The sequence below is a fragment of the Apteryx rowi genome, unplaced genomic scaffold (genome assembly GCF_003343035.1).
Source record: "Apteryx rowi isolate R43461 unplaced genomic scaffold, aptRow1 scaffold_3, whole genome shotgun sequence".
NCBI lineage: Eukaryota > Metazoa > Chordata > Aves > Apterygiformes > Apterygidae > Apteryx > Apteryx rowi.
In genome coordinates, this window is record NW_020449418.1 from 7,026,332 (window position 1) to 7,087,299 (window position 60,968).

General features: G+C 50.7%; 3 protein-coding genes across 12 annotated transcripts in view; 2 read left to right on the top strand and 1 right to left on the bottom strand.

Moving 5' to 3' along the window:
* Positions 1-19,146, top strand: part of ACTR1A (ARP1 actin related protein 1 homolog A) — a 19,513-nt gene extending 367 nt beyond the window's left edge. Inside the window, exons 2-13 of one of the 5 annotated variants that reach the window (XM_026069733.1) lie at positions 1,905-2,002; positions 2,561-5,149; positions 5,478-5,542; positions 6,428-6,503; positions 7,279-7,404; positions 8,234-8,358; positions 8,665-8,881; positions 11,175-11,267; positions 12,000-12,174; positions 13,355-13,416; positions 13,758-13,798; positions 14,340-19,146. In XM_026069733.1, the coding sequence (XP_025925518.1) occupies positions 6,456-6,503; positions 7,279-7,404; positions 8,234-8,358; positions 8,665-8,881; positions 11,175-11,267; positions 12,000-12,174; positions 13,355-13,416; positions 13,758-13,798; positions 14,340-14,442 (990 nt within the window). In that variant the 5' untranslated portion in view covers positions 1,905-2,002; positions 2,561-5,149; positions 5,478-5,542; positions 6,428-6,455 and the 3' untranslated portion in view covers positions 14,443-19,146. The remainder of the gene's footprint in view (positions 1-1,904; positions 2,003-2,560; positions 5,150-5,477; positions 5,543-6,427; positions 6,504-7,278; positions 7,405-8,233; positions 8,359-8,664; positions 8,882-11,174; positions 11,268-11,999; positions 12,175-13,354; positions 13,417-13,757; positions 13,799-14,339) is intronic. The other 4 variants (XM_026069734.1, XM_026069735.1, XM_026069731.1 and 1 more) reach the window with 4 other exon arrangements.
* Positions 19,147-21,349: 2,203 nt separating this feature from the next.
* On the bottom strand, positions 21,350-37,785 carry MFSD13A (major facilitator superfamily domain containing 13A). 4 transcript variants are annotated; one of them, XM_026069757.1, is made up of 10 exons: positions 37,627-37,785; positions 30,220-30,281; positions 29,677-29,945; positions 29,123-29,202; positions 27,846-28,295; positions 26,826-26,943; positions 25,724-25,820; positions 24,785-24,956; positions 23,817-24,010; positions 21,350-23,302 (listed from the first exon to the last, which is right to left on the bottom strand). In XM_026069757.1, exons 3-10 carry the CDS (start codon positions 29,839-29,841, stop codon positions 23,049-23,051), a joined length of 1,530 nt encoding a protein of 509 aa, XP_025925542.1. In that variant the 5' UTR covers positions 29,842-29,945; positions 30,220-30,281; positions 37,627-37,785; the 3' UTR covers positions 21,350-23,048. The 4 variants fall into 4 exon arrangements, with proteins under 4 accessions (XP_025925542.1, XP_025925543.1, XP_025925541.1 ...); XM_026069758.1 differs by lacking the exon at positions 30,220-30,281 and adding an exon at positions 32,587-32,634; XM_026069756.1 differs by lacking the exon at positions 37,627-37,785 and adding an exon at positions 32,587-32,602.
* Positions 37,786-38,037: 252 nt separating this feature from the next.
* On the top strand, positions 38,038-51,900 carry LOC112967995. Of its 3 annotated transcripts, none has more exons than XM_026069740.1 (3): positions 38,038-38,309; positions 39,218-39,323; positions 50,308-51,900. In XM_026069740.1, the coding sequence occupies exon 3, from the start codon at positions 50,369-50,371 to the stop codon at positions 51,041-51,043; it is 675 nt and encodes a 224-aa protein (XP_025925525.1). In that variant the 5' UTR covers positions 38,038-38,309; positions 39,218-39,323; positions 50,308-50,368; the 3' UTR covers positions 51,044-51,900. The 3 variants fall into 3 exon arrangements, with proteins under 3 accessions (XP_025925525.1, XP_025925526.1, XP_025925527.1); XM_026069741.1 differs by lacking the exon at positions 38,038-38,309 and adding an exon at positions 38,346-38,566; XM_026069742.1 differs by lacking the exon at positions 38,038-38,309 and adding an exon at positions 38,815-38,833.
* Positions 51,901-60,968: the final 9,068 nt, after the last annotated feature.

The following is a 60,968-nucleotide window of genomic DNA, read 5'->3' on the forward strand; positions in this document are numbered from 1 at the left end:
TGCGCCGGTGGGCGGGGCCTCCGGCCTTTCCCGCCCCGCGATTGGTTGAGGGGCCTGCCCGTCACCCGCCAGAGGGCCGCTCACCCTCGCCGGCAGGGAGCGGTCCCTGCCGCCGCCGAGGTGCCCGCTCCCCGGCATGGCGGGGCGGCCCGATTGGCTGGCGCGGCTGTCAGTCACGGGGGGCAGCCCGCTATACCTGCTTCAGCGGGGCGCGTCCCGCCCCGCCCTTGCAGAGGGCACCTGTGCCCATTGGCTGGCCGGGCTGCCCATCAGCAGTGGCTGGGCTTTCCCCCCGCCCCGTCCCTCTTTGTGCCTGGGGGACAATGGGGCCGGCGGGCCCGGCGCGCCGCTGCACCCGTGCGCGCTGCCGCGCGTCCTGCCCGGCGGTGGCTCCGAGGGGTTGCCGGCACCCGGCGAGCGCAGCCCTCCGTCAGAGCGTGCAGGACGCAGGGCCCCTGGGCGGGCTGCTCCTTGCGTGGRTTGCATCAGCTCCAGTTTGACAGTGGGGCGTGGTGCCGCAGATGACTGATCCTAGCGGACGATGCTTCTCACTACCCAAAGAAGAGCTTCCCCCTGTCCGGGTGGCAGTTCGGGGAGATGCGTGAGGGTGACTGCATGCACTGGCGAGATAGGTCTGGGTCCAGTTCTGATTAGTCCCCGTCCAGGCTGCCCTCCCAGGAGAAGGGACTGTCGAGGAAGGGGCGGGCGGAGGGAAGGCGTGGAATAGTTCAGAGGGAGCCTCATTCAGTGCAGTGAGTCACACATTCACGCTCCTCCCTTCTGACCTCTGCTGCCAGCAAYTCAGATTTTGCTGTTTCAGAGGGTCAGTGCTTGTGCTCCCTTCTTTCTCCATCATCTTATTTACTCCTGAATCTTTTTGCCATGTGACATGGGGACTTGCTAGCCTAGCACTTCTCAAGCTATTCCTTTTTTTTTTCGTGAGCTGATTGAATGTAGGTCTAGGATCAAGCCGATTATTCTTTTGACTTTTCTTTATTGTTGAGCCCAATTTCCTCTACAACTTGAGCTCTCTGATATAGTTTTGTTGTTGTGTCTTCCTCTGGAATTGTGGCAGAGAGATTTAGGTTAGACACCAAAGAAAACTGTCTAATGGAAAAGATTAAGCTGTAGAACAGACTGCGACGAGAAAAATATGGCATCTTCTTTATTGGAGACTAAAGAGTAAGTTAGGTTGATGCTCTGGGAAATAGCTGGACTAATATCGACCCAGCTGTGGTGCTGAGCGGCTAGCTAACTGTTTTAAGTTCTCTGCAGGCATAATGGTATTGYGAGGATGAGTTTGTTGTGAGAAGTCATGTAATAACAGCCCACGTCTAATTTCAGTCTGTCCTTGCATTACTTAGGGCAATGATTGCTGCCCCTGCTTCAGCCCGAAGACAGGCTCATGTGGCTGAAATCTAGTCTTTCTTTTCTCATTTTATCAGCTGGTCTTATAAAAGCTAATAATCCTTCTTGCCCCTCTGATAAATGAATTCCCCCCTTCCCTTCCCTGTGCAAGAGGTATAACGAAGCAGTTGTTGTGAGGTCTGCCTTTAATGCTGGCAGGCTCTCAGCTGCGGAGCTTTGTGGTGACGTTGCATTTTTGGTACTCTCATGAGTTAAGGCGAGACGGGAAGTGGAAGCTGCACAGAGAAAGTACTGCTGTTCCTGCTGTCTCATGAGTGCTCTTCCTCAGAGAGCTGCAGACAGCTTTTTCAAGGCTGAATGTCATCCTGTCTCATGTGTGTATGTGTATGGGAGGCTGGGAAGGGAAAAATGAGGTCCGAGCTCATAAACAAGCCAAGCCCTCCCAGTCCCAGCCCTGCTATAGCATCTCAGTGTGCTCCAAAGGGACGTTAAGGAATGTGGCTAAAAACTGAATCAGATTTTCTCATACCAAACAGCATGCTCAGCTTCATGTTTCCAGCAGGAAGAGCTTTGAAATGTACRGTAAGAGCTTGGAGCTTCCCTGCAATACAACCTTCATGTTCTTTCCTTTTCAGTAAGTCATTTTTTTAAAGATTTGTGTTTCAATCTTGCACTCCAAGAAGCTCTCACTACAACAAATGGCCTGAGAGCCCTGATGGGTGTAAAGCACATGTTAAGAGACAGCGTGGTTCAGCTCTGGCCTAAGCAAGCACAAATTCCTTGGCCTCCATGGAATTGTCTCCATTTACATGAAAGTGGATAAAATTTGGCTTTGTCATCTAGGTGGTATMATTTTAAACAGCTGAGCCGTCACTGCGGGCTGTTGTGTCTCTCATTTGTTCTTGCTCCTATGAAATGAGCATCTAGTAAAATAGTGTTGTAAGAATATGAAATGTACTTGTCCCATCAAAAGTGCTACACAGCGGATTGACTCTCTTGGTGATTTCCATTTAAGTTTGTGCCCTAAACACATCAAGATGAGCAAATCAATAACTGAGTCAGCTACAGAGCTAGTGGAAGGGGCATGTTCAGGTACTTTAAGATGCTCCTGAGAATTTTCCGTGAGATTATCATCCTTCACCTTAAAGTTTGATATGTAATTTCTTTCTTCTTCTTTTATTCTTTTGCTCAGATACAAAAACAACAACAACAAATCCCACAGGATGAAAGGCCAACCAGGATGTGTTCTGGTGGAAGGATGTTAATTTTGGAATTCTTTTAAGTTTTAATAAATCAGAACTTCAGCAGAAGGGAGGATGCATGGTATTTGGTTACTTGAAACAAAGGGAAAAAAAACGGATCTTTATTTTAAACTTTTTCAATCAGCCAGGGTCATTTCAACACTTAAACCTTTTCCTCTCATTGTATAGGAATCTCAAACTGGGCAATAATAAATAGGCTTACTCAATACACATACATCTTCAAAGAAGTAAAATGTTTTCAAGGAAAACTGAATAGGTCAGAAAGCACTGTCAGATCTTTGTAGTGCGGAGATAGCAAACAGCTGTGCTTGGGTTATTCCCAGGCACTTGGAAGTGCAACTGTGTTTGAGTTCTGTCCTACCGGCATATTCAAAAAAGTCTTTCCTCTTCAACTCCAGCTAAGAGTTCTGAACTAYTGACACATTTGGTTAACTTTGAACTTCAGTATGTAAATCGAAGAATGCATAACTTGCTGGGAATCTCACCAGGACGCTGTGGGTAACTTTTGGCCTGGCATAAGGAAGTTTCGGTTGCCCTGTTAAAATAGGAGCATCATTGTTCTCCTGAAACCGCTTCCCAGCAGCAGCCTGTGCTGGCAGCAAGATCAGTCATTATCTGGAATGAGATATTCAATAAGCACAGTATTCTGATGTGGTTACGATGCTGCGTTTGATTCAACTTTTTGCTGCGAGGCTTAACAAAGGATGATTTTTTTTCCCCCCAGGTATAAGGATTGTTTACAGACTATGGCAAGGAAACTCAGAATAGTATTTTTGTATTCTTGAATCGTTACTTTGCTTTGAAGTGAATAGCCAGAAGACAGTTTATCTAAAAGGATGTCTTTTAACGCTTCACAGGCCGCTTTGCCACATCTGTGCCTGTTAGTTTAGAGCTTCGGAGAGGAAGCTGGAGCTGCCTCCTTCTTGCCCAGAGGGAGCAGTCCTGCCCCATGCCGGCTTGGGTGTGCCCCTGGAGCCAGCATGGCTGCAGGCACTTACGGGGACAAGGATTCAACCTATTTACTTTTTATACCTTTTATAACTAGCTGTGTCTGGCTTCCAGAGTGTTCCTGATGCTCGTGTCTCACAGATGAGTCCTGGCAAATCTCACGGGCAGTTTTAAGGCAGGACTGCCCAGCCATGGTGGCAGAGCATGCCCGGTCTGTGCGAAGCCTGGCACCTCGGCTGAAGCTCCTGACAGAAGCGACTGGGGAATAAGGTGCAGGGCTGTGACCTGCCGAGGCTGGTGCCGGCTGCATTCCTTTCTGCGGAGCCTGCGCCGCCTGGTGACCTCTGGCACTGGAGCAGGGCTGGCAGCTGGGATGGCACCATCAGAAACCGTTGCGGCGAGAGGTGCCAGAGCTCGTCTGGCAGAGCCCTGAGCAGGTCGTTTGACCTGTGAGTGAAAGCAGTGACGCTGACCCCCGCAGGGGTGGTGACGAGGGGAGAGCAGTGGAGGAGCTGTGACGCTGGTCCTTCTAAAATTCTGTGGGGCAGCCAAAATGTCTTTCTGGTTTTGTAAACAGAGMAGTCTTGCTGCTGAATCCTGGAGAGTGAGCAGGCGCTTCATTAGTCACTGGCTTCAGTGCAAACTCACACGCCTCACTCCTGGTACAGGATAAAAGTGAACTGCTCCCCTTTCTGCAGAAGACCTCGCTCCTGTGGTAGTTTGGGATTATCAGTGAAATGACTTATCTGAGGAGATCCCATGAAAGTCCACTCCTTAGGGAAACTTGGGTGTTCCTGCACGCTGCTCGTTGTTTCAAGATGTCGTTCGTCTGCACAAGGAGAGGAAGCAGAGGAGGGGAAGGATTCCGCACAGATACCCATCGATGATTGGGTTTCGTGGATGCCTCCGGATGACACCGACAGGCACAGAAGCTGTGGGGCCAGATGCTTGGCACTTAGGCCCTGCCAGGGTCTCTCTGTGGCTGGTTTTACTCGCTTCGTGTTTGGTGCTTGCGCTGCTTTGAAAGTTACAGAAGGCTTCTGCGAGTCGCTCCTGCCTGACTGCAGTACCACGCAACTTGCCTCCTAATCTCTTCTTCCTTGTCCCTTTTAAACAAACAAGCCATATCCTGTCAGCGGCTTTTCCTGCCTCCAGCCCTTCCTCTCGCTGTCTGACTGGGACCTTTGTTGCTTCCAGACCCCATTCAGGTCTGGTTTCTAGTGTCTTCTTTTGATCAGGTTTCCATGACCTGCCTCCTTAGCTGTATCTAGCTTGTCCACTGCCTGAACTTCTTTTCCTTAGTCTCAACTCCAATCCACTTCACATGGTTCTTTCCCACTCCCTTCTCTGACTTTATCCGCCCTCCCTCCATCCTCTCCAAGGCCACTTCTTCTGAGAAGCCTACAACCTTCATCCTCCCTTCTTAGAAGTAGGCCCTGGAGCCATCCAGATGGGCGAGGTTTGGCTGCTGTTGCTAGACTTTATGAAATAATCTCCTCTACCCAGAGAGCATTTAAGATAAATCAGAAAACTGCAGAGCTAGTGGGCCTCCTGGATCCCTAACACTCCATGTAAGCAACAGCTTTGGGTGCTAAAATGTTTGTTGTCCGTTGGGAGCAGCACTCGGGTGTGCACACAGAGCAGTACTGGGCACCTTGGGGTGATCATGCTGGTGGTGATGTGCTGCTGGCAGGGAAGGTGCTGGTTACTCCCCTCTAGTGGCCAAGCTGGCATACTGGCACCTTCCCATCCCCAAACCTGCTTGGAGATCCACGGGACGCTTTATTCCTGGTAAAAAGGAGGGGATCTGGCAATTCTGATGTACTTTGCTACTCTTTTAAAATTTGCAAAGGTGACTGAATGGGCGATAAGCTCAAACATTATCTGTTCTTTCCACAGGGCTCGGGCGTGATTAAAGCAGGTTTTGCAGGTGATCAAATACCAAAATACTGCTTTCCAAACTAGTAAGTACTCCACTGGCCTTGGTGAGTTCTCACTAATACTGTGTACCAATTCTTTGACGCTTAGTGGGAAAGAATGGTCCCATGGTTGTAACTGGAGACATGAGTTAAACTAGTTCTTCCTGCTGCACAGAGGTGTCAGGGAGAAGAGATCACTGTTGTTAAGCACAGTGGGATTTTCTGAAAAAGAAGTTATGAAAGATTATGTATCACTTTGTCAGGCTCAGTACACAACCAGAGCTTTAGGATCCTTTAGCCTTGAGACATTAGATGGTCAAGAAAAAAGAGCAAGACAAAGTTGGGATGGGGGTTTTGGGATGGGAGGTGTAAAGCCCTTTATAGTTCTTCAGTGTGTGGTCTGGTGTCTTGATCCCTGCCAAGCTCTCTTGAAAGTTTTCTGGGAGTTTTACTGGAAGAAGGATTGCTGGATCAGGAACTCTGAGTAGTCACTGGCTTTTATTTCAATAGGGTGGGGTTTTTGAGTGTATTTGTGGTCTGAGCAATGCAGACTCATCTGCATGGTGAGGTGGAGCATGGGGCTATAAATGTCTAATCTGAGAAGCCTATCTGAGGTCAAACAACACCATGTGGATCTACCAGCTCAGGCCTTTTCTCAGTTTAGCCATGTTCACCCCAGGCACTGCTGGAACAAATAAACCCTGAATCATCAGGGCTAGCGTGGCTGGCCTGAGCAGGCTTCTGTCCTGCTGATTCAGGGATTAATTCAGGCAGAGCAAACCTGGATCTGTCTGCATCTAGTAGTGACCCCAGAGCCTCCCATCACTGCTGAAAGTACTGGTCAGTGCACGGAACAACATCAGGTCGTTAATCCTTGGGTACATCTGGCCTCTCGCTCCAGAAGCATTAATACTCTTGTCTCTGTTCTAGTGTGGGCAGACCAAAGCATGTTCGTGTTATGGCTGGTGCTTTAGAAGGGGACATTTTCATTGGTCCAAAAGCAGAGGTAAGAAAACCTGTTTATTGCACTTACCCATGTTATCTCACTATGCTGCTCTAAGTAAGGAGTTGTAGCAGCTACACTTAAAAGGGATGTGGTTCTTTGGCATCACTGTAGATAAGAAGAGCAGAACAGATCTCACTTTTAAGTGTGTTCAAGCTGAAGCAAGAAGCTTCATGAAATTCCTGTCCCAAGCTGTTGATCAGAGACTTTTTCCCTCAGTCCCATTTCATTTTAAGTCCATCCATCTCTCTCCTTTTCAAGGCTACTTCACAGTCTCTGTGGTTACATCCCCATCTTTTCAACTGTGGACTTGAGAATTGGATCCTAGTTGCCTTTTATCTCCCCGGGCTGGGCAAGAAGCTTGCTTTCCACAGTCCTGTTCTTCTCCGCACATAGTCATAGTCTCGCATTTTCCATGAGCCCTCTGCACTGCATTCCCCAATGCCACTCTGTTACAACTGAGCTGGTAGAACAAAGATGCCATTTGATGGGTGTCTGTGTAATGACTTGAAAACTATTGGGATGGAATGTGCTCTGCAAACACCAGACCTTCCTACTCGGTATAAAAAGGCCTTGTTTAACCTCTGCGAATACTTCCCTGGGAAAGGTGTTTGTGATTAAAGTTCAGTCTTTGCCCTGTACACTACAGACACGTTGTCTTTTAGTGGAATTGAAAATAAGTGAGTCTGTCAGATTAAATCATAGTTGTAACACTCAGAAATGAGATTGTTTGAGTGTCTCTGACAAGTGTGCTGTGTTGATATTTCTGTTTGGTCAGGAGCACAGAGGTCTCCTCTCAATCCGATACCCGATGGAACATGGCATAGTGAAGGACTGGAATGACATGGAGCGCATTTGGCAGTATGTCTATTCGAAAGACCAGCTTCAGACATTCTCGGAGGAGGTGAGATATCTCATTGGGTAATGGCCACAGGCTTCATTCATCTGTTTGTATAACACCAGGAGCCTGTGAACTCCAGGAAGGACTTGTGACTTTCCCTGTGCTCTTCTGCAGAATCTCTAAATGTATCTGTTGATAAATTAGGCTTTTTCATCTTCTAGAAGATACTGTATAAAAAGTATCCAAGCAGAATTCCTCTCCAGATCTAATGTTCTGGTCTAACTAAAAATCTGACTTTCAAGATTTATTATTCACACTCTTTTTAATGATTCTGCTCTAAGCCAAGCACTCCTAACCTTTCCTGTTCTGCCTGTGTATCAGGTGTATCCGCTCAACAGTGATGTGATTTGAAGTGAGGAAAGAGAAAACCACAGTCATGTGGTCTGGAGAGAAATAACCAAAAATAAAATAATCAAGAGATTATTAAATAACTGAGAATGATGGGTCCTGTAGTGGAATAGGAATATTTCTGCCTCCTCTTGCTAAGAGCATATGCCATCACCCATTCTTAGAGTCTGTTTTTTGGGCAGTCTGGCTGGACTCTTGGTATTGAGAGTCATCTTGTTCATCCTCCTGGAACAGAATTGCTCACAGACTAGATTTCCTAGGACTTCTTTATAACTAGACCAGAGCCCTGCTGGTCCTCCAACTTACTAGAAATTATTCACGGTCTAATGCAGCTCACTAGCTGAAATTACTCCCTTCTATCTGTTGTCTTGCACCGGTGGTTCCTGAAGTGAACAAGCAGAAATTTTTCAGGAACACACACCTAGGTGCCTCCTGGTTGTTTTACAGCATGGCTCCTTCCTTTTTTTTTTTTTTTTTTAACCAGCATCCTGTGCTGCTGACAGAAGCACCCCTAAACCCACGCAAGAACAGAGAACGTGCTGCTGAAGTGTTTTTTGAGACCTTCAATGTGCCAGCACTCTTCATCTCCATGCAAGCTGTGCTCAGCCTGTAAGTGCCTTTCCTCTTCGATTTGCCCTTGTGAAATGTTGCTTTGAAATCCATTTTCTCATGAACCAAAGATCCCAGGGAAGTCCACGCTGATGTTTAACTCATCCCCCTTTCAAGCAGGAACTGAACTTCAATTTTAATTTCTGTAATAGTTTACAGGGATTTGCTGAATTGTGATGAGAAGTAGGGGTTTTTAGCCCCTTTTTGCGTGAATTCTCTGCTTCCTGAGCTGTGCCTGGGTGTGCCGCTTGCTTGGGGCTCACTTTGAATTGCTTGTTCTGACTTGATTGTTTTCTTCTTTGCTAGCTATGCTACTGGGAGGACTACAGGAGTGGTTCTGGACTCCGGGGATGGCGTTACCCATGCAGTCCCTATCTATGAAGGCTTTGCCATGCCCCACTCCATCATGCGGATTGACATTGCTGGCCGTGATGTCTCCCGCTTCCTGCGTCTCTATCTCCGGAAGGAAGGCTATGACTTCCACACATCCTCAGAGTTTGAGATTGTCAAGACCATCAAGGAGGTGACATACCTGCCTGTTTCTGTTCTTTACTGAGGAGGGATTTCTACTCCAGGGAAGCCACGACTCTGAGACGCTGTGGGAAGTGCCAGCCTCCCTAGCTCTACAGCTCACCCTTCTGTCTTCCCTGACCTGAGGGAGACTTGCAGTCAGGGTCACATCTAATCCATACTGAAGGGCTGTTCGCACTGGGGCGCAGACAAGGCTGGTGGTTCAGTGTCTGTTGTTTTGCATTTATCTATGCTGCGGTTTCTCTGGGTCTGATGATACCTAGCAAGGCTGTTACCTTGGCTTCTGTTATATGCCGTGAGAGGGGGACACAGGTGGGACAGTGAATGGTAGCCCTGAGATGGTGACCGCTCACAGTGGCTTTGCTGCATCGCAGTCCTCAGACAGGCAGGTTGCTGTCTGGTTTCGGCAAGGCCTTGCGTGACCGAGTGCTGCTTATGCATCTGTGCCCCCAGTACATGGGATCAGTCCTCAGGTCAGTCCCGACTGTGACTGCTGCGTGCTGTCAGCCCCATCACATGCTGTAACTGCTGCAGATAACTCTGGGCTGAGTCAGCAGCCTGGGCCAGGCTTGGGAGCGCTAGCAAGCTGTCCGTCAGCCTGTGACCTGCCCGCAAGGGACCATAATGGAAATACTTGGCTTGTTCTGCAAGGCTGCAGTTCGGTGTGGCTGTGCTGGGGGAGCAGTGCCTGTGCTTCACGTTGTGGTACAGCTGAACGGCTTCTGCCTGGTGCCTGGAGCAGGAGAGTTCATAGGGTTGTAGCGGGGAACCTGGCAGTTGCTCTCTGTTCTACAAATGCTGATTGCTGAATGAGAGAAAAAGCTGATGTGGCAGATATGGCAACATCTGTAGACCAGAAGATCTAGTGCTTAGAGGCTTGCTAGAGAACTCTCTGCTTCAGAAGAAGCCTGTTTCGGACAAGCAGCAATTGCCATGTAAAAGGCCTTACAGGACAAAGCAAGAGGCTTGTACTCTTTGGAAATACGTTTATAAATGGCCAGGGCTCCCTCTACATCTTGGGGGATGAAACCATTAAAAGAGCTTGTGCTGATGGTTGAGCACAACATATTGCACAAGTGTGATCTTTTCTGTGAACTTTACACTTAGGGAAACAAGGAGCAGGGGAAAGGGAGCCAAGTCCTGCTTTGCGTACTGCCTACGCACACCAGTGAGAGTGTTGAAGGAGAGAGCAAACAACTTGATGTTCACTCTCCAACTTGCACCTTTTGCTTTGTGTTAACATTAATTTTAGCTGGGGAAAGTGGCGTAAATGTCTAGGTTATCAGAGCCTGGAGCTTGCAGTGAGATTTCTGTTGATGCTGGTGCCTGCTTGTGACTTTATTGCGAATCTGAGGGGATGAACATCACTTTTTGTGTTGGCAATTTTCCTGCTTCTGAAAAGCTTATAAACGTGGTGTGAATGCACTCTAGCAAGCACGAATCCAGGACCCTGGACATTGGGATTTCTGAGTCCTAAAAGCCGTTTGTGATCTGTAGGGATCTGTCTGACTCCAGATTTTTTAAAAAGGGAAAAAAGTCATGAAAGAAATCAGGTGATGTTGAAAAGTCTAAAGTAGAAATTACTGTACAAAGGGGAACACTTAATACCTACTTCAGTGCAAGCATTTTTATTTTATTTTTAATCCACAAATGATAGCAATTTGGAATAGCAAAACTTACTGTTGAAGAAACAATACTGGATGCTAAAGGAATTTGAAAAGTCACAACATGTTTCTTGTTAACTTAGCATATAGCTGGACAATGGGAAGTGATCAGCTTAGATCACGTTAGGAGATTTTTGCTGTTGGCTATTAATTATCATTCCTCTGTTGAAATGCAACAATAGATTTGGTTCATGCTGTTAATCCATTGCAAAGTTACCTAAAACCATGTCTCTACATGGTTAATGCCATTAAAGGTGTTTAAAGTGATTGTTCTACTCTGTGCTAGAGCAGGTTAGAAGTGTTCACAGGATAGTTACCCCATCTGTGCTAGAGAAAAAGCTGGAGACGAGGAGAGCAGCTGCGAGAGGGAATGTGAACAGTCTGGTGTCTGTAGTCCTCGCGTGGGGCTGTAGTGTGATGGGCAGATAAAGGTGTTTTTCCTGACGTGGACCCTAAATAAGAGGTTTTTTTCCCCAGCACGAAAGGCTGTTGAAATTAGTCTCCCCAGAAGGACGCTTGGATTTAGCTTTTAAATAACTTTTTATAGTGAGAAAAGTATTTTATCAGAAGCATTTGGGTTTGCCTTTCTCATTTCCCTTTCCCTGACTCTTTCCTCTCTAGCGTGCCTGTTACCTGTCAATAAACCCCCAGAAGGATGAGACTCTGGAGACCGAGAAGGCTCAGTACTACCTGCCAGATGGCAGCACCATTGAGGTTTGTAAGGACACATGTCAGAAGATTCCTAATGTGAAGCACAGGTTTTCCAGGATAGCCCTCTGCCTAGTGGTGGGAAACTTAATGCAGTACTAGGTGGAGACGATTATCTTAAGGCCAGAACTCATCCCAAACTGCTGACTGGGGCACTAGAATTTTTAGGGGGATGCAAATATTATTAGAAATCTCACTGCTTCTACTGGGTCCTGAGTAAAGATAGAGAAGACCATGGGGACTCTGAGCTGTTTGAGTGCAGGCTCTGATCTAGCAAATCTTCATGCAGATCAGGTACGGAGTGTGAGTAGGTATCAGCTCACTGCAAATCCAGCGGCAGTTTTATATGTGGCTTTTATCTTGTGTAGAGGTCCAGAAAGAGTTGCCTTGAAGAGTGGCATAGGAATACTCCTTCTATAGAATGGTTGAAGGAGAAGATATACAGGTCTTACCTCCAGCACCAGGTGTGGATCTGCTCCCTCCTCTGACATTGACCTGCTATATGGAGCTGAGCAAGTTTCTCTCTTTCAACTGCAAAATGGAAATGGTGCCTTAGTTATTTGGGCAGTAGGCCAAACTGGTGGTCACTTGGGAGCTAGTGATATAGTATGAATGTCTGAGAAACTTTGTTACTTGGAAGTTTCACCTAAGAAAGAAAGGCCCAAACTTGAGGCTATAGACAGTGAACTGAACCATGCTTATTTCTCTTTCCCACTGTGGTAATTTCTCTCCTTGCAGATTGGCCCTGCCCGTTTCCGAGCCCCRGAGCTCCTGTTCCGGCCAGACCTGATAGGGGAGGAATGTGAAGGGCTCCATGAGGTGCTGGTTTTTGCCATTCAGAAGTCGGACATGGACCTGAGGCGAACGCTGTTCTCCAACATCGTGCTGTCTGGAGGCTCTACGCTTTTCAAAGGTTCCTGCCTCTCTTCTTTCAGTAGGGTGTGACGTACCATGCCGCTTTTTCATGCAAAACTGGGAAGATGTCCTGGATCACACAATTTGTCCTGTGTGGTGAGGGCTGTGGGGACTCTGCTTTCAGGGGTGTCACTGTGAGCAGCAGCAGACTTTGCTTCTCACTCCCTAATTTTCTTATTCCTAGTGATACTCTTCTGGGCATCCAAGACACTTCTGCCCTTGTACATCACATCACTCCTTGGGTTTGGGGGGCTTTTATCTTTTCCTTTCTGTCACTCTGCCCCTGTCAGGACTGAATAGGCATGTTCATTTCTGCTAGTCCTGTTCAGCACTAGTTACCTAAAAGGCTTTTGCAGCTCCTGAGGTTCCCTTACGTCCCTAGTGCCTGAGAGAGTCCAGCAGTCCTGCTGCTGTGATATGTCAGCAACACATATGCAGAAAGCCAGCTTCCCACTTGTCCCCCTCATGATGGGAGAGCTGAGGAGTGTGAGGAAAGAGGACAAATTCTTAGGGCCGGAGTTCTCCATGCTAAGAAATCAGACTCCAAATGTCTAATTGCCACCAGCGATGGGGATCCCAAGCTTTCGTAGAGCACAGCAATAGGGATGTCTTCCCCTGTTGTGCTTCCCAGGGTACCCCTTAGTGGCTGCTTTCTTGCATTGCTTGAGAAGAAGAGGTTGAGTGATGACAATCATGGACGCATCCTGCTTGCTATCAGGTTCTGCCAGGGCACTAACAGCCAGGTATACCTGTCCCTAGCTGGCCCCCACTGGCTTAAGGATATCCTCTGCCAGGACTTGTCAGCCTTTTATCCACAGGTGGATATCTCCAGATAGCTATGGGTCTCCCCACTCAATCTGTAGGCTGGTATGTGGGAGGAATGTGGAGGGAAGGAAGAGGGAACTGGCATACCTGTGATCCTAGCTAAAAATCTTGTTTGCTCATCTCAAAATGCTGCTGAGAGATAGAGCCTGTTTTGCTAGTGTTTAGAGGGCTGAGTGAGACAAAATCATGTTGTCCCTCTTGTCTCTCTGGCTGTGACTCCCCAGACTGTGCTGTGTGTGAGACCTGGAGAGGGATAGTCGAATAGGGCTGCATGGGACATTGTCACATTGTTGGTAGATGTAACTTGGGACTTTGCTGAGGGGCTCAGACTGCACGTTTCCTGTCTTACATAGGTTTTGGTGACAGGCTCTTGAGCGAAGTGAAGAAACTAGCCCCCAAGGACGTCAAAATAAGGGTAGGAGCAATCTCTTGGTTGTTTATCGCAGATAATGCATGTAGTTTTGTGGCCCTGGCCCTCCTGAAAGAACCATGCTGAGAGTGCAGCTGCCCTGTGCTTCAAACCAGTCATGGCTTTCCTGGGACAGCCCAACAGTATCTGCTGTCACGGTCATGCTGTCAGAGGAGCCGGGATCCTGGCCCACAGAGGTTGTTCTGGAGGTGACCTGCTGGGTATCTGTCTGGTGGAACAGCTCACACCCATTTTGTCAGCTGTCAGCCAGGGTGAAGTAGGGTGGCATCTCAGGAGGAGCTGGCTAGATTTTGGGAAAGTACTAACTGAACCTCTCTTTCCCCCAGATATCAGCTCCTCAGGAGAGATTATATTCCACGTGGATTGGGTACGTACCACACAGTGATGTGTCTTGCTGTGGGATGACAGCCAGGGAGTTGCAGCCTGTTGGCTCACGCTGTGTTGTCCCTTCTTGGTGCTGCATGTCTGGAGAGTTCATCACTCAGCCAGGCGCAGCGGTGCTCAGTCCGGCCTGGTTAATGAGCCTGTCTCCATCTGCACCATGAACCCCTTTGCCTTTTACCTCCTTAAGGCTCTTGCTGGACCTGTTAATTTTTCTTGTTGTGTTGCTAGTCTTAATATCCAGCTTGAGGTAGAACAAACTCATAGGTAGTAAATTTGTTAGGGCAGAGGCTCTAGGCATGTTTCCCCTTGTGTGTACATCTTTGCTGCTGACTGGGAGAACTAAGCTCAGTTCCAGAAGGCCAGGAGTTGTCCAGAGAGCATTTCTGCTGTAGGGAACCAAGGGCCTAGACACTTCACTGAAGCCTGGAAGCATTACGCTGTAGAAACAACTCGCTGCAGAGTTGTAGTGAGAGCAGGCCCAACATTTTCCTTTAACCTCTAACATATTGCCCATCTCTCCCCAGTGGCTCCATCCTGGCCTCACTGGACACCTTTAAGAAAATGTGGGTTTCGAAAAAGGAGTATGAAGAAGACKGAGCTCGTGCCATCCACCGAAAAACCTTCTAGCCCTGGGACCCGTCCTCAGTCTCCTCTGGAGACTCACTTCAGTTCTAAACTCGCTTTTCTGAGTCCGAGTGTCTGAGAGCTGCCTGTGTGTGTGTGTGTGCGCGCCAGCATGCCCCGATGTCACTGAGCAAAGACAACAGCAGCAGGAGGGTTATATTAGTACTACTACCTTTTTTTATTTTATTTTTTGTTGTTTTTTTTTAATGGAAAGGAGAAAATACCAGTCTGAATTTCTCCAAGAACAGTCCTTTCCTTTTTCATTTCACTCCTTGAATTTCTGTGTTATGATCATAATTGTCACAGTTAAAAAAAAAAAAAGAAGAAAAAAACAACAAAAGGGAACAGCTTAGAAACTGCCTAGCACACAGGAAGGGAGCCAACCACTGCAAACTGCTCACCCAGGCTTTAGTTAGCCTGAATCCAGTGGGTGGATTGTCTGGAAATATGTTGCTGAGGCCCTGTAGCTACTTACTTCTTCATCAGTGTCTTCACCGTCATTGGATTTTTTTAAGTTGTTTTTAATGTATTTTTTTTATTAAGAGAAAGCACATTCTGAGCAGTTAAGCCCCTTTGCCCACTGTTTTTGGTGTGTAAGTATGAGTGCGTGCGCGCGTGTGTGTAACTTCTTAGCCTGATGCGTGGGTCTGGACCACGGCTGGAGAAGTTGGTGATAGGACTTAGTTTGTATTGCATGGAGTAGAACAAAGCAATCTCTCATCAGCTCTCATTGTACTAGACGGTTATTTTCTCGTACCTTGTTTTAAATAACTTTTCTCCTCTGGAAGCAAGTGCCCCAGAGTGGGGACAGAGGCACTCGTGTGCTTCCCCTCAATCTGCCAAGGTTTACAGCACTGAGTTCTCGCCCTCTTTCTCTGTCAGAGTTGAGGCTGTGTTTCCCTCCTYCCTGCCATGTCAGGGCAAAAGGACCATCCATTTTCAGCTAGGCATGACTCTTGTATTTTATCCATTCTGGGGCAAAATAATAATTGGAAAGGTGCATTGTAATGTTAGAATTGTTTTATTTATTTAAATGTCTGGGGATATCTCAAATACTGACCACAGCACCTGGGAACCCTGCTTCAGGTCTTCTCTGCACACCTACTACCAAGCTGTCCATTGTTTGATGCTAACACTAATATTTATAGCACACATGCTTAGCATAATAACCAGTCAGCTCTGCAACACTTCTTGGTACCTGTTCTTTAGGGAGTCTCGCTGTTCTCTATGAATGCACTAAATGAGAGGACAATAAATTGTATTAGTATGTTGGTATTACCAGCAGCTTTGTGAGCAGCAAGTGGTGTTGTGGTGGCTGTGTTCTGCTGTACTGTTGTGCTGCTCACACCTTTCCACTCGCCTGTTAGCTGCTCCTCTGCTACTGCAGAGATTGTGAGGCCTACAGACCTGCTTGCATTGGGGTGTGTCACTGTTTTCATTCTGTTTTTCTTATGTTTATGCATTACTTGGTGCTCTTTATTTTTTTCAGTGTTGGTTTGTTTTCTTTTTTTTATGACTGCTGCTGAAAACCAAATATCCTACCTTTTAGGCCCTTGACTATTAGACATCGAGGCAGCAGCACATGGGGTCAGTCCAGTAGGTTTTATACCTACGTACAGCCAAACTGGTGTAACGGGAACTCCAACTGGGGAGAGTTATTTAAGCAGAAGAGGGGGACCCAGAGCATTTTCCACGCCTGTGACCATTGTAACCAGAGGGGCACAGGTGTGTTTGTGATTTGGAGCTGTTTAAGGTTTTGTTTTGTTTGGGGGGTTAGGGTTTTTTTTTTTCCAGCCACCTGCTTTTAGTTTAGATCCTTCATGGATATTCTGAGACTTCCCCCTCCAGAGTTAGAATATGTTAGTGGTTTTCATTCTTCAATATAAAAGCCATCTGCCTCCCTCAAAGACACAAATGTGGACCTTGTGCTTATTATTAAAAAGTGGGTGTGGGAGGAGGGAGAGAATATTAAAAAGTCTGCACTTGTGGAAAACAGAGCCTGATAGTAAAATGCAGTGATCTTACACATATGTGACATGCCTGTGGTATAGCCCCACTCAGTATGTTTAAGAGGGGCTGTAAACCTCTGTACTTCACCATTATGCTATTGCAACATTTACTGCATGTATTAGTGTGTCCCTGTTAACATCTGGGCGCTGTCATGCCTGCACCTGGAAAAAGCTGCAAGATGTCCTGAAAGGCTCTGGGGTGTGGTGATGCTGAGTGGGGCGGCTGCCCCAGGCCCGCAGCCRGTGTGGAGCCGTGTCTGATCGCTGCAGCTGCACTAGAAATGCAAGTGGGAGATTTGCACTGGCACCTCCCCGCCGGGGAAGTGTCTCCACGGGAGCAGGCTGCAGGAAGGAGCTGCCCTCAGCTCGCGCAAGCCCTCCATAGCCAGCCCTCGCAGCAGGGTATTTCCAGGGGCGCTGAGGCTGTTCAGCCAGATTTTAAGGCGGCTGCTGTCATCGGTATTCCCCTGTCTGATTGCGAGACTTGGGCACAGCTGAAGGCAGCTGCAGTAGGAGTGTTGTGTGCTGGTCTGTGCAGTTGGCACACAACTGCGACAGCGGCTCAGGAGAGTGCGGATCTAGTGTCTATGAAGCAGTCCTGCACAGGAGATGTAGCTGACTGTTCAGAGGGCTCGTCTACGTGTAGAGTTGTTCAGCGATGGCCCTGTGTGAAGGTGCTCACTGTGCAGTGGACGTGAACAAATGAGTGCATCCCAGAGGGAGGTAGAAAAGAGGCATTGAGTCGATCCTCAGTCAGTGCTGAAAGGTGACTTACTTCAGAACAGTTGTTTTAAATGCATGCTGGTTTTCATCTCACTAACCTTTGCATGCCGCTGTAGACCAGCTTTTAGCTTCCATCTCAAATAGAAGAGCAGCCGTGTTGCCATGGAGAAGAGTTAATGTTGCTGGTGGTTACCAGAAGATGAGCTTGCAGAGTCTTTTTCCTATTTCAGACAGGCCTCAGCTGTTCAAAGCCCACACAGACGCAGTGGCTTCTCTTCCAGAGTTAATCCTGCATGTTGGAAAAGGAGGAGGCTGAGAACTGGGGAGAGCCGCTCAGGCCACTGGTGCAGCTAGTCTTCCTCAGTGGGGCGGCTCTACAGTCGTGCCAGGATGTCTTGCTGGGGACAGGAGATGCTTCCCCTTGGAGCAGCACATGAATTTGTCTAGCTCCAAAACCTGCTGTTTGTGCTTCCTAAGGGAGTTCTCTGGCCATGTCTTGCTTCACAGGCAGGCAGTGTCTGCTGAAGCAAGGGGAAGGTGGTGGGATTGTGTATCAAGTGTCCTTGCCAGCTGTAGAGCTGTGTTTCTGCTAGGCAGAGAGGCCAGGTAGCTCCTAGCAGGCAGAACAGGAAGAGTGCACTAGAAAGGCAAGACACTGGTGTTGGTTATGATGGTTGTCTGTCTCCCCATGCAGAGCATAAACTGACTTAAAGGTAAACATGGAGCTTTCATATTATCTGCCTGGATTCACAGCTATGTAAATCCATTGCTTGTTAAGTATTCTCTAGCCATAACCCAGATATTCTTCTGGGGCAGAACATACATAAATGAATTCTTCCTCTATTTGACCATGAATGTCAATAGTCTCCCTTGTGAGTGTGGTTAGTTGGTGCAGCTGTTTATGCAGCATCTGCCTGATAAATTGGTCTTGCCATCCCAGCAAGGCAGAGCATTGGAAACCAGCCCCATCTGATGGCACGCTTTGTTTCCACTCTGCTTTGTAAGCTACCGTGATCCTCCAAATGACTCTGCTGTCTTCCAGAGCCACAAGAAGAGGTTGGGGGGCAGAAACCCCCAACCCAGCAGAAAGCTGTACCTACCACAGCCTTTAGTGTAAATGGTGTAGTTATATGTTGCAGTACCTGGCATCAGCAGTGGACTCAGTTGCTTGATGGAAGTTCTTCCTTGTTCCCTTCCTTTCTGTTCATTTCCACGTCACATTGGGGTCACTCTCAAGAGCCAAGATGGGGTAAGAGCTGCAGGGCTGCAGCAGCTTTGGCAAATGGGCTTCTCTGGCTTGCAGGGAGCATTGCAGACGCGCTTGTGGCAGAGCAGCCTGGGGTCACCCATTTAGTGCCATATTGGTGGYGTGTGCTCGCTTGGGCCAACAGACGCAGCAATGGGAAGCTTTACCTGATGCCGTTAGTGTGCTGCGTCAGTTGGCATGAATGTAGGTAAGCAGTGCGCTGCCCCTGCGGGAAGCGTGCTCTCAGGGCTCACTGCTGGCCTTGAGGAGGCTCCAGGTAGGCAGGTTTGGTGGTTTGCTCCCCGATGAGGCCAGGTTGCTTGTTCACCTACTCCCATCAGGTCAGATTGTGTTTTTAAGCAAGAACCCATCATGTAAAGAAGAGCTGCCGATGCTCAGCCTTGTTCTGTTGGAAGAAAATCAGTTGCGTTCTTGCTGGTTCGTTGCAATGTGCAAAGAGGAGGAAGCAAACCCACCTCCGTTCACTTACCGCATGCCCCAGGCAGCGCAGGCAGTGCCAGTGATCTTTGTCCCTTTCCCCAGCCCCTCCGTTGCCCTTGCAGAAGCAGCAGTGCTCCATTTTGTAAACTACCGCGACAGGACAGAAAGGTGCCGTCTCCAATCTTGCATTCGTTTGATCTGCCTGACTGTACCCTCGCACACTGTCCAAACCATGTTGCCTGGTGGTGCCCAGCATACTTAAATAAAGTTGTTCATATACAAACTTAAGTGTCCTGGCCTGATCTCCTCCTGCATTTGCATTGTGAAGGAGAAACGTGTTCTTGTCCTGCCTGTGCAGGGTTGTTGCTGGCTGGTCTGTGCTGGGAGACAGAGCATCTTTGGCCTGGGATTGCTTTCCTGATCTGGCTGTTGAGCGGGGGTAGGAAGTTCCTGGGACGTAGCTGTGGTCTCTGCTGCTGGTGCCCAAAGCTGCTGTCCTCCTTAGCAAGGCTGTGAAGGTGCCAACCTATTTGGACCCTCGGCAGAGGCTGCTGGGTGCTGCTGGGCCTGGCTGAGCCTGCCTCCTCCCCACTCTCATGGAGAGGTGGGGAGGCTGTGCAGCCAGATGTGACGGGGCTGGGGCGTGAGTCCGAGAGCTCTCTTCCCTCTGGCTCCTCTGGGATCTGTGCATCTCCCTGCAGTCTTCGAGGGGCTCCGTCCTGTTGGGCTGCCCAGTCCCACAAAATGCGGAGTATTATGTTACCCCAAGACCTCTATTTCTTCCTGCACAGAGGTTGAGGGCAGTTGAGGGGTGGAGAAGCTGTAAGGGCAAGTGAGCGTGGTTGGTACAGGCAGCGAGGGCAGCCCTGGCTGAGTGAGGAGCTGGGAGCCCTGCAGCCACTGTTGTGGGAAGAGCTGGTGCCAGCCCAGATGCTTGCTGAGAACTAACATGGTGAGCTTGGCTCCAAAGAGCAGGACGGGAAGAGGAAGGTGGTTCAGTGCCCAGGCAGGCCTGTTCCAGTGCAGTCCAGGAGAGGGCTGAGCGTGTACATGAGCAAGTCAGCCAGCCTTTCTGCTTCGGGTACCTCAACCGCCCCGACCACCGACAGCCAAAGCGTGTGCGAGCAGCAGCCAGGCTGGGTGCAACCGCAGCTCTGTGGGGCAGAGCAATGCAGCCGAGGCCTGGGAGGAGATGAGCGGGGCAAGAACGCTGCAGCACTGGGGGTATGGTGGGCAGCAACTAGCCCAAGCCCCAGGGACCAAGAAAGCAGCTTCAACCAAACAGGATGAAGGTATTTCCCCCTCCCTCCCCCCTGCACCCTTCCCATCCAATTCTGACTCCTTAAGCAGGGTCCTCTCAGGCATGTTCAGGCCTCTGCCCACCTTAGCTGCAGACCATTGAGCAGGATGAGACCAGAGAGCACCGTGGCCAGCTCAGCGTGCAGCTGCCCCCAGCCTTTGTGCCACCTCCTGCGCAAGTTGGTGAAGGGAGGGGACAGCCTAGTGCCTGGGGCCTTGCAGAGCAGCAGGGACAAGTGATTTACTTCCATCCAGGAGGCAGCAACCTGCCAGCCTGTTGTTGCCTCTGACCCTCTGTCCCTGCAGAAACTGGCCCAAATCCCAGCACACAGTTTTGGTGGAAAGGGAAGGTCCTACTTCAACCCACCATACTTGGAGCAGTCCCATTTTCTCCAGTACAACCCTGGTTGTGCCCCTGCTGCAGACCACAAACCCAGCCAGGTTAGATCCACCTGTTCTGCTAGAAAATCACTGAGCAGGCATGTCAGACCCAGCCCTAGTTCACTTATCTTGCAGTTGCTCCAGTTTGTCTCAAACCCTTATGTATTGGAAAGGTTATAGTAAGACTGTTGCATCTGTAGCCACCCAATACTACCGTGAGACTTTTTACAAGTCTTCATTAATGGACAGCATGTTTCTGGGACTCTACCAACGGGCAAGTGGGTCAAACAACAACCCAAAATAACTCCATGTGTTCAGCCTGACCCCTGCCCCCCTCTCCCTTCCCCTCACTACAGTAGGGTGTGAAAGTGGGAGCTTCGCAGGCAGAATGCAAGGGGTGGAGAGGGTGTGAGAGCTGAGTTTCCCCAGGAATCACCAGAGATCAGTCTCAGTAGGGCTGCATGAAGGTACACCAGAAGCAGGGATGAGAAGCACATCCAAGACAAACATGGCCCAGGGTTACAGAAGAGGCAGCCTTTTTGTGCCAGCCAGCAGCCTACATCTGGGACACAACCAGGACCGGGACAGCTCTGCTGGGATGCTAGAGGTCAAGCAAGCTCAAGCTCCTGCTCCCCTGTTGTTGAGGAGCTGCAGGATCCTGCTGGGCTCAGGAGAGCTTCAAGAAAGACCCAGATCAGGTCACTCGATAGAGACAACTTTCTGCCCTAAGTGTCCAGTGGAAAAGCAGCTACTAGGTGAGCCTATGCAGGGCCAGATGGGGGGGCTGTGAATTCAAATAGGACCACAGCAATACAGAAAAGATAGTCTTTAATTTATGAAATGAAGAATCAGTGTCAAACTTTGTTGTTAAAAGTCACACAAATAACTTATGACTGAACCATAATGAGCTACAGAAGCCTTGCAGCAGGAACCATGACAGCTTTGCTGCATCTTGGTCCAAGAGAGAAGGCAGCTGGGTCCTGAGGCAAGATGGCAGGTTTGTTGGCTGTGACCCCCAAGAGAACCTGGTAGAGAAGCTGGGGAGGTGACTGAGCAGAGAACTGCATGTCCACAACCACACACTGTCCTTCAAGCACTGCCTAGACATCCCTTCCACCTGCAGGAGGGCACAGGGCAGATATCTGCTGGCCTAGACCCAGCCTGCTTTAGCACATCTCTTCTGATCTGGTTTTGGCCACTGACATGTTGAGGATTGTGGTGATACTGGCCCTCACCTCAGGGATCCCTTTGGTGACTACCTGTCCATTCTGCTCCCGGCCAGAGCCAGGGAGACCAAATCTCCTGATGTCTTCCGTCAGCCCCTTGCTCAGCAGCCAGATAAGAAAAGCAGCCTCTGGGGCATCGCTTCAAACAGGGAGGAGCTGAGGTGTCTGTCCATCTGTCTCTCTCCACACAGAGGTAAAGTGTCAAGTGTTCAACTGCTCTGGGTTGTCTCAAACAAGCTCCTAAGAGGAATCAGAGGCACAAGAGCAAGACCAGCATCTCCTCCAGGCCGTGCTCCCTCCACAAGAAGGGAAGGCACTAGGCTGCCTTTGCTCAGGTACCTGGGATGGCTCTGCTACCCTCCCTCTGGGGCAGGGAGGCACTTCCATCCACTCAGTTAAAGGTTGGTTTGCTGATCTCGACCCTACAAGCCCCAGCCACTGTGGGAGGGTGCTCATGGCACAGATATGTGACAGTGCTGACTGGAAGGGGCTGTGGAGGGGACATCGGGGCTAAATGCAGGCAAGAGGACGCCAGGCAAGGTGTTCCAGCTCCAGGCTCTGAGCCCAGGTCAAGTGCACCGCATTTTCCCAGCCCAGTGACAACTCTCTCTGCGAGGCCACTTAAGAGGAAGCCTCAGCACAGAACAAGAACAGCCAGAGGACCCTGGCTGTACAGGATGTTGTCCCGGGAACAAGAAAAGTCTCAGAATAAATTTGGTCCAAGAACTGCAGCACTCTGTGTGGGAGGGGTTGTACCAGCTACTGGGAAAGGCCTTCAGGGTGCTCCCATCCCTGTCCTGAAATCACCCCTTGGTCACCTGGTTCCTCAGGAGCCTCCTACTCCACTCCCTGAAGCTGCAGGGCTCTAGCAAGGAAGGACTCCCTGCGCAGCCCCCCTCCTGCTCAGCCAGAGAGGCTGCAGCTCTCCAGGGCCATGCCCAGGGCAGGGCACTGGATGTGGCTCTCCATCACACACTGCAACCTGGTGCCTCCCGCTCCAGGATTAACAGCTCTCTCTCTGCTCCTTGGGACCGGAGACTGGCTAGGATAAAACGCTCTTGCTCCTGTGGGCACAGCCACCCCTCCCTGCCCCACTGCATGCTGAACGCTTCTCAGCCTTCCCCAGCAGCCACCTCCTGGAATGAGTAAACATTGGCATTACGGCATTTCACAGTTGAATCGTAAACACGGGGGTTTCTCAGCCAGTGATCCCTTTTCCTAGTCTGCAGTCCTGCGTCAGCCTGGAGCCAGAGAACGGGAACTCCCCCACGGGCTCACACATCCCTAGATCATTTTGACCTCTGGAGCTCGGCCTTGCGTCAGGCTTTGGCGCTGAGCCTTCACCATCTGCAGACGCTTCCCGTGCAAGCTGAACTGAGACCAGCTGAGGAGTTGCAGCAACGCGCACGTGATGGGTACGAAAACGAGGAGGTAAAAACAGCCCTGGCGAAGAGTTGGCTCCCAGGCTGCATCAGACTCCAGCTTTGGCTGGGCGCTCACCACGTTGCTCAAGGGGTCACGCTGGAAAATGTCGTAGCCTGGTGCCAAGGGAGAATTTGTGAGAGTGGGGACAGTAGGACCCTTGTCCCTTCCCTCTGAGTGACTGGGCTTGGAGAAGCAGAGACCCGTCACAACTTGGCAACTGAAGGAACTCTGTTTCCCTCCACCAGACAAAAAGTACTGCGGAGGACACTGAGCTCACAGGTCTTAGAAAGGGACAGGGCAACCAAAACCAATCTTAACAGCGTGGATTCAAATCTTTAACTTGCAAGCTGTGGGCAGTGTTGGCCTTGTCCTCAGCTGAGAGATGACCAAGCCCAGCACAGGGACAGGGAGCAGAGCCAGACCCCAGTGAAGCACTAAGTCACCTGCCAACTGGGCCAGGCTCCACACAAGCCTGAGCTCACTGGAACGTCTGTGCCAAGTGGGCAAGGCTGTATTACTGCGGCACTAAGGCATCCTGCAGGYGATCCTGCCGATGGGTCCTGTCCAAATGCCAATGCGCAGGGCTACCCTCGCCTGCCCTGCTGCCGTCCCCAGCAGCGCTCTTACCTGTGTACGCACAGAGCAGCCAGGTGCCGATCAGAGGGGCAAAGGTCTGGCCCGGTTTGGTGACCAGAGCAACCATCCCAAACAGCAGCGCTGAGGCCGCCTGCTTCCTACGGTTCAGGACTAGATCCTCATCCACCAAGTCAGTGACCACCAGGTTCAGCAACTTACAGGTCCCTTCTGTGAACACCCGGTTGCTGCAGGACAACAGGCAAAGCACTGAATAGGGGCACCGAGAAATGACAGGAGTAGGTGAGGGATCAGAGAAAACAGAGAGAGAGAGAAAGAGAGAAAGAGAAGAGAAAGGTTCCCCAGCATCTTAAATGAAGATTTCAGAAGCCCGTGGTACCAGAGGGGAGCACTGCTAACAATAAGCCATGTGTATCCTGCAGTGATGCCCTGAGTTAGTCCCAAACTGCAGCACAGATGTCCTTGGGGACAGGAGGAAGCCCACAGTATCTCCCCAACCAGCTTAGCTCCTGCCTGTAAGATGTGTGCAAGATGCATGCGCATGCCTGGCAGGACACAGCTCTGCAGGGAAGAATCCCCAGCCAAGTTCAGGCCAACAGGAGCTAGAGCGGCTGGGCAAGTGGCTAAAGGGCAGCTGCTGCACTTACTGAGAGCGATTTCGCCAGGCAGGCTGCAGAGGAGGAGGGGAGCTTGGCTCGGCAGCTGGGAGAGGCTGCTGCAGGCTGCCACCTGCCCTGCCAGATCTCTGCCCTCCCACATGACAGGGCCAGACCACTGCTGCCTCCCTCGCTCTGCTGTGGGTGCAGCCAGCAGATTCTGCAGTCACCCATCCCAAGCTCAGGTGGCTGTTAGAACTGGGAAACATCAAACCTGGGAGCCACTTGGGTTCTGTGCAACCCTAGCTTCTCCTCCCTGTCCCCAATTCCTCTCTGTAAAATGGGCACAAGCCACTTCCCTTCCCAGCTGGCAGAGAGCAGGAAAAGCGAGTGCTGCTTGCGTACCTGGCAATGAAGATGCAGAGCAGATACACCTGATCAGGTCCTGCAAGGAGCATGGCAACACTGAGAGCCAACTTCAGGAAGAAGAGTCCTCGCACCACAGCATAAACCCCACAACGGCGGCAGAGGGACAGGAAGTAGAGGTTGTTGAGGTGAGGGGCAATATAGGAAACACCTGAGCAGAGACAGAGACACAAATAACTTGAAGGAGTTTCAGTATCCACCTCCTCTGAGGACTGATACTGAGAGACCCTGTAGCCAGCAGGGGTGCAGGACAGGAAGTACAGAGTAACCCCCCCACACACATGGGAAGAGATGACAGTGGGTTACTTAGCGGGTTTGCAGCAGATCACACACTCTTCCTGCAGAGGGAGGTCTTCTTCCACCAGCCTCATGGGCAGGAAGGAAGAGCAGACTTGCCTAGTGTCACGCAGAGGCTGTGAGTTAGCCCTGGAGCAGAAATGAGAGGGATCGGACAGCATGACCAGACCCGGSCTGCACAAACCCTCCCAGGTAACTCTAGTCTTCTAGGAGCAGTGCCCACAGACCTGGAGCCTGGAAATGGTCCACATGCTACAGAAAGAGATTAAATTAAGGGCTGCTTCTCCTGTTGCACCCAATTCCTGTCCTGGAGCTGTATCTGCAGACACTACTATTACACTTGGAGCAAAACCTGTATGGAGCTGTGGAGCCTAGGCCAGAGCCCAACACTTYGTGCTTTTCACCATCAGAAAAGGCTCCAAGTTATTTCTCTTGTGCTCAGGAAGGAAGCAAGGTTGGAGACTCGGGAGGTCCCAGGGAAGCATGTGGGGTGTGTGTGTGGGAATCTTACAGCCCAGAGACCTGCAAGCACACCTCCCCAGCTGGACTATGTGAGGGGAAAATAAAGAGTCAGGCCAGATCCTAACCTGGCTGCTCCCTCCAGCCCCATCCAAGACTCACCTAGCAGGAAAGATCCAGTAGAGACAGAGATCTGGTCTGACAGCAGGTGCTCCAGAAATAGGGGGAAGAAGTTGCTGTTAAAGTGGCAGTGAAAAACCTGTGAAAGCAGCATGCAGACGACCTGATCAGCATGAACAGCAGTAAGAAGAAAACAGAAAAAGCCAATGGSCCCCTGTTCTCCGTTACCTTAGGTGCCCTGTGCCAAGGGATCATGCAGGATGGGCCTAGAGTACTTTAGCAGAGTGGGCGCTTGGCTGTGGAGGTTACGACACTGTAGGCTTTGAGACTGCAAAGCTGCAACACCACCAGTTGTGCCCGCTCTGTGCCCAGGGTCAGTACTGCTTCCCAGCTGTCAAAGTGTTCCTCACTAGTGCGCTTACTCTGCTAGAGCGATGAGGGGCACCTGCACAGCACACAGAGCTGCTGGGGCACAGCAGGGCAAGAAGGTGACAGCAGTGGCCACAAGGGTTTGTGGGAGGCAGTGGCATGGCAGGACAGAGAAGGCAGCGAGGCCCTCAAATGCAAAGATGCAGATCAGCATCCAGAGCTGGCCGGAGGGGAGCGTAGGGATCCCTGGGGAGACAGGAGCTGTGACTGCAGCACACAAAGCTTTGGAAGGTTGGGCAGGCTGCCGGCATTTGGTAGTAATCGCTGAAGAGGATGCAGAACAGAAACGGCAAAGGTCAGCTGGGAGGTGGATCCAGCTGGACAGCGAGAGTGGTGATGTGAGTCTCAGGAACACAAAAGGGGAAGGAGACGGTGCTGACAGCTAGGCCAGCAAACTTGCACTCCTGAACTCTTTCCCGCTGGTTTCTACACCCCACGTGGGCTGTGCAGAGCTCAGTCAGCCCTCTGTCATCTGGCCTGTGCTGCGGACAGAGGAGGGAGCTCCCCACAGCCCGCTGAGGAAGTATCCTCAGGTCACAGGCAGGGAGAGCAGCTACCAGCTGCTGAATCAGCCAAGTGTGTGCAGAAGGTTTCGAGAGCAAGTGGGTGCTGGAAACACCTCTGCCCTTCCTGGGGAACTGGCATCCTGTTGAATCACCATCTCAGACAGTTGCAGCTCATCCTCTGAATCACAGCGTGTCACTGCTGCACCTACCTGGACTAGGTTCATGCAGACAAACCAGAGGAAGTTGCGATGTCGGGAGAGCTGCTGGAGATACTCTGCCAGGGTGATCCTCTTCTCCTGGGGGACAGAGAGTTTCTCAATGTACAGCCTAAAGGGAGAAAAAAAGCTACCTGTGAGTCCTTCACGCAAACAGGGGAGAGCCCCCAGCCCCTCGTGTCCAGATGCAGACCTCTCTCTACTCAGCTCCCATCCTGACCTTCCCTTTTCCTGGACCAAACCAAAACAGCAGAGCTTGCAACAATGTTTGCTTATTGCTAGCAAGAACAACAGGCCACAGGTCTCCCAAAGAACGTTTATTCTCTGAATCTGAAATTCAGACCTTTGTTCACAAAAACATTCTTCTCTTACCAGCCATTCTACTACACATGCTCCTACTCCAGATCCCTACGGTTAGCTCACCTGGCAGATCTCAGCGGGATCTGCTGTGTTAGTATAGCATAATGCTGGCAGCTTATAACAGACAACAAATGAGGCAGCCCAAGGGAAGAGCCAGGGAGCTGAACAGAGAAACCAGCTGCATCATGGCCCACCAACAGCCCAGCCGCTATCAGGTAGCTAAAGCGAGCAGAGGGGTAAGAGACATTCACTTGTCCTGTTCAACAGGAAATGGGCAGCAAGGTGGTCTCATGCTCAAGCGGGAATATTTTCATAAGGTTCTTCTGACATTTTGCCACTCACAGGCCTGGGTGCTCTAGTTATTAACATTTCTTGTTCCAAACACTGGATGGGCCATACAGCAGGTCAGGGCTCTGCCTCCAGTTTGGGCCAGAAGTGTCACGAGATAGTTTTGTCCTATTTTCAGAGGGCCTTAGGAGCCAGTGTGGCAGAAGTGTTTCTGAAAACTGTATCAACAGACAAGAACCATAGATGATTAACAAAAATTTGCCTTGTCCTGGATCTTACCACACATTTAGTCTGCTGTAAAGCAAAATAGGACTCTACAGATCTATGCCAGGACTTTGTTCCAACTGCAGAACTGGTGACACTTACTCCTTCAGTGTTGATTCCTGGTCCCATTTTGCTTTTCCATCAGCCTCAAACCGCTGGCGGAGCAGCTGTGTTGACAGGGTAAAACCARTGATGGAGCAGAGGGCCAGCACCACGCAAAATATGCGAAAGGAAAAGAAGTCTTCTTTGTTCCACACTGCATAGGACATGAAGACGGAGAGCGAGCCTATGGCACTGAAGAGGGCGCAGTAGAAGTTGAGGCTAGTCCTGTCCTTTGCTGAAACAGCCAGGTCTGCGAGCAAGGCGTTGTGATGGAGGTCCACCATGGTGAGAAAGCTGTCGTAGAGGCAAAGGCAGAGAAGGAACTGCAAACCAGGATGAGTCCAGGCAACCCAGAATGCCAGGAAAGAGATGGCAAAGAGGGGCCCATTGTGGCTTAGTGCCCTGAGTCTCTTCAGAACTACTTCTGGGGAGGAAATCTCTGTTCCTGGCCTGCAAGAAAAGGAAAAAACAACAAAAAAACCCCACTCTTAGACACTTGGACAAAACCCATGTGACCAAACAGGAATCCCAGCCACATGCATCTCCCTCTTCATGCAAGTTGCATAAGCAGTCTAGACACAAACACAGCATTTGCTAATAAGCACCCATGTCAGATACCTTCTCAGCTAATATGCAGACAAATTGGGTTTAAGAAGGAAAAAAAAAAAAAAAAAAAAGGGAATGCGATCTTCTCTCCAGAACAAAGCTCTTCGTGACAGTTTTGCATTGTCTGCCTCAATCAGCACTTAAAAAGTGATCCCTACGCTTCAGTAAATAGCGTAAGGAGCCTTGCCATGAATTTCATTATAAGCTTGAAGGTAGTACACAAGAAACGCTAAGGGCCAACAGTGATCCACGATCCAGGGAGTTTGGGAACAAGTGATYTGAGGCATTCCAGATGGAATCATTGTCCTTTCTCCCCACTTTGTCTCCCAAATCACACACAGATACTTTCCAATGCCCCACTAAGAGGCTTGCTCATGTAGCAGAGGCTTCAGATTTTAGATGCCTATGTTTTAGGTTCAGTACCACTTGCGTAATTGTAAAGAATCAGAGTCACATCCACCCATGCAGATATGCTACTTCCTCTATAAGGACAGGTACTGAAATAAAATGCGAAGAGCTCTGAAGTCCAAAGGTACCAAGAAAAGGTGGTATTTATGAGTTCCATGCTCCAGCAAACATTCCTACACCACTTCAAAGCTGTCACTTGCACATTATCTCCCCCAGAGAGTGAACAGTTTCACAGCCTCTGCTGAAAATGGAACGTAACTTACTGCTGTGTGCTAAGGAAGACCCGGTCACTCAGCCAGCCAAACAGAGGGTCATTGAGGCTGTTCCAGATCAGAAACACAGTCTAGGAAAGAAGACAGAACAGTGAAACAAACCGCAGTGAGCTCCTGCAGAGACCCAATCTTGTTTTTGAAGCAACTGGTGCTCAGCTGGCACAGTGAATGACCAGCAGGAACCCTTTCAACACACCTTCCCAGSCCCATCACTGCTGTACAATTCTCCTGGCTATAACAGCTGACAGACTAAAATAGTGAGGCCAGTGGTTTTCCAGGTCTGTGAAATGCCCTGCCTCCCCACCCCCCAAGGAAAGGCTGTCTTAAGAACAAAGTCTCTGGGATTTCTATCTCAGCTTGTTCTCTGTTTATGTAAGTGTGGAAAAATAAAGAGCCCAAGTTAGCACTTGGAGGCCTCCCTCACTCCTTTCCCAAAGGGGAAATGCAGCTAATTACAACAAACAGYCTTTCCACTTTTAGCACAGAGCAGTCTTAGCTTCAGAATTTTTTATGTAAGAGGGCAGAAATCCATGGAAAAGACTAACCTCTCCTATCCAAAAGGACAGTTTATCAATCTTGTAAACTGAGACAAAGGTGTCCACGTAGTACAGGAGGAATACGTTGTGCAAAATGGAAACAAACAGCGACAGGGACCCATAGATCACTGCAGTGGGCAAATGAAAAAGACAAGCCAACAGCCGCAAGCCCATGGTGGTGTATTCAGTGTTCGGCTCCCTAGATCACCTCCATTTCAGATGGGACGTCTTCTCCCAACACCTGCTAGATCTTTGTTGGGGCCAATCCATTGTTGCTCCTGCAGGAAGGAAAAAAAGATACCAGATTCATTTTCTTAAATAAACTAAAAGTTGAACCAAATTAATTGATAAGTTTTTGCCAGCAGAGATCAGAATTCATACTGCTTTAGGAGTTGTTCAAACGCAAATTGGATGGGATTTAAGAGGCTAAAAGCTGTCTGCTGCACTAAAGCTGTTTCCTTAAGCAGAGGCCAAGCTGTGGGCTCTCAGGAGTACAACGGTCTCCTCACGAGCAGGCTGCCCAGTCCTTTATACTGTAATGTTCTCTGTTACCTGGCAAATAGCTGATTAGCTCCTTCCATCTCTTTAAAGGCAAGGTCACAAGAGGAAACAAGCTAGACAGGTGCAAACAAAAAAGCAGTCTTTAGAAAACAGAACTAGTCACTGACATTTTTAGGTATCAGTGTAAATTTTTAGCCAAATAGAAATGACAACTCTGATGTAATCTCACATGTGCACACTGCTTTCCCCAAGCAGTCACAGCAGACTGCACTGGGTTCGCTCAGACAGGAGTTATTTACGGCAAGCAACATCGCTGCTTTGTGGCATGGGCAGACACAACCAAAACTCGATGGCATGCAGCAGACACAGTGCCTTCATGTGACAAAGGTGGCCAAAAGTCATTTAGCAGCTGTCCAGCTTCTCTTTGAATGGCCTGAATTTTAGGATTGCTGTCTGAAATAAAGATGCTTTTGCTGGAGAGCAATATATATGGAAAAAAAACAACAAGTGGAAACAGCAGCCTTACACTGAAACAAGTCACTGCATGTTCAGGAGGTGCCAAGGTGCGAGTGGAAGGGAAGGGAGGACTCCTTACACCAGCACTGACATGGAGCACCAGGTCAGGAAGTCCAGTTGTCTTCCTCCCATGATATGCACTCAATGCTTTTCAGACTGAAGCCCGTCTCATGGTCAGGATGCTACAGACCAGAGGCAAAACACAAGGCACCTCCGTGCATGCAACTTCTGTATCTGGTGAGACTGGAAGGGTTCTTGCATCAGTGCAGGTCGGGCTGACAGGGGCTGAAGATGTTAAGAAGCCACAATGTGCACATGGCACGTAACAGCAGAATCACTACAGCAACAGTGTCAAAAGCAAGATAAAGGACTGAAAGAGACTCCAGTTTCAGCCCTCCAGAGTCCACGTTCACCCAATTCAGACACGGTCTGAATTGGACCAGCTTCACAGTGCAGGGTAAGAGCGAGCATATCAGGAACAGGAAACAGCCCAGCAAGTCAGCCTCCTAGGGCTTGCAACATCAGCTGCCTCAAGTCCAAGCAGAGGAAGCAGATCAAGGGGAAGAATAAATGGCCAGCTATGAAATTTGATGAAATTCCAGTCCCATTCAGCATTTCCCAGAAGTCATGAGTCTGACCACTTCTAGGCAAGATGAGAAAAGCAAAAATAACCGTCTCTTCTGCCCAGCCCAAGGAATTCCTCGTAACTAGCTCAGCAAGAGCAGGAACAGCATTTGTTCCAATCAATTACATCACTAGATTGAAACTGCACATCGACTCCACTCCCAGCCCAAGCTCTAGACCTCAATGAGATCCAACTGCAGAGCCCTCATGGAGCTGAGCCACCATTCTGTATCCCTGCCATGCCAAAACCCATGGGCAGATGAAAGGAAGACAGTGCTTGGAGGGGAATTCAGCCAGACAATGAACATTTATAGGTGTAATTAAAGACAGACGTGCTGACGAGCTTCAAGGGGAAATTGCATTTACTATGGTCATAAACTGAAAAGGAATCAAAGATTTGTAATGTGTAAAGATAAAGGTTTGGAAAAAATGGAGAGCCAAGCCATCTGACCTACTGACGAGTCCCGCGTCTCTCACCAAGAGCCTTCGGCGGAAGACTGGTTCGAGGGCAGATTAAACCATCAAAGTGTTGGGTGCCCTCATGAATGGGGTGCAGAAGAAAGCAAACGCTGTCATTTTGCACCATATGAAGCCTCAGTGTACCCCGATTTTCACCACTATGTGTGCGCCTAGCCCCAAAACAAACTTCTTGAGAYGCAGAGATGAGGGAGGATCAAAGAAGGGCAACTAAAATGATCAAGGAGCTGAGGCAGCTGCCTGCTGAGGAAAGACTAAACAGCTGGGACTCTTCAGGCAGAGAGGAAAGGCTGAAAGGGATGTGATCAAGGTTTACAGAATCCCATGCACAGTAGACAGTGAATTCACAGTAGGTGAATGTGGAACTGTTATTCACCAAGCACCAAGACACAAGAACTAGGGGCACTCAGCGTAACTTGCAGGAAATCAGTTTAACATAGACAAAAAGCAAATACTTCTTTACCCGGCAGGTAGTAAACATCTGAAATTTGCTGCTGAAGGAGATTGCAAAGGTGGGTGGCGGGTTCAAAGGATTAGACAAATTCATGGACAAGAGGTCCATAGAGAGCTACTAAAGGGGATCAGGCAGGGAATCCCCTCTAACATCCCAAATCCAAGGACTATGGATGCTGGGGATGGATGAGTGCAAAGGCCCACAGACAGTGGCCAGGTTCATGCGCTCTCCCCCTAAACAGCATCTCCTACTGCCGTTGTGGGACAGAATATGSGGTGAGATGGACCAACGGGATGACCTGTTAGAGCAATTCTTACACTTCAATCTACATCACTGCTGCCACTCACCAGTCTTTGGCGAGTTGTTGAGAGCAGTAAAACAGCAGATAACAAACCCTAGGAGAGGAAAAAAAAAAAACAAAAAACAGAACAGTGTAATTTTCTGTCATTTTATCCCCCGTGAACAGGCTTGTTGTTGTGGGATCAGACAGCCACAAGTGCCAGCATGAAGGAAGTGCTGGGAACTTAGCTTAAACTTCCACAGAACGCTGTTTCTGCAGCGTAAGGCCAAAGGAGCAGTAGGCCCCACCAGCCGCACCAACGGGACCTGTGCACAACAGGAGAAACACGGAAAGCAATAGTAGAGTGTCTGCTTTTCATTCATATAGGAATTAAAGGGAAAAATATGCCCCAAGTTGATTCTGAGCCAACAGGTGCTCCATCCTAGGCAGTTCTCTTAATGGGACAGTAATTTTTGTGATACACACAACCACAACCAGAGGATTAGAGCAGTTCGCTGCATGCCTGCCAGGAACCTGGAGAAGGGGTGTCCTGACTAGTATTTTCAGCTGTATAACCACCACATTGAACAACCCACACCAAGTGAGAGGAAGGATAGGATAGAAGCGGCAGTTTTAAGGAGAAGAGAGGGTGCTGGGGGTGAGCTTCTCTAGTGTTACCAGCACATGCACATAAATCCATCCTGCTGGTGAATAAGAGTGGTTTGGCAGGTGGAGGTTATTTTAGACAGATAACATGTGGCTGCACATGGGAAGATCCGGGGGAGTTTCAGGCCCACATCCCCAGCCCACGTGGCAGCCCTCCTACTCTGACTCACTCTGAGGCAGCAGTTAATTGCTGTGTTACTACTGGGAAGGGAYGAGGATAATGGGTAGGTGACAAACAGTTTAAAAACCTCAAGCGTTGCTAGTAACAGCTAGTTGTACATCAGTTCAGTACAACGTCCCTCAGAGGGGGCATTGCACAGCCATTACCCCCACGCTAGCACGGGCTCGAGGCAAGCGGATGTACCCCCAAACCTAGCGCTAGCGAAGCCCTGCGTTGTGCCAGGGGTTGCGTATCCCAGAGCCTGTYTGAAAGCAAAGCCCGCTCAAGGCTTGGTACGCAGCACTGCACTTCACATAAGTATCCATCCAAATGATGCTTCGCTAAGCACACRTTGCACAAACCACAGCTGCTGAAGTTTCCAGAGACACCTCATTTTGTCATTTATATGCTACGGCGCTGTTTAAGAAAGGTGAAGTTCCACTTCCTCTCCCTCTTTTCCCTTGTCACTGCCTCACAGATRCGCAGCCCCCCAAAGCCAGCGGGCATGTGTAAATGATTTCACTTTGCTGGGATAGTTGTTAGGTCGTTCCCCACCCCCCCATCTGCAAGTGTGCAGATKAAAAGAATCAAATTATAGCTGTCCGTAAAAAGTAGATTCTGCTTCTATATCCAAAGCACTGTGTTATTTAAGTTTGCCATACTGGTATTTTCATAACCTTTTCCTTTGGATAGAGCATTACTCATAGTGTATGTCAGAACTTTTCAACATAAGGCTTTAAGAAATAAGGGAGAAAGAGCTCCAAGAGGGAATAGCTATCATTCGTTACACTGAACTTCTAAAGCACAGTCATAAAGAAACAAGCTCGTAAATTAGAAAGCARCTAGCCTTAGCTTCAGAAAACTCCCACCTCTGCATTCGACATCTGGCTTTGCTCCTGCCGGTGACGTTTGCAGATCTTATCGTTTTGATAAGGCTGTTCGAACACTGGCTACAGGAAAGCATTGCCTTTGTTCGAGAGCGCTGGCACACAGCAGCTGGAAATACACCACGGTTAAGGGCTCTTACATCTGTTCCAACTTCCTAGCCAATTCACAGCTGGATTCACAAGTCACCGAGTCCCGTGAGGATTTGGCAACCCCTCGGCCTTAGAACGAGACCCAGCTGCCAGCGCCTGAGCTCCGGCCTTCCACGGCTGAAGCCTGTTGTACCAACTTGCCAACAGAGCCATATGTGCGAATCCTGGCCCAACTCAGTCTTTTAAGGAGGGCCAGATAATTCCTATATGGTGAAGTTGCCCCTCAGGGACCTGAAAAAGTCATCTGCAGACCTGAGCACTGTAACAGGATGACTCTCCAGTTCATTCTTCACTAAGCGGGTAATGCAGCCTGGAATATCCCAAATAATATTTCAGGATACGTCTAGCAGTCACTAGAGGGCCTCTGCTGCATATTCTGCATTCTGGGAGGCTTATTGGCTCAAGGAGAGGACCAGACAAATACACTAACTCCATGTTGCTGTGTTCACAACACAATAAATCCATCAGCAGGACAAGCTGCCCGAGAGGGGACGATATTTCTAGACATTCCTAGTGTCCAGACAGAATGGGGCTGCTGGCTGTCCAGCCCCATTCCCGGGAAACCTGGCTAGAGCTGCTCCCATGAACAAGCTGCTGCTCCGAGGACTGTTCCAGCGTAGTGCYTGGTGGGAATGCCAGTTTAAATAAAAGTGACTTCATTCCAGGATGAACCAGCCCACATGGAACAAGGTCACTTTTGTTCCTGAATAGCTGCCACAAAAAGAAGTTACCCTGGAACAGTTACAGCTCAGTTGTTCCTTCTCTGCAGCTACACCAGCCAATCAGTGTTTAACAACCTATAAAAATCTCTAAATTCACTCTTTGCAGGTGAACATCTCTCTAAAAACCAGATGCACCCGCAAATCCACTGTATCAGTGCTGGGGACGGAGATCCTTATTTCAATCTCAGATACAGCTGTTGTCCTTCCAGATCCTACAAGTGACATCCTCAGCCAGAGGACACACAACCATGAATGTGTTCACCTGGTCAGGCATATCAGTCAGTGACAAGTCCATTTGGTGAGCATGGAACAGGCTCTGCACACTCCTTCTCCCCCTGCACAAGGTACCCTAGGAGGCCACCACAGCGCAGGTCCTCACCCCMTGAAGCTACTCAGATTCTGACAGGTTCTGTTCAGTAAGAATGGAAATCCCTGCATAAAACTTTTCCCACTAACTCTGACTCAAACTTAAAAGACCTTCACTTCAACCAAAAAAGAGAGTCTCAAAATCCTAKTCCCATCCCACGAATACAACTCAACATTTCCTTAAAGAATCCACTTGCCAACAGAGAAGCTTGATGAAACATCAAACACAATCCCAAGTGAAACATTAATGAATTCACTGACGGCAGATTCCCAGCAGCCTGGTGTCTGAAAAGTAAAGCAATAAAGCCCTCAATAACCTGATACCAGCTGGGTCAGGCAAGCAAACGTGCTACTTTGAAGAGACTAGGAGGGTGTTTCTCAGTTATGCTTACAATTCAACAATCATAGATACCTTGGTATCATGAGAAAYTTGGCAACACCCTTCCCATTACCAGCAATCATGTGTTTCCATCAGATGCTTCTGTCACTCCCTCCCAGTACACCGGAACAAGCACGTGAATAGAAATGCTCCACAGACAATAATTAACATTTTGAATTAGCTGGCATTTTCTGTGGAGCTGTGTGCTGCGTTCAAGGAGAGCAATCTTGTGAAATCAGATCTCGTTCTTTGATGAGATTACAAGGCTCGTTAATAATGGTAACTAGGTAGATCTCATAGTCCTGGAATCTGGCAAGACACTGAACTTAGCAACACGTGGCATCCCTTTTCTAAGCAATTCATTGTTTTACAATGCACAGGAAATGTGTTAGATGGATTAAGAACCGGATCTCCRAGAAGTTGCCATCAGCGTAGGTGCTAATCCTGTAGTGGACTTCCACCATTACCAGGTAACACTGGCATCAAATTGCACATTTGGCAGTATATACGTAACCATTTTTGAAACCAACCCACAAGAGTGGAATCACAGAAGCTAAAAAAAGGGATTACTGCACCAATAGATGCTGTTCTTCTTTAGTCTTATTACGAAGCACACCACMAGGTGGGAAGCACTTAGTAAGGTTGTGCCCAAGTGGGAGCAACTGGGAGTTTCCACTATAGCATCTTGGTTTTTCTCTCTCCAGGGGACTCATTTCAGCGTAGACTGTCAGGGAGACTTTTCACCTGCACAAACCTTCAAAGCTGCAGTTGCTCCCCTAACACCCCTGCTTTAGCTACCAGACCGTAAGCTATTAACCGAAGGGCTAAGCACAGTCCAGCCACTGAGGCCACCGGAGATCTCTATGGYGTTGAGGCCTGAAAAATACAACACTAGATCACCAAGTAAATTAGCCCACATCCACACGAGCATTTTTGTCTGCAGGAAATGAAGGTGCGAAGCTGGGCGACACCTCCGAAGCGAGGCTCGGGGACAGGGACGCCATTTCTTCTGTCACCCAAAAGAGCAGTGGTGCCACCGCCACCCCCTCAGAGCCAGCCGGCACCCACAGCAGGGCCCCTCGAAAGCAGGGAGAGGCCTAGCAATGCCRGGAGCCAACGGAGAGCCCAGGCAGGGGCGATGCTGACATCCCCCAGCGTGAGAAAGAGGTTTTCCCTCAGCCTCGTGGTCGGCCGATTTGGGACTTTGCCATGTGGTTGGCRAAGGTGCGATGGGGACAGGGGAGGCAGGGCTCCCCACGCCACCTGGCAGAGGGAAGGCCAGGGCCACCTCTCCTTCCCCGTCTCGGCAAGGGAATGGKAATGGGTCCCCTGCCCCCAGACACTGACAGGAGTCTGCTGCCATGGCAGGGAGGGACGCCCCCCCGGGACCAAATGGGACAGCCCAGATTAACGGGGGGAGGCACAGCCCAGGGCTGTACCACCGCGGGAGGGTGGGGGGATACCCATCACCTCCATTGTAGGGGGGGTACCCCACAGGGGCTGTACCACTGCGGGGGGGGTCACCCACTTGCCCCACTGCAGGGAGAGGGTTACCCCCAATGGGGATGTACCACTGCGGGGGGGGGTTACCACCACTGCAGCCGCCCCACTGCAGGGGGGCGCAATACACTTCCCACCGCCCACGGGAAGGAGCGTCCCCACCCAAACACACCAGACAGAACCTGGTCGGCACCAGGGCGGGGGGAAGCGACACCCCACCCCGCACCGGGGCGCCGAGACCAACCCCCGCCRCAGCCGCCCCCTCGGCACCTCCTACCTGCGTCCGTTACCGGCGCTGCCCCCGCCGTGCTGCCGTCGCCGAGCTGCCGTCGCCGAGCCGCGCATGCGCCCCGGCGACCCCAACTCCKCCCCACAACGAGCTCCGGGCAGAGGCCATCTTGGGTCGTGGCAAGGGAAGCCGCTCCTCCCGGCAGCCATCTTGTGTGAGGGCAGCTCGCTGGGAAGCAGCGGAAGGTCACGGCGGCGCTCCCTCGCCGCTTCACGGAGCGGGGCGGGGCGGGCTCCCCTAGGCCCTTCTAGCCAGAGGAGGCCTGCTACTCTATGGCCCGCGCGGCTCGTGAGGTGCCTGGCCTYCTGTCGCCATGGCAACGGCAGCGGGCCTGGCCCCCTCGGGCCTCAAAGGGCGCTTCGCTTTCCTCGTAATCCGTAAAATACACCACTAGTCGTAGTCACCAGTTACTTAGGCTTCTCTCTGGAGATTCATTTTACGTTACGTTGTGCCAAATATTTAGCAGGACAGAAGCTGTAGTTGTCCTTTGTTATTTAAGCTCTCTTTTGGGCTCTTTCTCTTAAAGAAGCAGCTACAGGCACAATTCTGCTTTCTGCGTACAAACTGCCTTTAACTGTGAGAGCACCACGGTTGACCTGACCCAGCTACTGACAGAAATTTCACCTGAGAAAACAAAGAAGCCTAACTGCTACCTTTGAAAAAGTGTCATGGTATCCTATCGCTTCCTAGCAATTTTAGGCATTAGAATTGCTAGAAGCTGCTTAAACAGGTCGCTTCTATAAATTCAGAGAAGCCCAGTAATTAATTGTGGTCAACAGGTTTTGCAATTAAAGAGTGATCTGCAGGCATGTGGTGCTTGAGATCACCTGAAAAAATAGCAGGGCATTAGGTGTCCAGCCACACTTAGCGGTCACGCAGGGACTTCGCAGACTGGGACTCATGTCTGTAAAAGCCTGTGGCAGCGCAGGTGCTTGCAATAGCACTTGATGGGAGCGTTTCCGCGGCTCCTTGCTTCATTGCAACCCGTCGAGTGAGCAGCAAGTACAAATGCTAGCTGAGCTYTGGGGCTGAGTGTGGCCAGGAAGCTGGGGCAGGAGTAGGTGTCTTCAAGACAGTAAGTGGTGGGTTATGCCTTCTCCTCCATGCTACTGGCTCTGTTACTTYAAACATTGTAGTTCTCTTTTGGCATCTGCTGGCAGTGTTTTGCTGCTTTGGGGGAGACCCTGAAGTTTTGGTGAGCGCATTTGTGTGTGTTTTTGCTTCTGTAGGGGTTGATAACTTCAGTTCCCTTTACCCATGCCCTGTACCCTTGTTGTGCCTAAGTTCTTGTGTTCAAGTTCTATTTTTTGGTAAGGCTTCTCACTAGTTAAAGCACCTGTATCTTGTGTAAGCTTAGTGGGTTTGTCTATGGTCAAGTAGGGCTGTTTAAAGTTCACTGAATGGCAAGTGCCAAAGGAATGAACTTCCTGATCTGCCTTCCTTAGTTACCAGGGCATGTTTGGGTGAGCTTTAAAGCCCTGGTTATTAATGAAATACTCCTGTAAGAAGTGATGCGTTATCTCAGTTCATCTCTTCTTTTTTTTTTTTTTCTTATATATGTGTTGTTACGGTACATCAGTGAAAAGAGGTTGTAGCAAGCCAGCTGCCTTCTGAAGACTGGACTGTGTATCCTAGTCCTTCCTGATCTAAGCAGAGGCATCACCTTGGCTGTTTTTATTCCCRAAGTGAGTACCTACGTACCATGCAAATGTCTGTTTCTGTGTCTTGTACTTATGACTGAAGACTTGTCTATGTTGTAATGTTTTACTGGTTATAATGGCAAAATAATACTAATGCTAGCTTAAACTTTTKCGGTAGTAGTATACAGCTGGGATGTGCTAAACTTAGTGTGGCTTCTTAAAAACAGGGATGCTTAAATCCCTCTGGAAGCAAAGCCTRTTGTACCCCCCACACCTGCTGTTACTGCATGTGGACATTTATCTACTAGAGTAATGTAACTTGGGGCATTGGTTAGTGCTAGCACTCCAGCCTGTAATTTTCCCAGGATTTCCTGGTTGTGAAGGATGCTAAGGTACAATGCTATTGCCGTGTGATGATAGGCCTTTAATACTTTAGTTTAGAAAATACGATGTAGAAAGATTTCTCTGGCTCTTGAAAACATAAAATAGCATTTTGAATCATGTAAAAATCAATGGTGTTATTTTTGTTATAGTCTTTAGAGAATACAAAAGATTATTTAAAGTATTTTTTTAGTGGCTTGTTTRTTTTTAAGATTTTGCTGATCTAGGACTCTGCAGTAGCTATAACCCTTTACTTTGGGGGATTTAATAAGAGCAGTATTCCATGGTCAATTTGAACTCGGAAGCTTGAACTTAAGCTAAAAGCATAGTATGTGTTTAAAAACATGTTGCTGTTGTAATAGAAAGTGCCTTTTAYATGCTAAAGGGATGCTATGTAATACAAACTCAAAATCTGGATAATCTATTTCCTGTCCTGTTCCATGCTTTGATTGTTGATCCCATGGGAAGATCTCGTGCAAATGCGCAACAGGTTACTTTCTCTTTTTCTAAACAATGCATCCTCAAGGCAGTATGGACAGGAATGGGGTTGTCAAGAGGATTTAAAATACAACTAGTTAAAATACAAATGGTCTTGGTTGGACATGGGATGCTAGTGTGCATCAACAGTTGGAAGAAACCCACTGCAAGTGTGAAGTCCCTCTGGAGAATCAGGGTGCRTAACCAGTTAAGGCCTTTGCCTGGRACAATCTCCTAGCTTCCTGCACACTTCAAGGGCAAAGACTTGTAATCAAACAGCTGAGAGAGCAGGGTGCTGTGAAAGTGCAAAAAAGATGTCCAAAACATGCTGCTCTGGCATGCAAGCTACCCACATGTAAGATAAGAAAGTGCTGGCAGTTAATTGGAACCAGCAGAAGAGTCAAGGCTAAAGGAGGATGATTTGTCTTGGTGTGTGTAAAGTAAACAATATATAACCAATAGGAACCGGATAACTATAAGGGAGTTTGAAGGATTTTTCTGAAGGGCAGAAACTTGCAAGGCCACCCATACCTTATCAGTAATGCCGTATAAGGTTGAGGCTGCCTAGGTAATGATCGGAAAACACTAAACTTGGGTATGGATGTAGCAAAACTGAGACCAATGGGGGAAATAATTAGGGATGGGTAGCTCATCTGGGAGGAGCCTGGATGGAGGAAGGGAGGTGCAAGCCCAGCAAAAAAGTGGGTCGGGAAATGGAGAATAAGGTGAGGAACAAAGGAGGGCAGAACTGGCTGGTGGTAGCATTGTGGATGCCTGTGGGTGGCAGCGAAGCTGACCTGTGGACCCAAACCCACTGGGATGCTGGAGCAATGCTCCCTGGACAACGTGGATTCTTCATCAGGTCTAGGTCTGCAAGACTTAGTGTGGGATGGTAAAGCAAAGAGAGATGGACTTGCACCCTAATGTTGAGTGGTGTGGGAGGGAGGGGTGATACATCTGTAATTCAATAGTGGTAGTGTGTGATTCATAAGATTTAATTAGTTTTACAGTTGTATGAAAAATGATTGTAATTGTAAATTAATAGTGGTGTTAATTAGATTATTGATCACTTAATTGACTTAGTTTCTTAGTAGTGTGTTCAATTAATCAATAAAAGTTAGTCTCTTGAATCAGTTATGTCTCAAGGATGCAATTTGAAGGGGAAGAGCTGGGCCCTGAAGTAGCAACCAGGGGCTTTTCCAGGCTCCCCCAGTCTGGAAGCTTGAGCTAAGTGATATTGAGATGTTTTGGCTGAAGAAGGTGGAGGTGTGGGTGAAGGAGAACAGTATCAGATTACTACTTGAGTGAGGAGGCGAGGAGCTGGTTAGAGCAGGCTGTGTTGAAATATTTAGGGGATCCTTGGGACTGCGAGCAAGAAATGCTCAGCACTGCAGGGACTTTTGTTTGATCTAGCCAAAGGCTTATGAAGTAAAGAGCAGGGCATAAAAAGCTTGTGGAATAACTTTCAAGTATCCCATAATGAGATGCTAGTACTGTACAGCGATAAGTCTGCTAAATGGACAGGCTGAGCAATTATGGGAGTTGAAGGAAGAACTGAGTGCAGGCAAGAAATGATAATGCTTGATTAAAGAAAGTACAGTGTTTCTGGGAAAGGGTTTAGATCAGAAAAGGTGGCAACTCTTGGCAGGGCAGATTGGGGATCCTGAGATGTGGGGCAGAGATACTTGGACCTTGCAGGAGGAAGCCTGCCCTTAAGCAAAGGGTGGCTGTGCTAGTTACTAGGAAGGTATGACCAGTTGTTGTGGTGGTGAGGGGAGAGCTTAGTAACCCAGAAATTATGGGAGAGGAGGATATATCAAGAAAAAAGAAATCTGGGAAGAAATGGGAGGGGTGACCTGTGTGTGTGGACAAAGTGTAGACTTTGGAGCGGGTGGGGCAGCCACCAGGGCCTTGCCTGCTGATGCAGGGACCCTGTGGTAGCACCCGTGTTGTTTTATTCTCAGCAGCGCAGCTGCTTTAGACCCGCTGCATTATCCAGCAGCTGCTGTGAGAGTGGGAGCGGTGGCAACTCCCAATGTCTCTTGGTCAAAATGCAGCTTGCTGCTGACTGCTGTTTGAGTGGAGCTATGCAAGGGGGTGTGTTATCAAAGACAAATAAAGACTTGATCTGTGGTGATGAAGGCTTTTCCTGGCTTCCTCACACAGTCTGGGCTTTCCCCAGGATTCAAATAAGTGCCTGACCCGTACTAGTTCTCAGTGCTTTCTGGGAATGCTGCTTTGAATAGCTGAATAAATCTACTCTCTCTTCAAAGGGCCTGTGTGAGGTGTGACTAACATGTCTTAACCATCACTTCTGTAGCTACCAATGTGCCAGTTGGAGCTCTTTCCTTGATGGTGTATCACTAGCAACACCAAAGTTTAGAGGGAGCTGGGTGAGGTTTGGGATCTTCTGGCTTCAGAAGCAAAGTCCCCTTCCTTTTTTCATAGGGGATTGTTTACGGCAGAAGGCCTGAGAGGAGARCTGGGAGTGGTTGTAGCTTGCCTATTAGAGGGAAGCATTGATTACTTGAAAATAGTAGGTTTTGTGTGAGTGTCTTCTGGGCAGGGTGGCTGCTCACTCCCACCTGTAGAGGGAGGTGGTGTGTCTAAGATCCTCTACTCTGTCATCCTAAAATAGCTCTGTCAGCTCTGTTGATATTTTTTTTCAGTTGCCTCCAGAAGCTGTAATAACTTGGACAGTGTGAAACTATTCCTGCTGGAAAGGTCCCCCCTGTGGTGTTGGGGGAGAGAGTGGAAGTAGGGGGAGGTAGAGTTGGATTGTGGGCATCTCTGGGGGAGTTCCTTGCCATGTGCGAGTGAAGTGGGGAGGGAAGGGGACAAGGATGCTTCACAAACCTTCCTCCAGTGGCTCTTGTACCAGGTTAGAAATGGCCCCCATTCAGTGGACCCGTGGAGCAAACAGGGTTTGTTTTGTTTTCCCCCCTGGCTGAAAAGCCCTGTAGACTAGCTTTCTGTGTGCATCCATGTACACACCCCTGTGCCCTGCTGTTCTGGGGTGCTGCAGGCTCCTCAGCTGTGTGCGCAAAGCTAAATTTTGCTGATGGCTTCAGAGACAAGCTGGTGAAAGAACAGGCCAGTCCAGAAACYTGGGCTTGCTGCTCCTCCTGCCAACAAGGTGAAGGTGCCACTCCTCAGCTGCTGCTGTGGTCCAGCTCTGGGGCCTGGAGTGGGCTGGAGGCCACCTTGCTGTCTCCTTCTGTCTGCTGTGCTGCTGCTTTCTTTGGTCCTGYTGAGGTATTCTTAATAGCTCCTTTTAGCCTAAATCTATCAAAGTGATTCTGGACTGCATCTCTCCTGTTCCTAATAACAATGTATAGCATTCTAATCTCTCTCAAACCCTTTCCTCCTTCTAGCTTCACCAACATTCCTCTGAGAATTGCTAAGCTTGCTTTCAAAGTACCTGCATTTCTGTGCAAAGCCCTCTTGTAGGCTGTTTTCAGGCCACTTTCAATATCAAGTCTTTTAGTCTGGATGTTACTATTAGGTGCTACAAAGGAGTAGATCAAATATCCTCGCTCTTCTGAGAAGTAAAGGCTATGTGTTCTCCTGCCTAACCAAAATTTCCATCTAAAAATATCTAATGGACAATCAGTGCAAGGAGATACTGGTGTATAATGGCTGTCCTGCTCCCAGTGTTCAGTGCCAGCTCTGCCTGAAGTAAGCTAATCATTGCTGTGCACAGTGGCTATATAGAAAATGAATTACATGCAGAAATCTGACTGTTGAAATATTTGGGGTACAAATCTCGAGCAAAGAGCTTCTCTCGAGCTGGCCTGCTTGGTTTCAGTCCTGCTATGCCACAGAAGTGTCTAAGCTAGCATGTTGCTGCATTAATTCAGGCTGTGGTTTGTACTTTTAGTGAAGTACGGGGTGCCACACAGGTACAAAGAGCATGCAGGACTGAGGCAGGGGCCATGATGGCCTTCACCTCTTTCCACCACATAGCACTTTTGTCTTTCTAGAGACTACAAGAACTCACCTCTTCCAAGAAGTTGACCCTCCCCTCAGACTGTGCTGGGCTTTTTTGGGCAAATGGGAGTCATAATTTGTACTTCTGTTAATCAGTTGCCTCCCTGTGGCACCTTGTTGTACTAGGCATGATGTAATACCCTGTTGTGGAAGTATTTACTGCTCCTTGGACTCCTTTGCCGGGGTAGTGTGGGTTTACTTTTGATTTGGAGAGTGCAGTAAAATCCTGTGGTGCTGTTTCCTCCTTCTGGGAAAAGGAGGCAAAGCCAGAAAGTGCTTCCATGGTTAAACACTGCTGGTGTGGGCATCTGCTCACCTGGATAAGCTGGGTCCTTTCAGGCCTTAAGTTTTATCTGCTCTGTAACAAGCTCTTGTGTTGTACTCGCATCCCTATGTTGCTGCCAGGCCTGTGAGGCTGAGCAAGAGCATCCCCTTTAGGAAAGCAGGCAAATGCCTCTGTCCTATAAATCAATACTGGTGGTGGAAGAGCAAAGCTATAATGTTCTGCTGCGTGTGGGGTTTGGGGTGCGTGCAAGGTGCATGTGTGGGTTTTTGGGGTTTTGGATTATTTATTATTATTATTTTTTTGCTACTCCTTTCCCTACTACCAGCTTGCAGCTTGTGCTACTCCTAGCTAGACTAGCCCACTGTGTAAGGGAGAGTMACTCCAGTTGTGACTGCTCTGGAGTGGAAAATGCCCCATGTGCTTGTGGGAGTTTGAAAGTTGAGGTAAGCGCATGCACCTCGGCAGGTGCAGGGTAGACCTGCCTCTTGGGATGTGCAAGGGAGATGTGGGCTTGTTCTATCGACTAGAGTCTCAGCTGCCCAAGAGCCATTTCAGGCCAAAAGGAAAGTGGCTGCTTTAAGTGCATGAACTGATATGACTCAATCTCTCAGCAGGCCTTAATGTGCAATAACATGGCGTTGCTGGCTGGGAGTGCACGGGAACGTGTAGACAGACCTTGCTTGTCTGATTGAAGTGAATGAGTAGTTCTGGTTTTAACCTCTTGCTTCCAGTCTTTGAAGTTTTTCTTTTCTTTTCTTTTTTTTCCTCCCTTCCTCCAAGGGAGGCCTTGGCAAAGGCTTTGCCAGATGGTAACCATTCTGCAGAGCCTGCTCAAAAAGGGAGATTAACTGGAAATAGCTCATGAYTTCTTAATCATCTTGGTCAGGGAAAATGTTGATCTTAAAATGTTCAACTATCCCAGTACCCTTGGGAGTTGCTACGGAGCAGTGGCAACTGGCCTGTGGTTTTTGTGGGGCAGCAGAAAGAACAGGAAAGGAAGAAAGCCAGAAACAGTCTAAAAGTTTGGGTGCTGCAACAATGGAGAGGGAAAAGTATCTAAGTAGAATCTACTTATTCTCCCCTTCTGGGAGCTGATCACAGGGCAGTGGCATGAGCAGAGAATAGTCTTGGTCAATCCTTGGAGTAAAATAGATGGCTGTGTCACTTCCTGTGGGCCAAATATCTCTGCAGTTGTATTGGCTTACAGTATGCTCTCTGAGGAAGTTGCTGAGATCTGAATAGCCTACTCAAACTGCCAGCATGATCTGAGGACATGGAACCCACCACAGTTTGGTTGCTGCTCCAGACAGACAAAAGACTTATCCTTGGTGGCACTCATTGACTGTCCAGATATCCACATTTTCCTTTCCAAGTCTGACAGGACAATGTGGAACTGATCTCTCCAGATATTACAGACTTTTCTTATAAAGCTCCACACCTTGTATATATCTGTGTCCACATTAGAGTTGTTTTAATTTCTCTCCTAGGGACTGGGCAGAGTCTGACATGGGTGTGAATATTTACCTGTGATCCTAGGTGTTCTTCAGCTCAAACTGGTCCTCCTGCTCCACAACTGCCAGAAAATTTCCCCAAACTTAAAGCTTCCTTTAGCTGACAGTGGAACCTCCCTGCCTTGAGAGATGTCTAGCAAAACCACACTCCTCTATAATGCTGGGAAGTACATTCTACTGTAGATATAGAAGTGCCAAAGGCTAGTATGACTGATTAAATGTTAATTAGCGGTGGATTCACCTGTAGTAAATAACCACAGGACAGAGTGGTGAAACAGAATCCTCTGTATAGCTGAACTATCAAGTGTACTCTCTGGCTTTGTATGGCAAACATCACTTGATTGCACCATAGCAACTCGGTCAGCTGGTGCTGAAGCATGCCTTGCTCTGCAGATCAAGTATTTGGTGCAGTGCAAGGAGACTGACACCACAGCTTTCAAAAAGTGTGAGGTGGGAAAGCCTCTGCCAAATGGCTGAGGGAATTGCTGGAGTCAGCTCTGGCAAGTCCAGGAAGAGTCTGAAGTATCATGTTCTCTCCTAGCAGAGATGACGATCACGTTTCAGCTGGCTGTGACCTTGTTGGGAGTTTTCCCCCTCCACTTCTGTGCCTGGCTTCTCATTTGGCTCCAGCCAGGTGGGGCTTTCCCAGCAAGGCCAAAATTGCTGGAAAGGCTTGAAGGGAGAAGCTGCTTTGTCTGTCACTGTGGCCTTCCTTGCTGGCTTGGTTTCTTGTTGCTCCCTGCCTGGCAACCGCAGCTACTGTGTGCCCTGACTGGGGAACCTTGGCTCCCAGACACAGCAGCGCCTGCCTGTCCATGGCCTGTGCCACCAAGGAGCTGGTGGATACTGACAACTGCCACTGGCTCTCAGCACCGAGGAGGCACTGAGCAGAGCACATCTTGAGCTTTAAGGACTGCTTTGCCCCTTCCTGCTCAGGGCATCCAGGTGCCAGGCAATGGATCTGGTGWCTTCCCCCCCACCCCTTCCCCAAGGCACARCAGAGCTTGAAAGTGGAGCAAAGGAAGGGAGTGGGCAGTAGCTTGAAAAGACAGGTCAGCCAGGTTCCYTTCCATCCTTTGGTCATACAGTTGCTCCTGAAGGTGGTTTGCCTCTCTGAAATTCCTCTCCCACAACAGATTTCTGTAGTTTCTCTCCTACGCTTGACGGTGAAGTAAGGTAGAGCATAAATTACATTCTCCACAAATAAGAAAGTGGGAGGCTGTTGAAAAGTTTGACTATTTCCCACTTGTAACACTTTTATGACAGTCCTTGGGGTGATGTGGCTGGAAGTGCCAAGAAAAATATTAGTGCTGTTCTGCCACTGACCAATTTCTTCAGCAAAGAGCCCTTGGCCTTCTTAGAGCCCCTTGGGTGGACTGTCTACTCCTAATGCACCACTGCCCTGCCTGCTACCCCTGCTTTGCAGTGGTGGTGGTGACCCAGGCTTTCTCCTCGGCTGGTGAGTGCCTGGCTTGGACCAGATGGTGAAAGCAGAGAACTGCTTTCCAAGCAGGGAGCAGCTCAGGGTGGGAAGAGGAAGCTGAAGGAGTGACTTGCTGGTGCCAGGAGGAGTTTGCTGGCCAAGGGGTGCAAGTGCAACCTAGCCCAGCTGCAGGCAGGGCTTGCAAAGCTAGGGCAGCCTCTGGCTGCTGACACTGGAGAGATGAAGTAGAAGCAGGTGAAGAGGAAGGGAAGAAGGAGAGAGGGGCTGGACCCCTTTCCTCAAAGGGTACTACTAGTTAATGTTCTTGGCGGGGGGGGRATTGACTTTGACTTCTAGCCATCAGATGGCCTAACAAAAGATCACCTTCCTGACAAACCCAGTTTCCCTGAAGTACTACTTGCTCTCCTGTTGCAGTGAGCATGGGACTGGGTCAGGCGAGCTGGTACTAGCCCTCTTGGAGCCCATCCACACGCTGGATTTGTYGCACCCTACCTTAGCTCTGAAGTCCAGCAGGGCTTTGCTCCGGCCATGGTCTCCCAAAGGCAGCCTCTGGAAGTTAGAGCAGCCTGAGGGTCAACATGAACGATAGATATTGGTGTAACGATGGGGTAAATCATGCTGGCAGCCTGCAGTTAGCAGCCCTTTGGAGCAAATGGCTCCAGCTCTGGAGGGGCAGGGCAGGAGCCTTGTGCCTTCTGTGTACCAAAACCTTATTGCAACACAACTAATAATTAGGAACAGTGCCTGTTCTCTGCAAGTCAGGACTTGGGGCTTGGGTCCTGGTGCTTGTGAAGATAAGCCTCTGTTAGGGCAATCTGGAGAGCGCTGGTGTTCAGGAGCAGGGGGAGAGCTCTGCTTTGGGGAGTAAATGGGGAGCAGGGCAGCACCAGGCAGCTGTGGAGTAGAGACCACAAAAGCAAAGCTGGCAAGAGCCTCAGTCAGTGAACCAGGCTTGTCCTGATGGGTGTGCAAACTTCCTCTGGGGCTGTGAAGTATAGTCTACATTGTGTCAGCTGTCAACACCCGCCAGGGTGATCTGCTTCCAGGGAAATGTCTTCACTTCTGTGGTTGGGCGTGTGGCAATGCTGCCCTGGAGCTCTCCCTACTGTGCTTACTCCTCAAGTGATTTCCCCTCATTATCTGTTCAGTTTGCTTCCTCTTGCCAGTCATCCTGGCTGAGCCACCAGCATAACCCAGTCAAAGCACCTAACAAAGGTGCTCAGGGCACTGAAATTGGAGCGATTTAGATGGCCTGTTACACAGACTCCTTTCTCTCCGCTGGCTGCAGAGAAGGCCCTGGAGCATTGATGCTGACGGTCAAAATGCAGGATGCCCCAGTGGACAGTACGTAGGCCATCTGCAGCTTTTGAGCGGGGCTAAATCCAGGAAACATCCTGCTACTGAGCTGAGTGGACAACAGTCAAAGYTGTTAGAGCTTTCTTTGTTGTTTGAAGCTGTTTAAATCTTTCTTTGTAAAGGGCTTCAGCAGAGCAGTTCAAACCTTTTATATTTCTTGCCCCCTATCTGGGGAGATGGCACTTACAGTGTGCTTTGGCTTCTACRCTGTGCCTCTGTTGTTTAAAGGTACAGCCTGGTCTTGACTAAATTAAAAATCTAGTACTGTTCCCCTGTGCAGGGGAGCTCTGCACCTAGCTCTGCACCTGTGACAAAATCGGGCTTGAACTAGGGCTGTTTACTAACTTCAAGTGACAGGAACAACTTGTACTGTTTTCTTTTTTTTAAAAAAAAACCTCATTGTGTAGTACCCAGCATTGCTGGTGGCAGGCTGTTTCTCAACTTCTTAGGGGACTGCCAAATTTCCTGTTAGGCTGGAGGAAYGCACTAAACTCAGGGATGAGTCTCATCTTCCCTTTTTGGTCAACACTTTTGTGACAGGCAACTCTGGGGTGATATTAAAAAGAAAGCACCTGCAGGATCTGTGCACTATGGGAAAACCTCACCACCTTTAGCTCTGTGCCTGGCCTTTTCCTGCCTCTGGTAAGAGAYTTTTTAATAGAAAAAGAAAAAGCTCACGCTATGTACAGCTTCCCTTCCTGCCCTTGGGGAGAGGATAATGAGTCATAAGAGGACATTGCTTTATCCTCTGAAGGGTGCTTGGACTGTCCAGCAGTGACAAGCTAGGAACAGGGTTCAGCTGTGGGTCAGAGTTCCGCAGAGTATTTGCACCCTTAAATGTGAGGGCTAACTGGTGAGACCAAAATCAGATGCCTCTGCAAGCTTTCATGTAAAGGAAGTGCTGATGGACCTTGGGTTGTTCTCCCCCACCCCTTAAGGCAGAGATGTCAAATGCTTCTCTTGTTTCCCAGTTGGAGCAGAAAGCAGGATTGAGATGTGTGACTGTCTCTACAGACTCCAAGTTGGGTATGGCTGGAGGAAGAAGGGCCTGAGGATAGCTTAAAAAAAAATCAGAGCTGCTTGTCCAGGCAGGGTGGCAACTGAAACGAATGTGTGGTGCAGCAACAGGGCCAGGCTGTGTCCCCTCTTCCTCCTCTTTGTTTCCTTGCTTTATTTTCAGGATGCTTCCTTTTGTGCTCACCTTCCCCATTTTTATGCCTGCTCAAGGATGCCTTAGCTTCTTGCAGTCTATCTTGCTACCTCCCAACTGTGCAAAGCCATGTCATGAAAACGAGGCCATCTCTTCTGCCCTCTGTGGTTTTATGACAGTTTATTCCCATTCTTGTAACTCTCAGAGCTGGATGGGTTAAAGAATGAGTCTTGCTGAGCAGCTAACAGGCAATTTCTGGCAATGCAGGTCTCTTTGCTTGCTACAGCCCCTGCAAGCTGCAGATGTGGGGAGCTCCTTTGGTTAATTAGCTGGTATGTTTACAGTGCTAGGGATACTCTTTTTTAAATCTAGTTTGGTTCTGGAACACAAACCAATACAAATCATTTCTCCTCTTTCTTCTCCTCTCCTCACAGCTTGTGAGACTCGGCAGCTGTTCTGGAGAAATGTCCCCTGTGTAACCCTAGCTCCTGTACCATGTACCAGTCTGGGTTTGTGCCACGGGAGTATTACCCAACTGTGATCCCACCTTCTGCCTGTGCCTACATACCGCTGCGAACCGGGAGAGTGGATGACACAACCGGCTCCGTGATGTTCCCTCCCATCCACATGCACAACCTCTACAGCCGTCCCATCACCTTTGTGGTGGACAGGAACAGCTACCCTGACTATGCAGGAAATCAGGTGGAGTATCATCATCTCTACAGTGCCTCCAATCCCTACTTCCATCCATACTACACCTGGCACTTTCCCCCTGTGGTTCCCATCCCTCTGTACAATCCCTATGCAAACTATAATCCTTACACCACCTACCAGAGGCCAGATCAGTATCGAGACACTTGGCCAGAAGGCTTCACRATGAGAGGGGAGCTTCAATGGGGGAAGCTTGGGAAGGTGTTTGGACCGAGGAAAGAACTCCCAGAATTTGTGAAGGATGATCTCCGGAGGGTTTATGGCACCTACCCGCGGACCAGTGTCTCCATAACTTACAGGAATGGGGAGTTCTTGGTCAAAGGAGACCCCAAGGTAGGAGAGCAGGAATATACAGTGGAAAAAAAAGTCATCCAGCGAGCTCTGACCCCCAGTGCCAGCGAGGCAGATGACAGCAGTGAGGACCGGAACCGGAAGAAGAAAAAAAAATTGAGACGTTGATGTAGTCAGTCACCTCCTGGGCAGATCCTCCAGAGCCCTTGTGGGAGCCAATTGGCAGCTATTCTTGGTGCAGCTGGGAAGTAGTACAAGCAATGGATGCCACCACTCCTGTTGGCTTTTAATTGCTCCCCATCCTCCACAAGCTTATGGCAGCTTTACCTGGTGTAATGTGTGGTGCACAATGCCCATCCTGTGAAGAAACTGCGCGGCACTTGACTCTCTCTGGGATCAGCCCTTTGGTCCTGGCTTTGAAATGAATGTTTGTTTTCCACTGCTTTGACTGATCAGTCTGATGGGGGGGATTTCCAGACAGCAGCCCTTGATCGAAGATGGGCCTCTTCCTTCACTGCCCAAGGGAAGTTCCTGGAAGCTGGCTCCCTTCCTGACAGTCTCATAAGGAGACCAAAACTGAATTTCCTCCAAGTTGGAAGCAGTGCAGGTTCCAGAAGGGAAAGTTCTTAAACACTGTAAAGAGGGTGATTGCCTGCATACCTTGTCACTGCTGTTTTATGACCATACTGTTGTGCTTAATCACCATGTGATGCCTGTACGCACTTCCCTACACGCTGGCAGAAGATCGTGGTGTCCCTGTCCCTTTACACTTGGTAATCTGGTGCTTAGTTCTCCTGGCAATGTGTCCTTGTTCAAATCACTGCTCAAGGCCCTACTTTGGGTGTGACTTGGCTCTGGCTGGAGGTGCTGATTCTCCAGTGAAGTTACTGGAGTTGTGTGAACCACAGTGCTTCTACAGGTTGGTCTCTTGGAAGGATGGACTTCAGAGAGTTGTGGAAACCTGGAGGGGTGTGAGGGACTTGCTTACAAACTTCTGTACCTTTTAAATCATTATTAATAAACAATAAAAAACCCAAATGCAAATAGCTGTCCTTGTTGTTTTTAGCTACCAGACAGCAAGCTTTTCTGTGAACAGCTTTGAAAAAGTTGCCAATACAAGTTGGAAACTTGAAATGTGTGGCTCACTCCCTTCCTCTAGTTAGGTGTCTCCTCCTCTGCTGTGGTTTGTAACTGAGCACTGTACCTAATGGTGGGATGCTGTGGAAACTTCATCCCTGACTCATGTGTCCCCTAAGGTACTTGCTTTATTCAATGTGCAGCTTAAATTTTAGCCTTTGAGTTGCAGGAATTCAGTGTTTTGSGCTTGCCATCTGTTTTGAAGTGGAGATGAGCACAAGGCCTTGGTTGTCATGAATAGCAGGGAAGGACTTTGAGTGTTGCAGGCTGATTTGAAGCAAGCCCCTGGCTGTGGCACAGGTCACTTGGAGCCTGCTAGCTTTCTAGCTTTGCCTGGTTTGAAAGCTCTGGGCCCTCAGATCACCACACCCAGTGCACTGACATAATGGTTGTGGTGGTGGGGGGAACCCATTACAGGTATCAAAGACCATATGTGGTCCCTGAGACCAGCCGAGAGAATATAGCAACTTTGTGCAATGGTTAGGTTTGCTTCCCCCCCCCCTTTTTTTTTTCCTTGGGGGGGGGGGGCTGTCCTGAAGAGGAGGAAGTCTTAACTTATTAAAAACAGCTTGTGTGAAAAGTTACTGCAGAAGAATTCAGCTTCCTCAGAGCTGCCCTTAGCAGACCTTGCTGGGCCATCAGTTTTTTTTTTTTCCTTTGCCTCTTCCCCCTCCTGATATCTGCTGGATGGAGCAGAGCTCTCATCACTGTCTTGCATTCCACAGCCCTGGGGATTTCCCAGAAGGGTCCAGCATGTGCCCGGGGGAGGCAGAGGCCCTGCGGAGGGCGAAGCAGGCCTGGTAAGGAGGATATCTGCAGCACACAAACTTGCTCGTGGCCAGATGAAGATAATGGGCAGTTTGGCCTCCCCCACTTCAGTCTGCTGYCTTCCTGCTCTCTGCAGCTTTTAACCTGACACTTCATTTGCTCCAGAACTTTTTAGGTTGCTCTTGAGCTTTAAGTTTCTTTTGGTGCTGTGACCTCCAGCACACTTGGGACCCCCAAAGCTGATGCTGTAACCACAGGTGGGGTGCCCTGGCTAATGGAGCTGTAGAAGCCCTTTTTCCCTGGTGGGACACTAGCTTGGGAGGGGGATTTTGTTGCAAGGCATGATTGTGAGTCCTCTGACCTTTCTGGACAAGGGTATGATGCTAAAACAGTCTCTGTCACAGTCTCTGTGCAAGTTCAATTTCATTTGATATGTTTTGTCCTCACCACAGGTAGTTTCCCCAGCAAGTCCTGGTCGCCACTTCAGGCATAACTTCTGATTTGTTCCTCTTGCACAGCCTTGATGGGCTGTTCTGCATCACCTTGTCTTGCCTCAGTTTGGCTATTGCCTGGCAGCTTCCTCTTTATGGACTAGCAAGGACTTTCTGAATATACAGGGGAAATAGAAGGCCTGCTCTGTCCCCCTGTAGCCTTCCCCAGACTGGCCATGGGAGAGAAAAGCTTTTTAATGTAGGAGGGAACTGGACTCCTGGTCTGTATGGCAATGGAGATAGTCTGTGAGGATGGACTTGGGGGCCCTTGGGGACTCTGAATTTCTATAAAGGCTAAGTGGATTTTTTTTTTTTTAGTCTATGCAGCAATTCTTCTGCGTTTGTTCATTTAAGCAACTGCCAGAACGTCTCAGCAATGATCTGTATTTCCCGTTCCCCAAACGGCTTCTTGGAAATGTCTAAATGCAGCGCCCAGATAAAGCAGTGATAGGCCCGAAGCAGACAGACTGCTGCAGAAACCTGAGGCTGAGCCGATATTTCTTGGCTGCGTTACAAACAGCAGCAAAGGCACTTACTGAACAGACCTCCACTAATGGCTGGCAGCGAATCAGTTCTGCCCTCGGTTRCCAGTACGGGAAAAAAAGCAGCAATTCCTGTCATAATTTCTCACTCTTCCCTGGCTAAGTGGAGCATCCTGTGCTAGCAGGGGACCTGTGGCTGGGTGTCTGCTATCCCAGTCCACGGTCAGGCTTGCTGCAGAACCGGTGTTGTGCTCCCGGGGCAGTGGCTAAAACAGCAAACCCAAAGATTTTGCATCAAATCCCTGTGTGGCCAATGCAGCCCTCTCTTGGGGGGCTGGAAGTGTGTTTTCCCGCATCCCTTATAGATGTGGCTGGGCTGTCGGAGCTGGAAACAACCCTGGGAGGGCTGCATGGCTACAGGTTAAATAAATACGCTGGCTGCCGTGGGCCCGAGATGCAGTGGGGCTGAGGGAGGGGTGCTAAGAAGAGGCTGTTTCAGAGGAGACCTTCTAGGAAAGGTAAGGGGGAGCATGGGGTTAGTCTGCTGCTGCTGATCAGATGCTACACATATCACGCAGACCTGCATGATAGTTTRTCCTGAATGTCACCCTTCCGGCCAATAAATGCCTGGTGATGGCTTTGCACTGCACTGTAATGGAAAATGCTGAAACTCGAGGCAGCTGGCCAAAGTCTCCCAGAGGTGTAAGAAGGATTGGTGGAAAAAGAGCCAGTTGCCTCCACTAAAGCTTTCCGTGCAGGAATGCTGCTGAGCTGCCCAAATACCTGCCATGGGCTCTTCCTCGCTTTCTGTGCCCGCAGCCTTCCTGCTGGGGACGTCTCCAGGGACGAAGAGGAGGGAGCGGGCGCAGCTCTTAACTTTGCTGGGCCTGTTCTGTTTATCTTCTCCAAAGTTGTTTGGTTTTGCTGCCCAGACTCTGTACGGGAGATTGCTGGGCACACCCAGGCTGTTGTTCTGACAATGTGTATTTTTAGCATAGGTTTACAATCACATGCAATAAATCAGCAGACAGCAAGATATTTATTTTCTAAAGTGCCACTCTGCTTCCAGAGAGAAGAAACATTTGCAGTTGGACTTTTTCCCCACCGCTTTCTCCAGCCATGGGTACTTGAGGGAAAGCCTGTTACGAACAGCCTTTGAACACAAGGTTTCCTGTGGTGGCCATAACTCACCTCCATCCCTACTTTCCCGTGCGGGAGCAGAGAGTTGTACTTTCCCCACAGGAACAGCCCACAGCTGCTCTCTCGTCTTGAAGGGTTGAAGCTTATTTGCTGCCCAGCTGCAGAACTGAATCCATAGGGCATTTTTGGATGCTTTAACGCCTATGGAATTCAGTTCTCAAAGCCAAGCGGCCAGCGCAAGTTGGCTTCCCATGGCCCCAGCCGGCTGCGTCTCCATCTGCAAGAGGGAAAAAATAGAAAGAGCTAATTATGTTGATGACACAATGCAGGCAGAGAGCTGACACAGATTTTGCAACTGGGAACTGCTGCGAGGAGAGGGCTTTGGCACCTCTCGCTCTGCCCCAGATGTAGCACATGCAGCTGTGGCTTTATTTGGAAACTTTGCTCAAGTTGGCTGCTATTTTTTTTCCACGTGTCGTCCTGTCATTTGGAGCCACTGTGAAGTTTCAGATCAGCCCTGAGCTGCATAAAGCTGCTGGAGCTGTAAGAAAAACACCATTTCTTATTCACAGGTGCCTGAGGAACCCTGCCTGGGTGCACGGGGCGGTAACGCGTGCCTCGGCCAAACCTGCTCTTCCTCGGGCACGTCCAGAGGAGGGAAAGCCGTGGGCGGCGGGAGGAGGCAGAGCGGGCGCAGCTCAGCGCTCGTGGTGAGCACAGGGCCCCCAGCAGCACCTCTCTGCCCTGCTTCCCTCGGACTGAAACCTGCGCTGGGGGAAACACCTGGCACGGGGAGGCACCAACTACTGGACGGAAATATTTTGTGCAGCAGCTGGTAACGCAGGTGGACTACGAGCTGCAGGAGAGCCTGTCAGTTTAGGATTCGGAAAGGACAGAGGGTAATTCTGCCGTTTAAACTGAACAAGCAAAAGGCCTTTCCCAAGCCCCCCCATAGCCAGGTCCTTGCCAGCTGCCTGAAGCTTTTGCCAGCGGGGAGCTGATCCAGCAGACGTGAGGGATTGAGTCTCTGCCTGGAGCAAGCTGGGCTCTTYGGGGGCATCCAACACCTTAACACATTAACCTCCTTGCTCCCCACTGCCCCCAGCCTTCTGGTTTGAGCTGGAAACCTCATGTGGTGGGGCCAGGTCAGCAGCTGAGCCTGGTGCCCACCTCCCACAAGGACAGCCTCCTTCCAGCATCCAAAGTCCTGGATGCCCAAAAGATACCGTGGTCTTCTGCTGAGACATGAGAGGTGCTAGCACTTCTGGGCAGAGAGGTAACGTCCCTCGGTCCTTCCCTTCCCTCTCTCTATAAATTCGTGCCTGGGAGTCCAGAAGGACGTCGGTGCAGTGGGGCACGGTGGCAGGGGCAAGAGTTCCCGAAGCTGGACCAGACCCTGGTGCTCCTGTGGCACAACGCAGTGTCCTGGCCAGGAGCAGGGGCTCCTGTGTGCTGCGTTGTTGTGAGCAGACCCCGAGGCGCGGACACTGCGGGCAGACTTGGGCAGCCTGGGTCCTTGGCAGGACCAAGGTAGGTTGATCCCTGGTTGGTTCATTTTCAGCCAAACCAAGAGACTAAGTTGGTAACTAAAATGCACGGAAAGACTTTTTTTTTTTTTTGGTTCAGCAATAGTTTGACAGAGTTGTGGCAACAGGGTGGCTCAGGAAGGACTAACAGCTGGCGGGGGGTTACGGCCCTTTGCCTATGAGCCAACGCTCGGGTCTGATGGATCAGCAGAAGCGAGAAGGGACGGGAAATGACACACGCGCTTTGGGGCATGGGCAAGCACCTCGAGGGGGGAAGCACCAAGTGACGGGTGGTGCGAGGCGCTGCTTCTGCGATTGCTCAACAGGTTTGATTCACCAGGGAGGAAGGCGAAGTCAGCTGGAGCAGCGCGACCCCGCTCTCCTGCTCCCAGGTGCCTCCTTCTGATGTGGCACTACTGTCCCCGCGGAGGCTTCCCTATGTGCCTGCGTAGGGCAGGGCTACGGCCAGGCTGCGGTGGCACGAAACCGACGCTCAGCGGCTTCCCGCGTCCTGGGATGGCAGGAGGCAAGTGTCCCGGGGATCCAAGCTGTGTTGCAAAAATCCCAGGCTGCTGGCTGCGGGTCCCGGCCCCTGGCACATCTCGGGGACCCCCTCCTCCTGCGGCGGGTTGTCGGGCGCATCCGTGCGGCAGCGCCGGGGTGGGAGAGGCGGCTCAGGGACCCGGCTGCCCACCAGGCTGCTTTGCAGATCGCCGTGGCGGAGAGCTTCCATAGCCAGGAGCCCGCTCCGAGCTCAGAAAAGTGGGGCGAGCGCCCCTCCTCTTCCTCTCTCTCCTCCTCTTCCTCCCTCCTCCACACGCAGGCTGCTGCGCTGAGGAAGCGGCGCTAACGAGGCAGCTCGTTAGGAAGCGGGGCAGGAAGGGAGCTTTCCGGAGATGCTACGGCCCGGCCTGGCCGTGTGGGGTCCYGCTGCGGTGGTGGGGTGGGAGCGACCGCTGATGGAGACCGGGCGCTTCGGGGCGCACCTGCTGCCCGGCCCGCTGGCACCGTGGGGTGCGCCCCAGCTGTTCCCGAGGTTTTGGGGGCATCTGCAGCACCTCCTGGGGAAAAGGAGCCCTCAGAGTTAACCAGAGCCAAACCGAGATGGAGGAGAACCAGCGTCACGTCAAGGACCTTCGTGCCGGGGCCGCGCGGGGTGGCTCGCYGGGGCAGGTGTCCCCTGTCCCCTGCCCTCCCCAGCTCCACACCAGCTGTTTTTGGCGTCCGGCCAGGTGGTGCTGGGGCYGGGGCGGCCCGTCTCCAAAACGCCCAGCGGGTGGTTTGACCGGGAAGCCCACGGGGGCTGGGCCGGGAAAGTAGAGGTGGAAACGCAGGGCTCCCACAAGCGCCGACTGTTTGCTGTCGCTCGCGGCTGTTCCTCCAAGCCGTGTCCCTGCTACGTGGCATCGTCCCCGGGGCCCGGGTGCGGGAGCCTGTGATCCCTCTTTGTCCCCTCGCTCCGGCGGTGCCGGGCTCCCGGTCCTGCGCGGCTCGTGGGGGCGAAGGGAGGGTGTTACCCAGCCTCCTGCTCTCAGGCCTGTCCTCTTCTTGCGYGAGCCGGCGCTTACGTGGCGTTTTCCTCCGCGGGCGCCAAAGCCGCTCGTGCTGCTCCCCACGTGCTCTGTGCCAGCTGCGCTTCCTCTCCCCGGCTCCGCATTCACCCCCTGCTCTCCCCCCTCCGGCCTCGGCCCTTGCTCCCGCGGCCGGGCAGTGCATCCCGTCAGCAGCGTCTCCGTGTATGCCTTGCGCAGCCACCGCCACCACCGTCGCTGCCTTCCCGGCTGGGACTGAGCCTGGGGGTGAGAGGGGGGCAAATCCCCCCCTTGCACACAGTCCTGGTCCTGGGCAGATGGAGCAAGGCTCCGGGCTGGATTTGTCCCCCCATCTTTGGGGGGATCCCCAGGCCTGCCCCAGAGCGGAGTGACGCCAGGGAGGGCAGAGCCGGACGGGGCAGCAGCGCGACGCGCGCAGCGAGGTTTGCGCCAGCCTCCTGCCCGGGTTAAATGGTGTTAAGCACACGCTCGAAGAGCACCCAGCACGGGCTCAGCCTGCGCCAGCTCGGCTCTGAGCCCTGGGGAGCGAAGCAGGACCCGCCGCGCTCCCTGGCCTTGGCACCGCTGCTGCTACGAAAGCAAACGGGCTCCTGCCGAGCCCGGGGSTGCAGTGACCCGTTCACGTCCTGCGACCTGATTTCCAAAGCACGACCGGTGACGTCCCGTTTAACTGCAAAAGGCCGGGCGTATTGCAGTTGTCACCCCAGGACAAGCCGCTCCGCGTCTCAGCAGGCAAAAGGCTGGGAACAAGGAGATGCAGGATCCCTCCGGGCGCGGGCCACTCGCGAGAGAGTTATTGCATTATTTGGCCAAAAAAAAAAAAAAAAAATCAGCGCCCTCATTCAGGTGTCGCCGCTAATTAGCAGAGGAGTTGCTGATTAGACAGCACGTGCCCGGGGGCCACGCCGCAGAATCGCATGGGTGGTGCGCAGCCACCAGCAGAGCAGTAATATGGGGGCTGGGGCATCAATCCAAATTGCTTCACTTTTTTTTCCCAAGGAAGCCTGCAGAAGTAGTTATGCACCCCCCCCCACCCCGTTAAAATATAAAAGCTTGGCAGAACGGGTCTGGTCTTGCAAAAAAGGTACCCGCAAACGTGAAGACACCCTGGAGATGCTCGCGCCCTGCGGGTCGCCTCCTCCTCCCCTTCCCGCTGCCCCTGCCGGGCGCCAGCGCGGGTTGAAGGTCGCCGCATCCCCGCCGCTCAGCGGAGAGGAGATCCGCGCTCCGCGGGAACGGGCTCCGGGTCCTTGGGGAGAACGGCAGCGGCGCGGAAAGCGGCCCCGCCGAGCCGCGGCTCCCCGCCGGGCGCAGCCCCTCCGGCGCCGCTGGCGCCCGCCGACCCCGGCACTTACCCGGCGGCTCCTCGGCCCGGCTCCGGCTGTGGTCGAAGCGCCGCTGCGAGCCGCGCGGCCCCCGGCGCTGTTAAATATTGCAGCCGACTTACTCACTTCTCTTCCTGGACGGCGACGCGCGCAGTTTCCACCCACTTCTTTCACCTTTGGTTTCCAGGCTTTCTGAGAAAGGAGGAAGCCGTGGGAGGGAGAGACCGGCATCCCCGTGCCAGGGGCACCGTCACTACCAGGACGTGGCTCCCCGGCACGAGGGGGTGCAGCCTCCGCTCCCGCGGCAGGGAACGGGGGTGCAGGGGGGCCGCTTTCCCGGGAAGCCGGGGCACGCGGCGGGGCGCCGCCGGAGCCGGGCCGCCGGGTGCGAGAAGGGGCTCCCCGGGCTCCGGGGGCTTTGCCGGCCGAGCGGAGAGGGGGGACCCGCAGGGCGGCTGCCGGACAGACTCTCAGCAGCGTGGAGGGGGAGCGGGATTTGAGCGCCGGGCGCGAGCCGCCGCTGCTGGCGGCCGCTCTGGGAACCAAGGACGCGCTGGCCTTCGATCCCTGCGGGCAGGCCGGCCCGTTACCGCGCTCGCTGCCGAAGCGCTGCTGCCGCGGTGCTCCTTTGCATGCTGAACTGTTTGCTTTTCACCAAGCTTTTTATATATATTTTTTTTTAATTAAAAAAAAAACAAAAAAAAAGAACAACGAAAGGGCACAAGGAAAGGCACAAGCCCTTTGCTTCGGCCAGGCAGAGCGAGCCGGACCGCCGTGAGCAGCCCCTCGCCGGCGTCCTGGCCCTGTCCGGCCCGGCCTTCGCTTGCCGCTGGGCCGTGCCAGCAGGCATCCCGCTGCCGGCTGCCGGGGCAGGAAGCGCTGGGAAGGCTGCGCTGCTGGGATTAGCCCCGGTGGCCGGCCCCAGCACACTTATCCAAACCCTGCGGCCGGCCCTGAGATTTGCGGTGCGCCCGGTGCCGATGGTCACGCCAGCTGGAGCCAGTGGATTTATCCGCGTCGGCCCTTAGAAATAGGCGCCGTTCCCGATTCGGGGACCTAGGGGCACGTTTGGGGCCGAGCAAGCTCCGGGTCAGCATCGGCTTGGCTCGAACGGGGCAGCTGAAGCCTCCGTTGCAGTGGGGAAGGGACCAGCTGGGAGCTCGGCTTGTGAATCAGCGAATTAAAATTTCTCCTATTTCCCAACGCTGCGCCGCCCCGCGGCTTCCAGCCGGTCACGGGCAGGGGGTTGCACAAGAGGCCGCGCGCGCTGCCCTCTCCTTCCAGTCACCCCCGGGCAGCTCCGGCCGGGTGTTTCTCCTCGTGTCACCGGAGCCGGGCCGTTAACCCCTCGCAGCGCTGCGGGGAGGAAGGAGCGGGGCGCACGCCGGGTGCTGCGGCCGAGACCCGGCTCCTTCTCCTGGGCTGCGTTTCCGCAGATTCCCCCTCCTTCCCCCCCCCCCCGCCGAGGGCGGCCGGAGCAAGGAGAGGTCTGGCCGGGCTCCCTCCGGAAGCRCGGCGGCTCGGCGTTTATCGGGGGGAAGCGAGAGCTTCCTGGAACCGCGCTGCAGTGGAAACGCAGACAGCGAGCGGGGGGGATTTCACCCTGCCGGGCGGCTCGACCTTGCAGGAGGGGAGGCTGCGGGGCGGCCCGCCACGGCCCCCGCTGCGGGG